General features: G+C 30.2%; 3 protein-coding genes and 1 long non-coding RNA gene across 7 annotated transcripts; 3 read left to right on the forward strand and 1 right to left on the reverse strand.

The window, feature by feature from the left end:
* Positions 1 to 16,193: 16,193 nt before the first annotated feature.
* On the forward strand, positions 16,194 to 20,548 carry LOC131637481 (geraniol 8-hydroxylase-like). The gene is made up of 2 exons (XM_058908067.1): positions 16,194 to 17,114; positions 19,360 to 20,548. Exons 1-2 carry the CDS (start codon positions 16,236 to 16,238, stop codon positions 19,969 to 19,971), a joined length of 1,491 nt encoding a protein of 496 aa, XP_058764050.1. The 5' UTR covers positions 16,194 to 16,235; the 3' UTR covers positions 19,972 to 20,548.
* Positions 20,549 to 25,614: 5,066 nt separating this feature from the next.
* Positions 25,615 to 29,379, reverse strand: LOC131637482 (uncharacterized). 4 transcript variants are annotated; one of them, XR_009294343.1, is made up of 12 exons: positions 29,133 to 29,379; positions 28,821 to 29,022; positions 28,607 to 28,720; positions 28,289 to 28,373; positions 27,912 to 28,123; positions 27,721 to 27,813; positions 27,504 to 27,544; positions 27,249 to 27,344; positions 27,110 to 27,164; positions 26,884 to 26,950; positions 26,681 to 26,744; positions 25,615 to 25,879 (listed from the first exon to the last, which is right to left on the reverse strand). It is a non-coding gene; the product is annotated as an uncharacterized LOC131637482 (long non-coding RNA). The 4 variants fall into 4 exon arrangements; XR_009294345.1 differs by having other exon boundaries at positions 28,623 to 29,022; XR_009294344.1 differs by having other exon boundaries at positions 27,298 to 27,344; positions 28,607 to 29,022.
* Positions 29,380 to 38,924: 9,545 nt separating this feature from the next.
* Positions 38,925 to 40,323, forward strand: LOC131637496 (uncharacterized). Its single transcript, XM_058908088.1, has 3 exons — positions 38,925 to 39,261; positions 39,347 to 39,681; positions 39,763 to 40,323. The coding sequence occupies exons 1-3, from the start codon at positions 38,925 to 38,927 to the stop codon at positions 40,321 to 40,323; spliced, it is 1,233 nt and encodes a 410-aa protein (XP_058764071.1).
* Positions 40,324 to 48,412: 8,089 nt separating this feature from the next.
* On the forward strand, positions 48,413 to 48,988 carry LOC131637497 (uncharacterized). The gene has a single exon (XM_058908089.1). It carries the CDS (start codon positions 48,413 to 48,415, stop codon positions 48,986 to 48,988), a length of 576 nt encoding a protein of 191 aa, XP_058764072.1.
* The last annotated feature ends 3,258 nt before the right edge of the window (positions 48,989 to 52,246 follow it).

The following is a 52,246-nucleotide window of genomic DNA, read 5'->3' on the forward strand; positions in this document are numbered from 1 at the left end:
TCGGAGATCCCCTTTCCTAATCAATGTACCGCCATTAACACAGGACACCTCTTATCCACCGCTTGTGAGGAGTAATTTCGATACAAGTAAGCCAAATCTTTCACTCGAAACCAAAGACTCATGATACCACTGTTGGAGTTGGAGGCAATTCGGAGATCCCATTTTCTAATCAATATCCGCCATTAACAGAGGACACCTCTTATCCACCGCTTGTGAGAAGTACTTTCGATACAAGTAAGTCAGATCTTTCACTCGAAACCAAAGACTCATGATACCACTGTTGGAGTTGGAGGCAATTCAGAGATCAACACGAGAGAGCATTTTACACTTGGAACACACCTTTATGAGAGACACACTACATATTCACCAAAAACCTTTAGGTGATAGGTGTGTGAGTTCTCTCACTTATAAACTGTTCAATCTTCCCTTTTCTAATAATGTGGGACTTCTTCCTTACACTTGATTCTTAACAGACTATAATTGTGTTAATTGTTTAATCAAAAGATTGATTATGATTTATCATAAGTATGTATAGAAGTACCGTGTAATTTTACTTATGTATATCCTAATAAGAGAATGTTTTAGGCTAAGTGAGAATAATATGATTTATCTTAGTTAAATATGCTCTCTATTTATATAAAGATACATGTAAGTGAAGGCAAACGAGACATTGTTTAAGTAGTTAATCTATTTATATCTTACCAAACTTTGAGGTTAACTAACTTTTATGGTGACACAAAGTTAAAGTTGTTACAATCCTTTGTGTTTACTCGTGAGTTATGTTTAAGCATTTGAAGTGTGCGCACGCTCAAGAGCTTAAAAAGTTAGATAGAGATTAGGATATTGTTCCTACTTAGACCGAGGCCAAAGAGAGCATCAACCCATTAATTATTAACCCATATTAAAGGTAATCCATTCCCAATGTTAATCACCATGAATGATGAGGTTAAGAGTAACGAGGAAAGACAATCTAAAAAGAAAGAGACACAAAACCTTGTAAATATTTCAGGGTATGAGTCTAAAGTTTTGATGAGATGAAATTGTGAACTATGAGTGATTGTGTCACTAACCTCGGGATGTAAGTCCCGTGTTGGTAGAGAAATAGTGAAGCCCTAATGTGGCAATTATGTTGAAGGCTTGATAAGAACCAATGTGTTAAATATGGTTTGGAGGTTTGAATAGAAATTGTATTTGTTTGAATCATCATGCATCATATATGAATCGGAGTAGATATCGTCTAGCAATGGTGTGTATTACAATGTAGCTCACATGTACTCTTAGAAGTATAGTTTAGCGAAGGGTGTTATAGTGCACACATGGATTACATTTACTTCTAGACATTGCATGTCTACGAACGTCTAGTTGAGTGTTGTAGTGTTGGATGTTCCTCATCTACTCTCCTAAACTATTATGGCTCAGGAAAATAAGCTCTAGGTCAATCGATGGTACCACATGAATTGGAGTAGAGGCAAAGTGCATCTCGTAAGCATTATATGTATGTTGTGAAATATTAAGTGAATTTACTTGTATGTTATGAAATGTTAAGTGAGTTTATATGTATGTTGTGAAATGTTAAGTGATTTCATATGACGCCGTGAGCATTGTGTAACTTATGTTTATACTACCATTTGCTATATTATACCATGTTATTTTGTAGAATGTATTCTCACCCCTTTATTTCTATGTTTCTCAATGTGAACCTATATGCAGAGTATTCTCAGGTTGAGACTGAGGAGTAGTTGCTTGGGTATCTTATGGAAGATGGTGTAGAAGACCATTTTATTTGTTTACCTTATGTTTATGTTTTTCTGAACTATTAAGTTAGCTAGTTGATTTAAATTAGAATAAAGCTTTGATATTGTGACATCTGGGTCGGGATTATTATTTTGAGATTTTCTACGTTTGATATTAAGTTGGATTAAGCACTCATTAATGAAAAGTTCTATGTTATTCATGTGAATGTGATACCCTTGATTTATAATTTTTCGTTCCTCCATGTTTATTATATTATAAAGTAAAAACAATTATTGGGGTTTAAGATTTTACAGAGGTAGGGATTTGATCCTTGAAGTTACTCTTGTTCTTACTTGATTTTGTGATTGCATTGTGTGATTTGCTGTATATCTTGTCAAATATGTGCTTATTATGTCCGTACATGATTCTAGAAATGTCAGAGTGACTTGTTCGCTGGAAAACTATGAGAAAATGCATGTTTTGGTGGTGCTTAGGCCTTTTATGGTCGTATCCAATGCTTACGGGCTTCCTTACGCGATCGTAAGCGAGTTTTACGGCCCACTCATAAAAATTTATGGCTAGAAATAGGTTTAGTCCATAATAGACGTGTTTTTATTTTCGTAACTTCGATTGAGACTCAGTCAGTTATGTTGGAAAGCTAAATCAAATATCTATACTATGATAAAGTGATATTGTACTTTTATGCATGTTTTTTGTTTTTGAATGAATAATTATTTATGAGGCAACATAAACATCGTAGGTAAACTAGGTTATGAATCAAGGAAAACTAATAATGGATCTCGGGATACTTAGGCATATATTGAGATAGTGAACATACAATGATATTGGTTCCTAAAGGGATCAATTGAAATAAACGTGAGGAATGTTGAGACTTTATGCCTGTGCCTGAAATGTCGCTTGTAATCAGAGACGGAAATTCGAGCAAGATGGTAGATCGCACCATAAAACATGACTTGATGGAAAGGACTAGTATTAAGTCACAAAGACCATAAAAATTAGCTTGATATGAGAAGTTCTAGAAGGTAGTTGACGTTATGCGAAGCTAGTCGTCTCCTAAAGCGTACATGGTATGTAAGAGAGAATGTATCGACATTTCTACATGGTATGAGGTTAATCACGCCTTGAACCCTTTGGTTTTATTATGTCATACAAGTATTAGAATCTAGTAGAAATTGAATAGTTCTAGAAATCCTTTGGCCGAGAGGACTTATGGTTTAGTAAGGCTCCATTGAGATAGTATTATCTCACCCCCCGTTGTTGAGCCTTTTCAGATGATTAGGTTTTGGACAAAGGAAAGAAAAAAATGGTTTGAGGAGCATGAAGAATATCATTATATGTTGTTTCTGGTATGCATTTTTTCTTAGATCTTCTATGTTGGACATGTTATATTTGTGTGAACATTGTTGTAAACTATGTGTTTGTCATGTACTTATGTCATTTACGCAATATTATATGCATTAGTACCTGTATTTAATATTTTGAATGTGATATTTCTTGACACTGTCATATATATGAGAGGATCTATTGCTTCAATAACTACTTTATACTTCTCCAGTTCTGCAAAAAAATGAAGAAAAAAAATAGTGAAGAAATACGAATTGTGCTTATGCTCATCAGTTATGAATTTAAAATGGTACTTTATGTCATGAACTATTGTACCTAATCACACACAAAGAATAATGAGACGTGAGGAAACATGTTTGCTCATGATTCATGTTTGCACAAAAGAGATTATGATGCTAGATACAACATCCACACTAACCTAAAGCCATTATCATACTACATCTACCATACCCCCATAAATAAAATGAACAACAAATGATAAAAACTTATCAATATATAATGTCGAGATTGTTGAAAAAGGTGAGAACACTTCAATGTAGAGTAAACACACTAATAGTAAGAGCATGAAACGACAAGGAGAGTTCGAAGGGAAGAAATGATAAAAAAATAACATATTCATTTTTTATATGTGCATGTTAATTAGAGATAGGATATAGAAAGAAAATCCCCACAATATAGAAGAATGAAAAGTTAAGGGTTGAGCATTAACCAGTAAGTGAAGAATAAACCATCACACTAAAAACTACAAATTGACACGTGATAAGGGGCCAAAGAAACAAATTTCAAGAAACCTCACCCTTTCCTACCAAAGAGGGGGTAAGAATATCATGAGTCCAAATGATGAGACATGCCAATGATGGATGAAATATCCAATAATACTGTCATCCAATTGGCACCTTCTTAAAATTATTTCACAAGCCACATCTTGGCTTTGCTGGACCAGGCTTAAGGGGGAACTATTCATGTCTAGACTAAGGCCAAGAGAACATCAACTCATTAAAGTAACGTTCAAATGCTAACCACAATGAAGGATGAGATAAAGAGTAACGATGATAGGCTGTTAAAGAAGGAAAGGGCACAAGACGATTATGCCCTAAAGATACACCCTTTCATTATGTATGATTAAATAAAATTCGTTAGATGACATAATGAGTAATATTATGACACCTTCATATATGAAGAAGATTCTAGACCCCCAAAAACTCCAGAGTCTTCCTAGAAAGAAGGTAAAATCTTATAATAAAGGTACACAATATCTAAAACCTAAAAATATTCTTTCAATCCTTATTAAATCATTTACTATAACGTCAGTGTTTGTAGGTTTTACCCCACCTTTTTCCCTGCATGAAAAATAATTATTAACAAATGAATTTGCCACCTAGACATATTTGATCCAAGTTAAATCATATGTAAATTGATGTCTTTGTAATAAGTTTAAGAAAGTTTGAGTTAGAATCATTTAATCGAAAGTCAATTGAAAAAAGTGATTCTTATTCTACGCATTTATTTATTTTGTTCGATTAAGAAATTGCTTGATTAGAGGTATGAAGGAACTATAGTTGTGAAGCATTTAGATTTTTTTTATTGTAGTGTAATTAAAGTGAGATGTGTAATGTAACTTCATTTATATGTCTTGTCTTTCTTATAAAGTTTACTTCGAAAGGACTATACCAAGACAATTTTAAATACCACCTCTATTGTAGTAAGTAAGAGTTTAAATGATTTGAGTTGAACTGACTTTAGAATAATTTGTTATTTAATCTATTAAAATTTTAACGGGTTAAGTTTATCGTTCAATCCACAATTTTACGATAAAAGATCAAACTGATTTGTTTATTTATGAGTTTGGTTTGCACGTTGTGTTTCGAGTAAAATTTTTTTTTTTAATAGTCTTTTTCACTTATAAAAAAGTTATAACACAATTTAAAACAATTACACTTATTTTTAACATTTTAATAGGATGAAACACATCATATAATGTCTAGTAAAAATCATCCACATGATTAACACTTATAATAATAGAAAATTTCACAAATTGTAATTTCAGTGATATATTAATTTGAGTGGTTTATAAATTTTTTTGGTAAAATTGTAATTATTAGTGAATATTAATTTTATATTTTTATTTAAAATTATAATAAACAATAAAAAATCACTAATGATCTTCTATGAGATGGGTCAATGGATCCACAGATTAAAAAACTCAAAATCGATATTCGAACCAAAACTATATAAATTGTTGCCGTTAGATTTAATATACTTATAAATAATTAAGTTTGAATAATTTATGAGTTGATTTGATTTGAGTCTGCGAGTTTGGAAGTCAACTCACGCTCATTAATGTTAAATTATAATTTCTTGTGTCGAAAAGATTTGATTTGATTTGACTTAGAAGTGTGAAAACAATTTGTTACACACATATTTGATTTACTAAATTAGATAGATTTGATTTAGGTCTAAAATAGATTAGATTTGATTTAATTCCAAAATAGGTATTTTGGGCTTTTGGCTTAGAGAGTAAGCTAACATAAATCTATAAATAACCCCTATTTTTGTAATCAAGTCAATTGAGTTGTATTCATAGAAATTGTAGTTGCAAGTGAATAATAAAGTTTTTCACAGTTTATGGGCAGAGAGAAACTTTGCAGAAAATCATTGTCTTTTTTTTTATATTGATCATCGTTATTGTGTGGTGGTATCAATCCTGTTCATTAAGATTGGTAGAAATTCATCATAGATTTTGGTGGATTTCCAACATATGATATCAAGAGCTCCAGTTTATTGATAAAGGGAAGAAGAAGAAAATCACGATGGTGGTGAATTATGGGAATGAAATTATCCAGCAAGTCTACCAATTCTGAAAGTAGATAACTATGAGAATTGGTGCTAACAGATGAAGGTTTTATTCAGGTGTCAAGGTCTTTGGGATCTTATGAAGGATAGAGTAAAAGAGCTTGAAGAAGACGCTTCAGAAGAAGAAAATAAAGAATATGAAGAATCGAAGAAGAAGAGTTATAAAGCACTCTTTATAATTCATTAATGTTTGAGACTACACAACTTCAAAAAGGTTAGTGATTCCGAATCTGCAAAAGAAGCTTCAGAGAATTTTGAAAAGTCTTTTGGAGGCACAGAGAAGGTGAAAGAGGGGAGGTTATAGACTCATAAAATAATGTATGAATTACTTCAGATGGAAGATAGCGAAAGCATAACTGATTTCTTCACTAGGTACGAAACTAGTGAATCAAATCAAGATATATGGAGAAGCGTTAACAACAAGAGCTGTTGTTTTGAAGATCTTAAGGTCTTTGGCCCCTAAGTTCGACCACGTGGGGGTAGCCATAGAAGATTCAAAGGATTTGTTGAAGTTAACAAAAGAAGAGCTTCAAGGGACGCTTGAATCTCATGAATGACAAATGGCTAAAAGAGCTACTGGAAATTTGAAGAGTGATGTGGCCTTGCAGGCTCAGTCAACAAACGAAAAGAAAGGCAAAGGAAGTTTAAATGGAAATAAAGGTAGAGGTGGCTATAACAATTCGACTGGTCAAAGTCATCAAGAAGGAAGCTGGTTGAATCAAAGAAAATCCTCATACCAAAGTAACCAAAGAGGCGGTGCTGCAGGTAGAGGAAAGGTGGTGGTCAAAAGCCTGACAAGAGACACATTCAGTGTTTCAATTGTTAGAAGTATGGTCACTATCCTACAAATATCCAGAAAAGAATAAGGATTAATAAAATGATGCAAATTTTGCAAAACATGAAGAAGAAGAAGAAATGTTGCTGATGGTCACAATCAGAGATGAAGATAAAATTAAGGACCAATGGTACTTGGATTCAGGATGCTCATCACATGTGTCTGGAAGATAAGATTGGTTTGTAAACATAAAGCCCTCAATGAAGAACACGATGAAATTCACAAATGACAATACGCTGACAGCTGAAGGTATTGGAGACGTTTTCATTATGAGGAAAGATGGCAAGAGGTGAGTAATCTCAAATGTGTTGTACATACCAGGCATGAAGAGCAATTTTCTCAGCATTGGGCAATTGATCGAAAAGAATTACAAAGTGTCGATCGAAGACAAGATAATGAGAGTCGTCGACACAAGTGGAAAGTTAATCTTGAAGGCTCATATGTTCAAAATAGAACCTTCAAGATTGAACTCGATGTGATGGAACACAAGTGCCTTGCGATTGCAGCTAGCAAAGATGAATGGATGTGGTACTATCGACTAAGTCATCTCAACTTTAAAGACATCAGATACTTGAAAAGAAATAATATGGTTTCAGGAATTCCAGAAATTGACATTCCAAACGAGGTATGTGAGGAATTTGTGCAGGCGAAGCAGCAATAGAATAGCTTCAGCAAGGATGCAGGAAGCAAGTCGAAGGCTATTCTAGAAATCATATACTCTGATGTATGTGGTCTTATCCATGTAGATTCGATGGGAGGTAAAAGATACTTTGTCACATTTGTAGATGATTTCAGTCAAAAACTGTGGACTTATCTAATTAATAAGAAAAATGAAGTGATTGAGGTATTTGCCAAGTTTAAATTTATGGTCGAAAGACAAAGTGGTCGAAATCTCAAAGTTTTAAGAACTTATGGTGGTGGAGAGTATGTGTCGAAAGACTTTGATGCATTGTGTGAAAATGAAGAGATTGTGCATGAGATGGTGCCACCCTACACTCCACAGAAAAATGAAATTGCAGAAAGGAAGAATTGAACCATCATGAATATGGTGAGAAGTATGTTGAATGACGAGCATTTACCTAAAGAATTTTGGGGTGAAGTTGTGTCAACAAAAACATACATTTTGAATAGATGTCCAACGAAGAAGTTAGAAGGAATTACTCCAGAAGAATGTTGGTTTGGTGTTAAACCTAGATTGAGTCATCTGAAAGTATTTTGATCTATAGCACATAGGCATGTGCCAGATCAGTTGAGAATAAAACTTAATGACAAGTCGAGTCAAATGATCCTAGTAGGATATCATTCGACTATAGGTTACAAGTTGTTCGACCCAGTGAATAAGCAAGTAGTGATTAGCAGGGACATGATTATATATGAGCTTAAAGAATGGGATTGGACTGAAATAACCCCTATTTTTGTAATCAAGTCGATTGAGTTGTATTCACAGAAATTGCAGTTGCAATTGAATAATAAAGTTTTTCACAGTTTGTGGGCAGAGAGTAACTCTGCAGAAAATCATTGTCTTTTTTTTATATTGTCCATCGTTATTGTGTGGTGATAGCAATCTTGTTCATCAAAATTGGAAGAAATTCATCATAGTTTTGGTGGATTTCCAACGATTAACATCCGTAATTAAATTGGATAAATTCTTTAATATTATTTTCTAGAAATTTGATATAAGGTATTGCAAAAAGAAAAGATTTTTGAAAAAACAAAGAGGGATTTTTTTTGACAGAAATATTAAATTTTAAGGTCGAAGAAAGAATGGTAGAAATAATTATCAAATTGAACAAAAATCTTTGATAAAATACAATTCAATGAAACTTTAATAATAATGTTGTAGAAAAAATATAACGGGATAGCTCTAGTACCATATTACAATTTTTTACACACTAGAAAAAATATTTACAAATGAAATAATAAAGGAATAATGTGACATAAAAAAAAATTGGCGTAATTGCAACTTTAGTCCCACTGTTTATCTTTTTTTTTTCAGTTCTGATCCCTCCATTTTAAAAATCACGATTTTGGTCCCTTTTTTAAGTTTTGTGTTGAATTTTCGTCCCCCTCCAATTTGAGACTTATTTTTAACTACATGGCACTAGACTTGATGATGTGTCATTGACAAATCACTATTAATTTATTCCAGCTCATTTTTTAATTTATAATATTTCCTTTATATTAACATTATTTCATTAGTTATTAATAATATAAATATTCATTTAAATATTAATCAAATTAATTTTAAGTTATTAAAAATTATAAACTATAGAATCATAAAAAACGTTTTCTCCTTCTTCTCCCAAGACATGTTCTGCCTTCTCCCCAAAACGTGTTCTTACAAACCCTAACTGCCTCCCCAAAATGTTTTCTTACAAACCCTAACAATAGAATCGCTTCCATGTGTGTTTCACCTTCAATCAATTTCTGTTCTGGGTTTGTAATACAAGAATCAATTTCTGTTCTGGGTTTGTAATACAAGAAGCTTTAGATATGCATTTGGAATTGGGTTTGTGATACAATGAGATTTAAATATGTGTTTCTGTTCTGGGTTTGTTCTTGGTTTGTAATACAAGAAGCAGATCTCTGTTTGGAACTGGGTTTGTGATACAAGGAGATTTAAATATTTGTTTCTGTTCTGGGTTTGTGAGATATGTGTTGTAGATCTAATAAAAAAATTAAAGGAAAAGGAAAGTTGGATTTAGGATATATGGTTTAGTCCTTAAAATGCAACATTATGAAACTGTAAGTGGATGAAGAATCTGTGGATTTAGTCATGGAAGCTGGATTATCGGATGTGGGTGAAGAACTAGATCTTAAAAAACGCCTCTTCTTCTGCTAATCTTAGAAGGATTCAATATCCGTAAAACACAAGATAAACTTCAGTTCTTCACCTTCTTGCTCCGCTATTGCATGTAAACCTCCTACTTTTCATTTTGTTTCGTCACTTCCTTTTCAAAAGTCATCTTCTTAAACCATTCTTCCAACATTATTTCACAAAAAAAAAAAACATAAGTGTGGTTATGCTACTGAGTAACTATTTTCCATCACATAAAGGTAGAAACAATTAAATCTAAAATCAATCAAAAGGTTTAATACTCCAGGATATGTCAAAATAAATAATTTCAATTTTTTTTTTAAGTATATTAGTTTTTTTTTTTGAAAATTTATAAAAAAACATTAACATATATAAATAAATAATTTAATGATATTAGATTAAGATTTTTGAAAATTTATAAAAAACAGTAATATATATAAATAAATAATTTAAAAATTTATTTAATGATATTAGATTAATATTTTTGAATGCCATGTCAGCAAATTAAATGCCACGTCAGCAAATTGAATGCCACATCATTAAAAATATGTCTCAAATTGAAGAGGGGACTAAAATTCAACACAAAACTTAAAAAAGGACCAAAATCATGGTTTTTAAAATGGAGGGATCGAAATCGAAAAAAAAGATAAATAGAGGGATTAAAGTTACAATTAAGGCAAAAAATTTTATATAATCAAATAGAACAACATAGAAAATTAAATAAAGTTATCTAAAAAATAAATTATTTTGAGAACTTTTCAAATTTAAATAATTTAATAAATAATTAAATATAATAAAATTAAATAATAGTAAGTGATTAATTAAAGGTAAACTACATTAAAAATTTTAATAGGTAGAAAAGTTGTCATTTTTCTTTTATAAGAGTTTAAAGATAATGCACTGTTTTACACATACAACCAATCAAAATAATTTAATTTATCATGTAATGTCAGTTTTTTAAAAATAAAAATAAGATTTGTTCTGATGCATACTTTTTATTGGTTGACAGTATAAAAATACTTTACACTGTAAATGCATTTTTTTTTTAACCTTTTTATAATATCTCTTAAATTATTGCAAATTCAGTTCTGGAAAGTTCTGAAATATTGACCCTAGTTTAATTTAAATTGCAAATGTCTAAATTTGGACATTTCTTCTGTAACGTCTAGAACCTGTCATCCTGTTGCCGCTTTTCTAACCACTAATAATCACAGTCGGTGCGGAAAAGATGTTCCAGATTTGAAAATTGAGCCGTACTTAATAAATTACTACAGCCAAACACAATATAAGCCCCTTCAAATTCAGGTGCACATTTTCAAACAAAATTTTTAATTTATGTGTTTTAGCATTATTTTTTATTAAAATATTTATTTTAAAATGATTGTATTTATATTTTATACAGGCCAATTTTGTAGGCCAGCCAATTTGGGCACGCCCCGGGCTCACTCTTATTTTTTAGAAAATTTATTTTGTATTCTTATAATTATATTTATATTTTTACACACAAAAAATTTGGACTGAAATATTCTCGTATAAATAATATATATTTTAAAAATTTTAATTTTTTTTTCACAATTCAAATTTTCGAAACACCTCGAAATACTTTTTCAAAGTCTTCCGATTTAAAAAAACCACACCGAAACATTTAGAAAAAGAATTCTAATAGTTTTTAAATTGTTTAAAGTCTAGAATTTAAAAAAAAAAATTAAACCACCGGAACACTTTTAATAAGTGTCATCTTCAAATCCATTTTAAATAACTTGAAAACAACCGGAATTCTTTTACTAAGTGTTTTGGTGTGGTTTTTTTAAAATTGGAAGACTTTGAATAAATATTCCAATTTATATTTTTTTAGTGTTTCAATTTTTTTTTCTGAAATGTGAGAAAAATATAATTTTTTTAAAAATATATACTATTAATACGAAAGTATTTCGGTCTTAATTTAATTAAGGGTCATGCTAACATGTGTCCATGTGCCCTTAGGGCACATTTAAGAATACTATAATTAGAAAAAGTTAAAAGTAATTAAATACAATAAAGTCATATTTAAAGTTTCGATACATTGAATACACGTATTTCAAGAAAATATTTCTATAAATATTTCATTAACTTGTCCTTAGGACACATTTTAGCTTTTTTCTTTAATTAATTATTTTGCTCACACTGCTTGAAATTCTTGTGTCTGCCATTGGTTTTATATACTGCTTTAATTAGTTATTTAGAGTTATTGTCTGACATTGATAATGCGATGGGGCCCTATATATGATAGTGTTAGTTGAAATATTAAAGATGATCTCTTATCTATATCTATAAGGTTATGTATAATGGGGGTGTTGAAAAATAAATTCAATAGTTGAATTCTTGCAATGAGGGTGTTGAATAGGGTGTTTAAAGTGAGGCGTATTAATTGGTGTTGAATGTTTTCAACATGTTGAATATGGAAAGAGTGGGATCCACAAAATACTTTGTAAAATTTTATTGGTTGTTTTGAATGTTTAAATTTTTTAGTGTGTTGTGAATGGTGGTGGAATATGATGTTGAATTTTATTAAACAAAATCATTGTAGTGAGTATAAATTGAATGTGGGTTAAATTATTAGGTGAAAGAAAGAGAAAATGATGTGTAGTATAAAAAAAATGAAAAAGAAGAGTGTTGAATAATAAAACCATTGTACATAGCCTAAATACTCCTACACGTAATTATTAGTTAAAGTGATTATTAGATTTAAAATAAAATAAATTCTTATTTACCCAATTTAAAAAGTTGGGTAAAGTTATATTCAATATAAAATGTCTTGAAAACAATCAAAAAGTATACTATTTAATAATTAATTAAATAAGATAAAACTAAATGATCCAATGTGATTGGTGAAAGATACACTATCCAACTTTTTGTGATGAGTAGAGAAGTTGTCCTTTAAAATAAATCATATAAGTGGTGATTTGAAGTATATATAAATATTCGTGTTAATATATGGAAGAAGTTTATTAGTTAGAAAATGGAAAAATAAGAAATGTAAGAATAAATCTAAATCATTCATTATAATCACAACTTCATGATCTTTATTATTAAGAAGGAAATTAAACTTAAAATTAATTTAAAATTCATCTCTAAAATAGTGACACGTATACATTTTTATATTCTTTATTCAAATTGATCCGTATTAAATAACACTACTCTTAATATATTTAGACATGTGAGATTATCTACGAAGAATGAAACGTGACACATGTGAATTAATTAATTATAACATGTTCATTCTATTTAGATTTGCTTTGAGAAAAAACAAAATAAGGCATGAGGGTGGATTGGGCATGTCTACGAGCATTGCACTTTTAAATTTCAAAATTTATAAAATTCATATTAATGTAAGCATCTTCAAAAGTAAGAAGAAAAATCAGAATATGATATGGAAATATAGTAGTGTCTGGATCTAAACTCTTGATCCATTTTTTAAAAAAGTGCAAACAAAATAAGCATGTATGACATGCCTGACTTATTTTGTCAAACTTATTTAGATGCAGTTCACTTATGTTTTAGGGTTAATTGGTTTTGATTTTTTTTAAAATAATTTTATAGTATTATATAATTTTGTGAAACAACTTTTTTTATAAAGAAACTTTTTATAAAGGTTTTAAATGAAAATTCGATTTAAATAGTTATTCTTAAAATATTATTTTAGGTATTTTAATTTTTATTGAAAATTTTTTTGAATATCAAAATTTCAATAAATCACTTAATTTTGAAGCTATTTCAAATAGTTTTTTTTTTATATAAAAATCTTTTTCAAAATATAATTATTTTTAAAAAATTACGATTTTGACAAAGTTTTAGTCTTCAGTAATATATATTTATGTTATAGGATGTCAAAATTAGAGTTTTATTTTTAAAAAAATGAATATAAAAAAACTTGTAATATTTTGAAAAAGCATTTTGTAAAATCTATTTTAAAAAATACAAAGAAAAAAATCCACTTTTTAATGCTGAAACAAACAAACCCTAAATCTACGAGTGAGTAAGAGATAAACTTTTCATTTTTTGTGAGACAGATGACAACATTTTATTGCAGGATAGACGTTTTTTAAAGTCGTTTCAAGTAAAATGACCATACATAAAGAATAATGTTCAAATAATCATAATGTTTTTACACCATTTGTATTTGAATCTTTTGTTTCGTAAGTTCAAAGAAAATGGACCTTTTTGCAAAGATTTCAACAAACGGGAACCATAGACAAATAATCGATATGAGTGTTAGGGTCGGAGCTAAGATATGACGTCTGATGTGAGGAAGAATACACCAATCCAGTGCCGATGAACGAAGTAGGATGGAATGAGAGACATGCCTAGTCGGACGATCGAAGTGTCAAGACGGTATGACAATTACGGTAGTTCAAATGTTGAATGAATGTTACGAAAAATAATGAGGGAAGCGTTACACCCTCGTGATTGCGACGACGAACGTTAGGGCAACCTCTTAAATGTTGTTTTTGAAGTGTCTTTGCTTCATGAATACGAGAGAGAAGTTAGTATAAGAGGGGAACCTCCCGTGAAGGGAGAGGACAACCAATACAACACAAAAAATACAAGCACACCATAACTTCGATAGCACATAACTGTTGAGACCTCACTTGATTAACTTCGGAGAGGTTATTCAAAATTGTTTTTTAAAACAAAATATATGTTGTACATACCTTAGTTCTCTGAGTCGGGTATTTTAGTCGGATGTGCCGAGCAGTGCAAAGAAGTAGTAGCAGCCGAGATGCTACTAAGGAAGGCAAAGATCGGAAGCCAGGTTGATAACTTGGACGTGATATGTCAATGGTCATAAAGCAGTTACAAACCACTAATGGAGTCGGTTACATAGGATTAATGAAGACGTTACAACATTTATGGGCGGTTACTACCGTTATGATGCCGCTTAATGGTCATTAGACCAAAGATTAGAGGGTGTTCGTGGGCCGGTTTCGTTTGGTTTTGGGAGAATCTGATGCCCAAACCAATCGAAAATATATGGATTGGATTTTCACATTTTTTCGATAAAACTCAAACCGAACCAATCCAAGAAATAATGGGTTGGCTTGGGTTGGATTGATTCGATACATTAGAAATAACTGTGAAAATATTTTAAAAAAATATCTAAGTTACATCAACTAATTTTCCCTAATAATGTAAAATTTCTAATTTTTTCATTTTTTCATATATGTTATGGATGTAACAAATGGAGTTTCATTTTTTTTCTTCTCGAAGTTGAATATTTTCTACTAGTTTGCATAATAATGTTGATATAAATCTTATGAATTAGTATGATTGGTTCGGGTAGACGGGTTCGCGAGTAGAATTTTAGAAATCCGTTACCCGAACCAATTAACATTGGGTCTCATTGGTTTGGTTTGATTTTTGTTCGAACTAAAAAAATGTCCGACTCAAACACTATAGATTGGTTTGAATTCCGATTTAGTTTGGATTTGCCCGAATCAATGCACCCCTACCAAAGATTTCACTATAAATAGGGACTTCAACCCGAAAGTTAAAAAAGACAATTATCTTGGGTGCACGTATCCCATGCCGAATCCCCAAAATATTCAATATCATCCTCTGAGTCCTAAGTATATGAGGAAGATACCCTAAACCGTTTCAAACGTAATGAATTAATAAATTTTAAAAATATACATTTGATAATAATAACTACTTAAATAATATATATGAACCCTCTTTTTTAATATATTTTTTTTAATACTTTGGTACCCTTGAATTTGATTAGATACCAGTACCTTCCTCCAATCAAATGAAAATATTCAATGCCACATTATTTTTTAATATTATTTTATTTTTAAAAAATTAAAATTTTAAATTAATTAACACGGTACCGGTACCCAACTCAAACTGAAGGGTACACAGTGCAAATCGATTACTCCTGACAGAAAAATATCTCTTTACTGTTTCGACCATAACTAGAGTTTCGTAACTCAGAATTGGGCGCCGTCGGAGGCATTGGAAAGCTAATGGAAAGGGCTACAAGATGCTTAAGCTTACACAACATCATCAACATGCATGTGTGTGAAACTTAGTGATTATGGAGGAAGGACTATAATAAAGTGTAAGGATCAGCATCATCATCTCTACTCTCAATCAAGCAACTCAGAATCTCCATCAAAATGAGGTGAGTTCCATAGTTAGAACTTGGGTAGGATTTGGGTTTTATGAAATTGCATGATTAAGGGTTTAGATTGTGATCAATACCTTGCATGTTGATTTAATATGTGAAAGATGTGTTCTTTTGACGAAATTGTATGCTATGGACTGTTGAAATATGATGGGATTCGAATTTGGATTGTTGGGGAACTTAAGGATGAGTTAGAACACTATTGGAACTTGTTTTATGCAAGAAAAATGTGATTTTTGCTTCTGGTTCAGTAAGCAATCGATTGCAGGGGTCAAACAATCGATTGCACTGTGAAAAATTGACTTTCTGCGCTTCTGGTTCAGCGAGCATATAATTTTTTATTTTAAAAATAAATCTATAAAATAATAAAAGATAGTGTTGAAAAAATAGAGTGTCGTAATCATTCTCTGGCTTATATAACTTTCTTGGAAACTAATGAAAATTTCATACTAGTCAATTAACCAGTGATGGAGATTCACACCTTGCTACTATTTGCCACCCTCTTCCTTGTTATAATCCGGTTTTTTCTAAACCGTAAAAAGAATAAACCGCCCGGTCCAACCGGTCTACCCATAATCGGAAACCTCCATCAACTAGGCCCCCAACCCCACTCTTCTCTTTCTTCCCTTGCCAAAACCTATGGCCCCATCATGTCTCTCCGTTTCGGTTCCGTCAATGTCACCGTCGCATCCTCCCCTACAACCGCCCAAGAAATCCTCCAAAAAAACGACCAATCCTTCGCCAACCGCCCTATCCCGGAATCAGTCGCCGCCCAACCCAACGTCAACGACACCCTCGCTTGGGCACCCGCCGACCCACGCTGGCGCAACCGTCGTCGCATCTGCACCACTCAAATATTCACATCCCAACGCCTCGACCTCCTCCAACACCTCCGCCACCGGAAAGTTGAGCAGCTAGTCCAACACCTTCACAAAAAAGCTGCGGAAAGAGCAACAGTTGACATAGGGGAGCTAGCTTTCGCCACCATGCTGAACTTGGTTTCGAACACGGTGTTCTCTGAGGATATTGTTGACCCGGAGTTCGAGAGTGCCGGTGAGTTTAAGGAGCTTGTATGGAGGATTATGGAGGATGCTGGGAAAGTGAACGTTTCGGATTATTTTCCGGTGTTGAAGAGATTTGATTTGCAGGGTGTGAAGAGACATGTTAAGGTTTCTTATGAGAGATTGCATGAGATTTTTGATCGTATGATTCGAAAGCGTGTTGAGGATAGAGAGAGTTCGCATGGCGGTGGATGTGGTGACTTTCTGGATGTGTTGCTTGATCATTGTCAAGAAGAAGATGAAGGCTCTGTTTTTAGTGTTGAAAGCATCAAGCCATTGATTCTGGTAAGCTAATTAAGCGTTCTTTTCTTTCAATGTTAGGAGCTTGCTCATTTTTAACAAACTCTTTTCATATAAAAAGTTTAAATAAAAAACAAAATGAGACAGGCAGGTTTACACTAACCTACAGACTTCAAGAGGGGAGAGCCGGTTTGTCAAATCTAAGTCTGAAATATAGTCCCTCATAAGTTTATTTTAAAATTCAAACCTTACATACTCAACAATCTAGTTGATCTTTTAACCTACTTAAAATTATATTTTATTTAGATCATGTATAAATAATATATAAATAAATAATGCAAGTTATGTTTAAAAAGTTAAAGCATAAGTCTCAACTATAGTATATCATAAAAGTGGAAACCAATAGAACGATTGTTGCGGTAATTTGGTTAGCAACGGTGTGGAGCATTTGGAATAGGCGAAACGCTATCATTTTCAAAAATGAGTCGTTTAGTTTCACCGAATGTATGTCGGATGTAATTTTTTATGCTTGGAATTGGATGTTAAATAGTTATAAGCTAGCGGATAGTTGTAACTTCCACGTGTGGAATATTTTACCGCTTATTTGTTTCGAGATGTAACTTTCTTGTAAGCGGTTGGAGTATCCCTTATACTCCGGTTTTAATCCCATTGCCTATTGAAAAAAAAAAATAAAAGCTTAAATTTTGATATGAGTTTAATCTTTTCAAAGATTTGGCTGTCTGTCGGCCTAATTAATAATTAATTTTTAATTAAAGTTGAAAAAGCTAAGGTCTAAGTTTGATTTGTAGTATGTCTGGTAGCCACAAGACTTTTCAAGGGTTTGATTAGTCTATAAAGTTATTTAACTTTTTTTATTTAAACATAAGTAAATAAAAACTGTAACTAGTATTTAAATAATTTATTTTATTGAAATATCAAAGTTATTTAATAGTATAAGTTTTTTACAACTATTTGTTTGAAAGAACTCATGAAAATAATTTATGAAAGTATTTATAAAAAAATTTCAACTTATTTTTATATAAATTATTCTTAAATTTTATTTTTCTCTTTAACTTACGTTTTATAATAAAAGACTATATAACATATCATATTTCAATTTTAATTTAAATAATACATTTAAATGTAAATAATTAATGTAGGTTAACAAGTATAAATTATTTAAAAGGTTAATATGTTTATATTTGATTTGAGAATACAAAATATAATGTAGTAATAATAATAAAATTATTCATATTTATTTAAATAGACCATCTAATAAATTTAAAATAATATTTTATAGTTTGTGGTGTAATTTTTTTTAATTAAACAAATTTATAATAAATCTACATTTTTTTATTTAAAATAAGTTTGATCTGCCCTATGTAAGTTAGACCATAGATATATGTGATATTTTTATTGACTTTAAAAGAAAATATTTTATTTTATTTTTATTTCTATATAAAACTTATAAAGTGAAATTATGGTAAGATCGTGAATTTTCGTTAAATTTACTAATAATAATATAAAATTATTATTAAAAGCACGGTCCATTTTCACGACAAAACGGAAGCTATGTTTTGTGGCTTCTTCATTTTCACGGTGGAAAGGGTATGAAACGCGCGTGTAATATTTCTACCGCCAAATAAAAAGGCCATAAATTTATGCATAAATGATTTTATATTTAAATAAATTCTTTGGTACCTAAATTAATTCTTTAGTACCGTATTGTTCACCTTATATTTAAACCACTTTTACTTAAACTTAATTATATTAAAATTAGTTCTATCTAAATTAATTTGTGTTACCACTCGCCCAAACCCATGCTTAATTTATAGTGTTTCTATTATTGAGTTAGTGTCTCATAGCCGAGGAGAGATCCTCTCCATTTCTCAAAAGAAATGGAGATTGCCATTACTAAAGTTTTGGAGAATAATACATTTATACTATTTATAAGTGTGACATAGTATTTTATATACTTTGATATTTATACAATGCAAACATTGGTAATGGCACTCTCCATTTCTTTGAAGAAATGGAGAGGATCCCAACTCCTCATAGCCACTTTGATCATCCACGACCATTACTATGTTTTTAATCAATTGAGTATTGATTTCAACAACTATTATACTAAAAGTAGTAGTTCCATTCCATGTTTGCAACTTCAATTTTGTTTGGTAGATTTTGGAAAAGAGTTACGTGTAGGGTAGGGTACATGTATATGTAGATTTTTGTCACAAATTACAATGTCGATCAAATAATTGTATGGTCTTGATTGAAAACAATTAAACAGGATTTATTCATAGCTGGAAGTGACACATCAGGATCAACAACAGAATGGGCAATGGCAGAACTTCTTCACAATCCAAAAATAATGAAAAAAGCAAGAAACGAAGTCATTCAAATAATAGGAAAATCCAACCAGGTCAAAGAATCAGACATTCCATCTCTTCCTTACATTCAATCAATAGTCAAAGAAACACTCCGGCTTCATCCACCAGTACCACTTCTCTTACCTTACATTGCATCAAACGATGTTGAAATCAACGGTTACACAATTGACAAAGGAAATCAAGTTTTGATTAACGCTTGGTCCATTGGAAGAAACCCTGAGTTTTGGGATGATCCATTGGTTTTTAAGCCGGAGAGGTTTGTTGATTCCAATGTTGATTTTAAAGGGAGAGATTTCGAGTATTTACCTTTTGGTGCTGGGAGAAGAATTTGTCCTGGGATTCCTCTTGCTAATAGGATGATTGTCTTAATGTTGGCTGTGTTGTTGCATTCTTTTGAATGGGAGCTTCCTGAAGGTGTTGGTCCGGATACGCTTGATATGAGGGAACAATATGGAATCACGTTGAAGAAGCTTGTTCCTCTTTCTGCTGTTCCAATTTCTGTAGTAGTATGAATAGAGCGAATATACATGTAAGTATGTTAAGAGCTGTGTTTGGCAAAAGGAGTTTCTTATCAGGCTTAAATAATTGAAATAATGTAGTTTGTTTTGAGACAAAAGAAGTTATATGAATAGGACAGGGTGCAACCCATGGTTTTAAATTGCGGTTGCGGTCGCGGATGCGGTTGTGACAAAAGAAGTTATATGAATAGAATGTGTGAAAGTGTTTGATGTGAATTTTAGAGTTGTCGGATGTGTGATTTCAAATCACACCGCAATACCAGCCTGATGCGGATGCGAAGACTACCACATCAACAATATTGCGGCTACAATTACTATTACGGCTGCAATTACAATTGCGGACCGCAATTTAAAACCATGGTGCAACCAAACATAGCCATATCATATGTAACTTAGAGCACTTGCTAGTAGGGCTGTGCATGGTAACGATCCATTAAAATCAAACTATATTTTTGGTTATTGTTTAGAAACCAAACCAGTGTTTCCAAAAACCAGTTCATATTAGTGAAGTGGATTCAAATCGGTTTGGATCCGGTTCAAAACTGGTTTTTATATAAACCCAAATTTCAAAGACTTGAATACTTCAACATAGACTCTGTGAAGACTGAACCGCCACCGTAGTTTCTATGATCATCGTTGATTTCCGTCAATTCGAAGAACACCGCAACTGAACAACATAGTTCCTTTGAAGTTTGAACAGTTTCATTGAATATTGTCGGTTCTGAGAACACCACGGCTAAACGATATTTTCTTTAATTGTTTGTCATTGATTGTCACCGATTTTTTCACGCTAAACAACTGGAATCTCTCGAAATATTCATTGGATCCATACAAACTATTTAAGCAGAGTAGTTACAGATGCACCAAAACAACGTTTTCGTGCAACCGATTCACAAAAATGATTGAGAAGCATATATAGAAATTGATTCGTAAAAAACAATTGAAAAACGCAACAATCAATTAATAAGATTTGAAGATAATTGTTGAATTATTACAAAATAATTGAGAAAGGTGTGATAATTGTATCAGAGAAAACTGATTTCTAAGCTCATTCACCAAAATAATGATAAAGGAAACACATTTGTTCAATGAAGGAGATAGAAACCGGTTCACAAAATTGATATCCAATTTACTGGTTTTGATTTTAATTGGATCCAATTTTATTTTTTCATATATGGACTGGGTTTTTAAAAAATAGTACAGTTCACTTCTTGATCAGTTAAGGAAAACCAGTTTTTTTTAGTACCCCTACTTACTAGATACGTAAATCATTATGCACACTAAATGATTAGCACGAAGTTATGCCTCTTAGTTGAGTTTGTATATGTGAAAATATTTTATATTTTCATTTTTAATATATATTTTTATTTTAACTCATTAATAAATAAATATCAGGATTTTAAAAATTGTTATAAAATATTAATTTTTGATAATGCATTTTTGAAAGTAATAATTTTTTTGTAACATTTTAATTCTTTTAAAAGATTCCATATCATGGTTCACTTCAAAAGTTTAATATCTTTATTAATAAGTAAAATTAAGAATAATTTTTTGTTTTTTTCAAAATAAATAGAAACTTGCATTTTAAATTTTCTATTTTGAACTTGAACAGAGAATGTGTGAGATGTACAAGATGATCATCGTGAAAAGATTTTTGATTTAGTGGTTGAGGTATTTGATGATCATAGAGGGATAACTGTAAGGTTAACACTCCAACGCTCAGGTCAGTGTTTCAAAAAGTAAAACTATGCAAGTGTGAATGAAAAGAATATTTGAAAGTGACTTAGAGTCACACTTATAAGGACAACAATTAGAATTGTACCCGGTTGATCTAGCATAGGACGCGAAAGAACTTTGGATGTAGATCAATGGGTGAGATGAACACGACATGCACACTCATGTGCGAAGTTCTAAAATTGATGTCTTCATGTTCATCAGCCTGTGGAGATAATTGGCTGAATTGATTCGGTTTTATTTGGTCTTTGGACTGTCCATAACAGTTTCCCTACAATCCTCACTATCAGTGATGAAATGAGAAATGTTGAAGCAATACTTTAAGACTGGTCTAAGCACATGTTCCATTGAGGAAGTAAGTGTGTTGAGGAGATCCTCTAGGAAAGAGAAAACATTTATTGCGGCATTGAGTGGGAGTAGGTGGCATTGGGAATATACGTATGCAATGTCCATTGTGTAGGCAAAATATTGTCTTGGGGATGCCTCTATGTCTGTTCATGTGCCTAGGGTATGAAAATGACGCGCTTAGGACCATTTGTTTGTTCTTGCAGAAGCGAGGCTATATCTTGATTGTTGGACATGATTTTTGATATTCTGTCAAATCTTACCCGTTGATTTTGATGCTCTTCGGTGCCTATAAATTAGGGACTTAGTTTGATATTAAGTTTCAATTTTTAATTTCCTTTGTTTTTTAATATGTTCCTTATTCTTTCTTGTGATTTCAGCGATTTTTGTTGATGCTTTCCTAGGTTTTACACCATTCATCTTTAACTTTGCTTTCTTCTTGAATCTTCAAAATTTGCACTAAAGAAAAAGATACTTGCTTTCTTTTCTTTTTTTCTTCTCTAATTTTCATTAGTTCCTTAATAATGGCCCATTTAGGAAACTCAAGAGTATGTATTCCTATTATTGGCTTAAGTAGAAATCTAAATATTAATGATGCATAATATCAAACAGAAGCAAATCGACCCAAATATGAAGAAAAAAATCGGATGGGAAAATCCATGAGTGTCTAACCTAGATATAAAGGAATCAACCCACACAAGGATAAACATGAGGGAGGTTAACCACAGGTTTACCTTTAATAAAGTTCTGATGTCTCCTCTAGTTCCAATGGGCAACATTATGGAAGAACGAGCAGCTGAAGTTATCACCAAATGTATAAATAGTTCATTCAACCGTGAACTCACAGAAGGTGAAGTTATATGATGTTGTTGATTAATTACCCTAATCAATTAGGTGTAGTAAAAAGCCTATGGATTGTTTCCAAATTTATATCATGCCATGATCTCTAAATAGATAGCTTCTCTATCATTTTAAAACATCTAGAAAATGTGAAAAATCTAACTTTTCACTTCTCTTATCACCTCTCTAAATCTTTTTAGTTTTTCTCACATAATTTATCCATAGTGCTTTAAGAGCATTCTTGAGTCTCAGTGAAGATATTATTCCGAGTGAGGGTATAATTGTAAATTTATGAAAAGTAGATTTTTCTTGACTAAATAATTCTTCCTTAAAAAGTGATTATTTGGGTTGGAAGCTAAACATCTTAAGAGCTCTTATATATATTTGGGGATATTAGTCTTAGTCTCTGTTTAGCTCGTGAGCTCTGCCATAGAAAAAATATCTCTTTTGGGTTCATGAAGATCAATTAGTGAACATATCTTCACAACGGTTCTTAAGCTCAGGTCGATTAAAATCTCTATTGGTTAGAGATAATCCTGGATTAAAATATTATCTAGTTTATAAGTTCAGCCTAGTATAAAACCTAGGGGTGTTCAAAACCAAACCGGCCCAATAGAAAACCGCAAAACCAAACCAAACCAAACTGAAACCGCAAAAAATCACATTTGATTTGAATGTGTTTGGGCCATTTTTTAACAAACCGCGCGGTTCAGTTCGGTTTGCGGTTTGTATTTTACAAACTAAACCAAACCAAACCGCATTATGTTACAACCCCCAAACTTCAATTAACTTATATTCAACCCAAATTCAAATCTAATATGCCTTAGCCTTACGATTACCAATGATTTTCTCTTCCCAAAACTTAAGGTTTTAGTGTAATTCTTCTCAAATCTCGTCTAACGGTATTGCACCTTCTTCTCATCTTCTTTTCCAAATACATATCACATATTATTTTCTAGTCTTTCATCTCGTAAGTTATTTCTTTTTCATCTTATTATTTTTATTCTAATATTGTCTCTTCCAATTACGTTCTTAATGTTTCTCTTCTTATTTAATCGCATATCTTCTGCTCTTTCTTTTTCATCTTCTCTAATATTTCATCTCCTTTTTTTCTTTCTATTTCATTATAATGTTTTTGATATTATTTTATGCTACTATTATTTTTGTATATTAAATAGAAAGTTATTATTTAAATATGATGAATTTTTTTGTTATTTGATAACGCGTAAATGACTAAATACAAAGTTACGTTGTCATCAATATGTGTATGAATGACTAAATAAATTTTTGTAAAAAAAAAAAAAACGAACCAATCTAAACCGCATTAGTTTGGTTTGATTTGGTTCAGTTTTATTTCTAAAAGTCAACCGAACCAAACCGAATCGTACACTTTTTTCCCTTGCGGTTCGGATGATTTTTTACGTCAAAACCGCACCGTAAACACCTAAAACCTCTATAGACTTGAGATTAGCCTGGTTAAAATCTTGGTTTTATTTGTTATCAATCAATATAAAATCTTGGTTTGGTTCAAAGGTTAGCCAACTCAAAATTATGTCTTAGTTTGAGATCAACCTATATAAAATATTTGTTACATTGAGAGACTGAGCTACGTATAAAGGCATATGCCATCATTAATAACTAGTGTGAAACCCGTGCCGCCGCACGGGTTCTGGTGTGGACCGGTTTTATGTTACCAGTTAGAATATGGAATTCAAAAATAATAGAAAAAATTAAAATAAATTATAAAAAAAAGGATAAAAAAGAAATCTAAGATAAAAAAAAATATATATATATATATATATATATATATATATATATATATATATATATATATAAGTTAAAATTTAAAATAGTAAATGTGTTCCAATATAATATAGGAGTTTTTTATAAACCACTAATATTTAGGTTTTTGTCGGCCACCTTGAGTAATTCATAATATTTTTAAAAAGACATTTTTTTTAACAATAATTATTATTTTTCTGTATATAAAAATATGTTTTCCTGTATTTATTTCTCGTATGTAAATATTATTTTTGTTTTGACATTCTTTATAAAATTATTGGAATCAATAGTAAATTTATTCCCGTATATAAATTTTAATTTTTTGATCTAATAGTAAATTTATTCTCGTATATAAAAAGGGTTTGGCAAAGAGAACCTTATATACTACAAAGAAATGGAAAAAAAGTATGTTCAATAAATTTATTACAATTATTTTATTTATTGATAGATTAAAAATATAATTAATTTGATGAATGATAATATCTGATAAAGTATTTGAAATATTTATTTTACTCATAAAGTCTAATAAATAAATAGCAAATAATAATAAAATAAATAAAATATAACCCTAAAATAAATATGATATTCAATAATAAAATCTTATATATAATATTTTAACATGATATGATAACATCCAGTAAAATTTATATTTTCTTATTGAAACATATTTTAATCGTTACCAATTTAGACTTGTTTTATTATAATAATGATGATGACAATAATATTAATAATTATAATAATATTGATAAAAGACATTAAATTAAAATAAATAATAGAATTTTTTTCAATCTCAATATTTTAAAAAATTACAATAATAGTCACATTACTTCATAATTATAAAATTTAAAATATATATAACAAATTTCAGAAAAGAAGAGAGAACAACTAATAAAAATAAAAAGAAGTGAAAATAATGCTAAGAAAATGTCCATCTTATTTAACCTTTTCCGTTTTCTTATCAGTAACATGAAAAAACAAAATAAATGAAAAAGATGTTAAAAAGATTTTAAAAAAAAAATAAGTGGCATGAATATCAAAAATAGAAAAAAGAATCTATACTTTATGGAAGAAATAAATAAGAGATTTCCTTTGATATTACCATTGATGCTGATATTTCCTACCACTACATAAACATCATATCATTGTCATGTTGATGTGGCTTTTTTTACTTGAATTTGAACTTGTACACATATTTCAACCCCTTTTCAAATTGATACATCGATTATGTAAATACAAAAGAAGTAATTATTATTCAGTCTAAATAAAGCATAAATAATTTATCAAGAACAAATAACAATCAATCTTAAAAATAGAAACAAAATTGCACATGAATTTTTTAAAAAATTTGAAATTAGTACTTTTAGATAGATTATTATAATTACCAAAGTGAGTATTAATGTGTAATTTCAGAAAATATAAATAATTTATTTTCATATTATTAGAATTAAAAATTAGTTGAAAAAATAGACATTAGTAAATCCTTTGTCTTTTTATGCTAAATTTTTAGATTTAAAATTTTAATAAGTAAATCATTTATTTATTTTTAATCTAAAAATTTAGCTTCTAACTTTTATTTCTAGGTTTGAAAATTGATAGAAAAAAAATTACTTCATACTACTTTTTTTTTTATGATAGAGATACATCATATCAAGTCTATTAATATTCGAAACGATAAGTATCATCATATTAAACTCAATTAAATTATTTTTCAAATGGATCCAATAATTAATAGTCAATAAAAATAATATATTTCATCATTATTGAAACATAATTGATTTCAAATAAAAATTTTATTAAAATTAATTTTAACAGAATTAATGGAAGGTTAATATTATTCTATAAAATTTTCTATTATATTATTAAATAGTTGTATTGGTATCTGTAGTATAAAAAATATTGTAAACGTTAGTGTCATTAAATATAATTCATATAAATGACTACATGATATGGTAATTTGAACAATTAAGTGAGACAAGAATGGCAATATCATAGAGTATATTACCTGTGGCCATTCATGAGATTGATGACGAATCCTATCTCACGTTCCAATTGAAGAAGTTGTTTGCCTGGATAAAACAGATGGAACAAAAACATGACTTTTGAGAAACTAAAATAAAAATAATAAAATCAAGATACCAAAAAATAGGGATGCAAAAACATGACTTTAGGTAAGACAATTTCAAAATGTAAGCAATAGGTTCATACCTTAATTAATCCAAGTCTGTTTGTCAAGTTCATATTTGACCTTACTTCCATTTGTAATCTCTACAATCTGCAAAAATTTTATAACCATGGAGCAACCAGAAATAACATAATGCAGTGGTCTTGAATTTTTTTTAGTTGCACCTCTTCCCCCTCTCCAATCCATGAGAAATGTGTGAACAATCACGAAAGCTAAAACCGAAAAGTAAGTTGCAGAAAATAGAGATACCTTTCATGTTCATATTTTTCATGGCAGCGGCGGTAGCTTCAACTATCGATTAAGACTGTTGAGAAAATCCAATACAGAAATTAGATCCAAGACAATAGTCTTTTCTCAGTAACAACCAAGGAAACAAAAAGGATCCTACAGAATAAAACTGAGTGCTTCTTCTAATAGTGTCAAGAACTACAACTGACTCGTTACTGTTTGCAGCTGGAATTCTCCGTGTATGAAGTCGGTATTTCTGCAATAATAATAATTAACCATACATCAAATCTACAGAAGAGCTTGCAATATTGTGCTGATTAAGAAAATGAACATTGCATAAGGAAAACACTATAAAACTGAGAAGAAAATCTCAAAATTCTTCGTATGTTTGGCTACAGCTTGAACTTTGACCGACCTTCTCACGGATCAGAAACTCCAAATTCTTGGACCGAGTGACTGAAACAAACAAAGCAAAAAGTATTATTAGTACAAAAGCAATCATTCAGATGCTGCAATTGTTGTTGTGATGCATTTGCAGAGACATTTAAGGCCGCTTTATTTCGACCGAATTGCAATTGTCGACCGAGAATTACTCAGTTGTCATAGATAAAAGCAAATAGAAAAGCAATTACCTCTACAACAGCGTTATTTAAATTACAAGCAGAATCCACTGAAATGTTCATATTAGATATAAGCTTTTCCAATTCTTAAGAATCCAGATTATCCTGAAACAACATTTTTTGAAATGATTCAAGTTTCTCATTTAAACACAGTAAGTTCATATAGTTATGCTTTACCTTGCAAGTTGTAGCAATGCTATTACCTTGCTGCAGCCATGAAACCGAGTGATATCATCATTTCCCATCCATTCGGCGATACCTCCTGCAGTATAGCATCGGTAACATTTATGGCTAAGTCTCCCACAAACCATTTGAATTAAGGAAGATTCCATCGAGTCATAATCTTCGATGGAAATCGATCCTAAGAAGACTTCCATAGCAGCCCCTGTTTTTGGAGATATACCACCAACATTTCCTGTAGATTGAATTTTGTTTTTTAGAATATAGATATAGATTGTAAATGTACACAGTATCTATACATGTATATGTATGTACAACATAAACATCAGAGTATTCTAAAAGTGTGGTCATTTAGAAGAGAAAAACCATGGTTTATTAAAGAATGATTCACCCCACTTACTGCTACAAATGTCTTCTTCTTGGAAGCACCTTCCTCGGAAACGTGGGCTAAGCCAGTTGAGTTCTTTTTGTGAAAACTCCTAGCCCTAACATCCAAGAAATTAAAACACCAAATTATTCCAACAAACCACAAAATCATCATATCACCCACAAAATATCATTAACCATACATAGTTACTTTTATAACAAAAACGCCACCACCGATTCAAAAGCAGAAACAATTATCAAACAATTTCGATTCACCATAAAATATATAGGCAGATCCTGAACACAATATGATCAGAAAGCAAACATAATCATCTTTAGCATAATACAAAACCTTAGATTTATGCTACCGTTGACTCGGTTTTCTATCGCTGCTCCTTCAAAGGCTAGCAAGACACTCTATACGCCTACGCCAACCATCAATTCTACCGTGACTGTAGAGGTAAATCTACAATCAAATAGAAATTAAAAAAATTAATCATTCCAAAGAACACATAAGAAGAAAAATTTAACGAATCATGGAATTAGAAGGCAATATTCACGAACACCTGAACAAAAAAGGCTGAAAAATGAAAGAAATAATGAGAGATCTAAAAAAAAAATTATTCAATCTTCATCGCTAAATATCAACAGCAAAAATCCAGATCTAAGAAGAACAGCTGCAAGTTTAACGAAAAACCAGGGGCCCTCTTCATCACTACTCTATTCATCACCATCCTTAACAACGAAAAAATCCATATATGTGAAAACCTGCAAATCGAACAAAAAATAGCTTAACTACTACTCAGTAACAAAAAAAAATCAGATCTGAGAAGAAATTTGCAAATAGAAAACACAACATAAAAGTTTGTATCCTTTACCTTATAATGTGAATCGTTGAAACTTTTTGTTGCGTTGATGACAATAAAGAGACATGACAGTGGCGGCGGTTGTGGTGAAAGAGAATGAGACGAAAGAAGAGGGTTTAGGGTTATGGATTTGAGAGAAATCATAAGAACTTTGAGAAATAGAAACCGTGAAAGGGAAGAGAGAGAAAAGAGAGAAAAAATAGTTATTATTTTGAAAAAATAGCTGAGTTGTGATTGGAAAGCAACATTGGGAGTAATGAAAAAGTGAAAATGGGTACATATACTGTTTGGAAGAGGATACTGCACTATTTGGTTCAGTTACATTAGAAATAAAAGTGCAGATTGTACATACCTTGGCCAATAGAGAGAGAAACAGATGAAACCATTAGTTAGATTGAAGCCAAAAACAGATTTTAGTCACAAAAAGTAATATTTAGACACATTTTACCCTAAAAAAAAATAGGTGGAATTTTTTAAGCAAAGGGCAAATGGGTCTTAACCAGGTACTTGTGTTTTCTTATTTTATAGATTTACTTCCACTAATAGTTTAGCCATTCTAAAGTTGTATTGTACTCCATATAATAATTATATAATGACACTTACACAAGTTACATTACATGTAATTTTGTAACTGCAAGGAAAAAATGTTGAATTGTTATCACTCTATCATCATTTCATTTAAATATATTTTTAAAACAATATAATATATTTATAGATTCTTATTTATGCCAATTTAATACTCTATATTTCAATAGATTAAAAATGTTTTATTTATATTTTATAATATTTTATAAAATTACTTTTGCACATAAATATGTTATAATATTTATTTAATTAAGTAATAAATATTTTATATTAAGAAGAAATTATTATATTTTAGATATATAATCAAATTGATATGTACATTATTAATGTAAAAACAATTATATATACATTCAATTACGTCCCTCAATATAAATTTTAATTATTTTTTTTTTGAAATATTATAACAAAATTACATAATAATGAGAAATAATTTAATAAACATAAAATTAGTTTTGCACTAAAAACACATATATTTAAATTTTAAATTTAAATATTACATATATATATATATATATATATATATATATATATATATATATATATATATATATATATATATATATATATATATATATATATATATATATTTAAATTTTGGAGAATAACACTTCAACCCTGTTCTTTTTTTTTAAAAAAAAGTTATTCTTAAAACTGCAATTCTTCCTATAATAGAATTTGTGGGCTTAACCTTTTAAAAACTCTTAAGAAATAGTGAATATTCTCAAGATCAATTCTTGGGAACAGGATTAAGTCACTTCATTAGACCAAACGTCTATAAGTTTATGGAGTCATCTCTATTACCTTATCTCTTTTATTTCTATACTTTAAATTTTCTATGCATATTTATTTAAACATTTTATAAAATGCTTTCAAAATCTGATTTCAAAAATAATTTATTTTAAATCAGCTATTTTTTAAAACTCCGCAATTCATCCCCCTCTTGAGTATGAAGTGTTTGACATTGAGAAAAACACCAGGTCATTTTCTACATATTAGAATAATTTTGTATTTTGCTATTTTTGTACTTTTACATTCTACGTGGTTTTGCTGTGCTTTTGTTAAAGTCTCCTTGGAGCTACATTATCTATCAATTTACACTACAGTACATGTTTTCATTCTAGATTTATTTTATTAATATGCTTATGTTGTCTGCTGCTTTATTTTGTTTAAGCATATCTAAGTAGTTTTTTTTATAGGATTTGGGACATGAAAACTATCCAATTGACAAACATCGTGCAAGTTGCTAGATGAATGAATAATAACAAAAAATGTTTTCTTTATTTAAATACTTATATTTTAATGAATATGTTTGCTACGAAAATAGGAACACTTAGGCACCAATTATACACTGAAATGGTATAATTGATATATGACTTAGAAATGTGAACTGTTGAATCTGACGTGGCGAATGTATTTCAGTGTTAACTGAGACATGCTCTATTGTTTTAATTGCTACACTTTTTAAGGTTTCTAAAGGAACGATATATGTTGCGAGTTTACTGGGTTGCTGGAAAAAAACAGGATGGTTTAGAGTCCACTAGGTTAAGTTACTTCATGGTGAAGAAAGCTTGTATTCGATTTGCGAGCATACTACTTCGTTGGGTGAAATAAGGCAATTTGTAACCCCACTTGGCTAAGTTTCTCCGCGATGAAGAAAGGTAGTGTTAGCTAGGAAGGCTTACTAGGACGCTAGGCGAAAGAAGGCGGTTAAGAACTCCACTTGACTAAGTTACTTCATAGGGAAGTAAAGGTGTACTTGCTGGGAAAGTTAGTTTAGTCGTTGGTCAAAATTTCCTAGTCAAAAGCCAGTTAAATAAAGGTCTCACCTTCCTCAATTGTCATTTATTCCATAGTGAATAGATCAGAAAACAAAGAGAATAGAGAAAGTAATCTTAAGGGAAGAATTAAAGATTGAAGGTGGATGCTTCATCCGGTTAGAAAGATCGTTCACAGATGCTTTTTCACCCCCTTTGTTTAACATCTGTATAAACCTACTATGAGTAAGAATAGATCAATTATCTTTTGTTGGGGTTCGATGTAATTATCCAAATACTCGTGTATTGCTTTTGATCACACACACACACACACACACACACACACACACACACACACACACACACACATATATATATATATATATATATATATATATATATATATATATATATATATATATATATATATATATATATATATATATACATACATATACATACATATATATTCTAGTTATTCATTAACATTAATGATTATCCTTGTTCTTAAAGTCTTTTTATAATCTAGTAAATTCTAACTTGATTGATGGTTTTGAAATGCTATGTGAAAATAATTTTCATAACCAAATATATGGTTTTCATATGTTAAATACTAAACTCTATAGATGAATTTTGATTTAACATTCATATACACTATTGACATTTAATGATACTATATTGGTTAGCCGATTGACATATCATTAGTTAAACAATACAACCGATATCATGTCGTTGTTTAAATATAAGTAACATTCATTAAGCGATAGATGATACTATTAAATGTTGACTAGAATATGTATAACTGATTACAAGGGTACATTAAAATAGGATAATGAAATCTAAGCCTAGCAATCTAATCTCATATGTTAAATTTATTTTCATTTACTGTCATTTTACGTTATTTCTATAGACAAATATCTTTCAATACATCTTCCTTAAAATCATAAAGATTATCGAACAACTATAATGTCGCACTAGTCTCTGTGGATGCAATACACAAAAATACTACTTCTGTTCTTTATCGATTGTCTCTATACTTTTACGTTTAAGATCAATATCGAAAGACTTATCGTCATGTATACATGTATTCTTACTATTTCATCTCTCATATGCTAACATATCGTAGATCATTTAATTAAATACATGTGCATTTGCTTATTCAAATCTCCACCTAACCTTTGATTGAAATTATGTATAGAGCATGTCTTGTATAATTAATAATTATTGAATTCGCTATAACACGTTATACTTGTTATACTTCTTGTTCATGAAAATTCAACATTGCAACTATACCATATTCTACTTCTAATTCGTGAAAATTTAGCACACAACTATGCTCTGTTATATTTCTAGTTCAAGATAATTCAGTATTATAATTATACTACATCATACTTTTAGTTCATGAAAATTCAACATTCCAACTATATGATATTTTACTTCTAATTCATAAAAATTCAGCACCACAACTACATCAAATTACACTTCTAATTCATAAAATTTGAGCATCACAACTATTCCATTTTATACTTCTACTATCTACATATTACTAAGAAATTGACCAAAGTGACAAAATTACCCTACTCACTAAAAAATATTACACTATAAATTGAACAAAATAGTAATTAACAAAATCACCCTATCACTTTTCTATTGTCCAATGAAAATGAAGACTTTTGCCAAATGTCAATTGCAATATTTAGGATTCAACTTTTTCTCCCCAACACATCTTCTCTCTCTTATTTCAAATTTCAAATTTCTTTCACATTTCATTTTCCCATACTTTCTTACTTTCATTTTAATTTTTCTCCATTTACTTATCATCACAAAAATTATAATCTATTTTTTAATTTTAATAAAATTAAATATTTATTTATCTTACGGATCACTATCAACACAATATTTAATTTATTTTAATTGATCATTACACACTTTCTCTATCTTAATTAAAATTTAAAATTTACTTCACATTTTTTTCACACTTTCTTACTTTCTTTTCTAATTTTTTTCTCTATTTACTTATTATTTCTAAAAAAACCTATTTTTTAATTTTAATAAAATTAAAAAATTTGTTTTCTCCCGGATCACTATCAACACAATATCTATTTTATTTTAATCAATCATTGTCTTTATTTGAGTAATAATATCCTTTTTTTTTTCTCCATCTCAAATTTTTTTATGATTATTTAATGCAATTAAATTTATATGATTATTGTTCATTTTATATTTGTATTTAAATATATTTTATATCGCATCAAAGATTTTCTTTATTTCACGGGTCATTATCAATACAATATCTATTTTATTTTAATCAACAACTACTATTAATTGAGAGATAATTTTTATTTTAAATGTTAAAATTTCATTTTTTTTCTCCAACTTACAATTTTTTTATATAATTATTTAATATAATTCAATTTATATGATATTTTTCATTTATAATCAAACAATTCATTTTAAATTTATATGTATCTAATTAAATTTTATACAATATCAAATAAATTTACCCGTGCGGAAGCACGGGTATCTTACTAGTTTAGTTCATGACAATTCAACATCACAACTATAATATATTATACTTCTACTTTATGAAAATTCAACATTACAACTATACCACATTCTACTTCAGGTTCATGAAAATTTAGTATCACAACTATACCACATTTTACTCCAGGTTCATGAAAAATCAGCATCACAACTATACCATGTCATACTTCTACTTTTAGTTCATGAAAATTCACCATCAAAACATGTTCTTGAAAACTCATCATCACAATTATATCATATTATACTTCTAGTTCTTGAAAATTCAACATTGCAACTACAACATATTCTACCTCTTATTCATGAAATTATAACATTTAAACCTTAATTAAATGAATTAAAAGGATATCTTTAAAATAAATATAAAAGTTGTTTTAATAAGTGCATAATTTATTTTAAAAAGATAATCTAATTTAACATTATCCTAAATTTTAAAATTTTCTTATCACTATTCATTACACACACATTCATACCCAAAATAAAAGTAGTCATAGTCCAACTTATTATTTTATCAATTAAGTATCACAAGAATTCGTGAATTCATGAGGTTGCAGCTACACGAATTTACACAAAATTTATGTTTTCCTTTTTTTTAACTATGCACCGAATCCCTAAATTTCTAATAACAACCAAATATCCACCAAACTAATTCAATAATAGATACCTATCTTAAAAAAAGAACTTGTAAGATTGGAGTAGAAATCAGAGAGAAATGGTTTTAAAAAAAAATAAAAATCTAAAGTTAAATTTCCTCCTTTCATAAATCTTGAACTCTTCAAACTCATAGGTCCTCTACTATTTTTGAAATTCTCATTGCATGCAGGAAATGAGCATGATGTTTGAGTGATAAGGATGGTTCAAAGAAGAAAAAAAAGTCTTAGGAAATTTTACTTTCTCTTCTTTCTTTTTTGTCTCTTAATTTTTTTTATTATAACTTGTTTTTATTCTAACTAAAACTACGTGACAAATATCATTTTATCATTATTAATTTATATTTTTTTTCCAAAAGAATGCAAGAACTTTTGGAAATATCTTTCTATTTTGGTAAGTACTTTGAAAAAGTTGATTTTTTTTTTAAATTGAGTTTTTAGGATATTCATCATCAAACTTTGGTCAAGAGGAAGGTCAATAATGTTCATTCATATTCTCCAAAGATTAGAAGAGAGATTCAAGAATTTGTTCAAAATGATCAATATACACAGAGCGACACTTTCTTTATTAACTCTTGTGTTCATGATGTTTTGTCAAATTATTCACACTTATTTAAATATTTGTTATTGAAGGTGTGAATCAGGTGTTTTTTCTCGCATTCATAACTTTCCCAATATAGAATTAATAAATTTTGATAAACTAAAATCAGTAATTGTGTATTAAACTACTTACTTCAAGACTCTCCTTAGATGATGTAAAAACATTCAAGATAATACTAAATTTTTATTTCTTTCTATCAAATGTATCCAATGTAAAGTTTAGATATATAGTTTCTTAGTATTGCAGTATAATTTCTTTTGAGAGGTGATATTGAGTATTAGAACCAAAATCAAACAAATTAGTAATAAGTTATGTTATTAATTGATTTTTAAGTATAAATATGAATATATGTTGTGTTGTCCGTAAATATACATACTATCAAATACATAGTTTTTGAAAGTTTGTTTTCAATAGAAAAAAAATTGAGTGTCGGCTTTGGTAATTATGTAACTAATGTCTAAATTATCCACACAAAAAATACCACAAACATTCTTATAATTGAGAGGGTATAGTTGTTTTCTTAGACTTAATCTTAGATTTCTATGATGAGGTTTACTTTTTAAATTTTATCATTGGTGAGGTCTACCACGAGAGTGTTTAGATTTTTTCGATTTTTCACTATTGGCGGCCCTACTCTATTCTATATAAGTAGTTTATAATATATTGGGTTAAATATATAAAATTCATGTAATGTTAGCGAGTTTTGTTTTTAGCTCTTGATAAAGTTTTTTTTTGCAATCTCCCCCTTGCAATTTTCAGATTCCCTCAAGGATCCTGACTGCCACATTGCAATAAAGATTCCCTCTTGCTACCTATGTGGCAGTCCATGTGGATTTTTTTTAATTATTAATTATTTTTAAAGTCCACGTGGAAGTATTTAATTTTAAAAAAAAAAATACTTTTTTTAATAATTTTATTATTGTTTTTATTATGAACACCCTCTATAATATTAGCGAATTTTCATTTACCCCCTCATAATAAAAGCAGTAACAAAATTATAAAAAATAAATAAATTTAAAAAATTTAAAAAATATATAATTTTAAAAAATATTAATAAAAAAACATTTATTCCACGTGGAATTATAAAACAATTAAAAAAATTCATGTGGATTGTCACATTGGCAACTAAAGAGAATCTTTGCTGCAATGTGGCAGTCAGGGGCTATTTGAAGAAATCTGGAAATTATAAGAGGGGATTGCAAAAAAAACTTTACTAGAGCTAAAAACAAAACTCACTAATATATTACAGGGGGTTTATTATATTTAACCCTAATATATTTTGACTATTAAAAACACATGCATAAAAGAGTATTTTAGAAAAACATAAAACAAACCTATGAAGAAATGCCCATAATTTTTTTCTACTTTAATTCGCTTAACCATGTTTGAATATAATCATCTGAACAGAATAATAACATATTTAATTTTATCTTATAGCTTACTTTTTTATTTGAAACAGCTAACAAATTTATTTAGTTTAGTTCTACTTTTAAAAAAAATTACAAGTGTGAAAAACTAGAAATATGGAGAACCTACACATTTATAAGTGGGAGAACTCACACACCTAGCTATCACCTTAAAATTTTTGGTGAGTATATGATATGTCTCTGACAAATGTCTGTTTCTCAAAAGAAAATGCTCTCAAGTGTAAAGGTGTTCCCTCATTTTGACCCCCCAAATTGTTCCAACAAATGGTATCAGTTACAAGTATGAGTTGTGTGGCGAAGTCTCACATTGGTTAAGAATATGGAGAACCCTCACATTTATAAGTGGAAGAACTCACTCACCTATCACCTTAAAGTTTTTGGTGAGTATGTGATGTGTCTCTCACAAAGGTGTATTGCTCAAAAGAAAATTTTCTGAAGTGTAGAGGTGCTCCAGTTTATCTATTTGCAAGCATTTCATATGGAATTTACTATACCTTCAATGTTTCTTTATATTTTTCACTTCATCAACTTAGAACGTAATTTACTGTTTTTTTTTCTTTGTTCAACCATATAGTATAGGAGAGGGTAACAGACCTTGTGCACCGTCGCTTATAATTATTGAGAAGATTTTAAATTTCACATTGATTAGATATAAGTTTAAAAAGAGTTTATATAGAGTGACATTCATCGCTTACAAGTCAATTTTATAGAGATGGGTTAGACTCAACTCTAATATTAACATGGTAACAAAGTCTATTGATCGTACCATGGGACACCTGCCGTTTCTATTTACATACCAAAACTCAAAAGAATCATGAACGTGAGTGTGTATTTGGAAGATCTCAAGTCTCACATTAATTAGACATCAGTTAAACATTATAGAGACGGGAGGAGCATAACAGATTAGCAGAGGCTCTAATTTTTTAGAGGGCCGAGTGAAAATATAAAAAAGCTAGTGCGCACTCCAAACGATAGGGGAGTTGTTTACTATAAGAGGAGTTAAGGCCTCTCAATATTTCGATCTTATATAAGCTTTGTGATTAGTGTCGGGTAGTCACTTAAGGGAATTGTTTACTCTAAGAGATGTTCAGGCCACTCAATATTTTGATCTTATACAAATTTTGCAATTAGTGTCACATAGTCATTTAATGTGTTGTTTGACATTGGAGTAAGCATAACAATTGAGTGGACAGGAGACAATTTTTACCTTCCCATATCCAAATATGAATCCCCAAGCATTTCATGTTTCCCACCCGATCTCCGAGGGAGATGAAAAATTAAAACTTAAACTCATTCCAAACAGGTTCGAGTATCCCGCTCTACCAGCATCCATGAAGTGGAATCAATTTTTAATAGAAATAATCATTTCTCTTAATATCAAATTACATTACAAATAATAAAATAAAACAATTTTAAAAAATTTCACACATACATTTAAAATATTTTAAATATATTAAATAATAAAAAAGTATAAATTAAAATATCCCTATATTAGTTATATATTTAATATTCCAAATTGTTAAAATTAAATAATAAAATAATAATAAAATAAACGAGGTGGATTCATAGTGAATTGGTTATTTACCATAAAGGTGTGTGAAAAAATATAATTAATTGAATCACAAACCCAAATTAAATTACATTTAATTAAAAAAAATTGAATCATTTATATGATTAATAAACTAAATCATATTGTATAAAAATAAGTTAAATAAATTTAAGTTAAAAAACCGTTTAATTTGTTTCACAAACTATTTTTAAGAATATTTTTATTAGTAAAAAAATCAATAACTATTTTTTCAAAAAAATAAACTTTCTTAAAAAATAATAGAAATGTTTTTTTCCTCAAATAAAAAAATAAATAAAAATACTTTTATATTCAAAAAAGTTATACAAAAAAAATCCTAAAATTAATAATAAAAAAATCTTTAAAATAAAAAAAAAACCTTCTAAAACCAAAAAAAAATCACAAAATTACAACAACAAAAAATCTGAAAAGAAAAAAAATACATTTTTCTTGAAATTAAAATAAAAATCATTGTAAACAAATTAAACTGATTTTTAATTTAAATTTAATTAACTGATTTATTTATAATATGTGATAAAATTTATTAACTATTTAAATAATTTAATATATGCTTCACTTAATCATATTTTTGCACATATTTAATAACAATCAAATTAATCTTATAAGAGCTAACAAAAACTGCCACCTTCCTTCTCATACTTTTTTTGCTGATGACATAATGGTGTTTTGCAGGGGTGACTCGAAGTCTATTCAGGCCATTCATGAGCTCCTAAGTGATTATGGCAGCATTTCTGGTCATAGTTGCAACTGCTCCAAGTCTTTGATCTATGCTGGAGGGATGAGTATGGAGAGGCACAAGCATCTGGCTGACATCATTGGATTTAACATAGCTACTCCTCCTTTCATCTATTTAGGTGTTCTCATCTTTGTTGGAAGACCTAAGGCCTGTTATTTTCAGCCTTTTGCTGACAGAATTAGGATAAAGCTAGCTAATTGGAAAGCCAAGTGTCTTTCTATGGCTGGTAGAGTTCAATTAGTTAAGGCTTCTGTTCTGAGTATGATCATGCATTGCCTTGCTATCTTGGCCTGGAAGAATCTTGAAGTTGATTGAGAAATGGATGAGGAACTTTATCTGGGCAGGCAGCTCTGATAAAAAGAAGCTGGTCACTGTGGCGTGGAAAGTTTGTTGCAAACACCAAAATGAAGGAGGTTTGGGCATTTTGTCTCTGCAGGATTACAATAAAGCTACTAACATTCATCTTTGCTGGAATTTCCTGAATGATCTCCACTCTTGGTCTAATGTGCTGAAAGCTAGGGTTTTGAGAAATGGGAGAATCATTAAGTATGCTATTAAGTCTTCTCTTTGGCATGGGATAAAGGAAGCTTATAGCACTGTTCTGGAGAATTGCATGTGGAATGTTGGAAGTGGTAGTAGAGTGAACTTTTGGTTGGATAATTGGTTAGGGGAGGCCTTGGTTAGCACTTTTAACATAAATCCTAGATTCCATTTTGCTCTGACATCTTTGGTTAAAGATTGGTGTATTGATAAAGCCTAGTCCATAAAGCCTAATATACTTCTTGCATTTCCTGCTCTTCAATCTTTGCTTTCTAATGTCACTATCCCTGAGGAGGATATCGAGGACTGCCTTGTTTGGAAGAATTCAAAGTCTGGCCTTCTCTCTCTTAAAGAAGCTTACAACTATGTTGTTAAGCCTAAGACTTGTGCTGCTTGGAAGGATTTTCCTTGGAACAATGATATTCCACCTGCTCACTCCATGATCATTTGGAGATACCTCCATAACAAGTTTCCTACTGATGATAACTTAAAAATCAGAGGTTTTTCCTTTCCCTCCTTATGCAGCCTGTGTTCTTCTAGCTGTGAGAATGCTTTACACCTGTTTTTTGGTTGTGCATTTGCTAAAAATATTTGGAATTGGTTCTGTGGCATTACTCAGAGATGCATCCCTATCTTGTGCATGGAGGAATGTAAAAAGTTATTATTGCAGTCTTGGAGTTCGCAATCTAAAGTTGTGCTTCAGGCTAGCATTGCTTGCATCTTCCATCAGATTTGGAAAGCTAGAAACAAGTGCAGATTTGAAGACTTGTCTGCTAATTAGAAAGCTTGTGTTAAAACTGTTTCTGTCTTTGCTAAACTTGTTGGGACTAACACTTGCAGGGCTTCAAATTCAGACATCAAGAATTTCATGTTGCTTAAGCGATTTGAGGTTACCATCCACCCTAAAAATTAGTTGACTACCATTGAGGTCCTATGGTCCCCCGTCGTTGAATAGTTGGCAAAAAATGAATATTGATGGTGTATCTCATCATGGTGTTGCTGCGTGTGGCGTGATTTGCAGGGATTATCGGGCAGACCATGTGTTTAGCTTTTGTGAGTTTCTTGGCAATGGTATGTAAGTTTAAGAGTGCGCCTAAGAGGGGGGGTGAATTAGGATTTTGAAGATTTATCCGGTTTTAAAATACTTGTACTTATTTTTGGTTAAGTGTTTGAAGGTTTTTGCATGGTTCTTTTCTTTTCTTGTTAATAGTGATGAAAGCGGTAAAATGCGGAAAAGTAAAGAACACAATGATGTATACTGGTTCCCCTCACAATCCGAGAGTACTCCAGTCCCCTTTCAACATGAAAGAGATTTTACTATTGTTAGATCTTTGTACAAGCCTATACTAAGACTCCTCCTACAATCTTCTAACAAAACCACCAAGAACAATCCTCTTGGATTTTCACTAAGTACATTAAGAGAACAATCCTCCCTTAATGACTTTCTTGCTTCCAACAATCCTGGACAACAAGAACAACCAACCAAGTAGAACAAGAAAACAATCATTTCCTTTCTACTAACTTGTTTCCATCAATCCTGGACAGCAAGAATTTACAAAACAAATCTGGAAAATATTTGAGTGATAAAGTTGATGAACATATATCAATCTATAAGATTGATCTTCTCTTTCAAGCAAGACAATTTACAATAATATAAAAGTGCTCAAGTGTTTATGTATTAATGAGAAACTTTTCTAACAATGTGTAGAAAAAGTTTCAATGAAAGTTCAAGTATGAAACACTTGTATGAAAATATATGATGAAAATATATGATCAAAAAGGTGGTAAATTGTAATGAAAGAGGTGAGATTTAAATCTGAAGTTTATGGTATTTATATAGGTATTTACACCCTTTAGAAAGAGTATAAAATGATCAAACAATGAAATGTTTAAGGTTTGAAAAGATATTCACGTTTGAACATAAAGTAAAGTGAAACAAGGCAATGTTTCAGCAGGTAATCGGTTACCAAAAGCAGGGTAATCGGTTACCCACTCCCAACGTTCATATTTTTGAATTTTTCAACTCAGTAACCGATTGCTGAAACAAGGGTAATCGGTTACCCATACAAAAAACAGTGGGAAAAGTTTCAGTAACCGGTTACTGAAACCAGGGTAACCGGTTACTGAAACCAGGGTAACCGGTTACCTCAGCATAAGAAGTAAAAATGCATGTTTTTGGTATATGGAAACTTATGTCATGCATATATAAGTTTGGACATGCATATTTATGAAAGTTTATATGATTTTTGAGCACTAAGGAATACCAATGTAAAAGTATTTAACTTGTACCATTATGACTTGAAGATCAATCAACCAAAGCTAAACTTCATGAAGGTTGCAATCTTTATCCATAGCTTATTTGATCTTTTTGCTCATCCTTTATTGATGCATACTTATGATAGTTGTCTTCATCAAAACATAGTGTTGTAGAAGCTCGCCTTCACATTCTCCCCCTTTTTGATGATGACAACCTTTGAAATATGAAGTGTAATGTCCTTTATTAATTTACCACCTTTTTGATCATATATTTTCATCATATATTTTCATACAAGTGTTTCATACTTGAACTTTCACTGAAACTTTTTCTACACATTGTTAGAAAAGTTTCTCATTAATACATAAACACTTGAGCACTATTATATCATTGTAAATTGTCTTGCTTGAAAGAGAAGATCAATCTTATAGATTGATATATGTTCATCAACTTTATCACTCAAATATTTTCCAGATTTGTTTTGTAAATTCTTGCTGTCCAGGATTGTTGGAAACAAGTTAGTAGAAAGGAAAGGATTGTTTTCTTGTTCTACTTGGTTGGTTGTTCTTGTTGTCCAGGATTGTTGGAAGCAAGAAAGTCATTAAGGGAGGATTGTTCTCTTAATGTACTTAGTGAAAATCCAAGAGGATTGTTCTTGGTGGTTTTGTTAGAAGATTGTAGGAGGAGTCTTAGTATAGGCTTGTACAAAGATCTAACAATAGTAAAATCTCTTTCATGTTGAAAGGGGACTGGAGTACTCTCGGATTGTGAGGGGAACCAGTATACATCATTGTGTTCTTTACTTTTCCGCATTTTACCGCTTTCATCACTATTACCAAGAAAAGAAAAGAACCATGCAAAAACCTTCAAACACTTAACCAAAAATAAGTACAAGTATTCTAAAACCGGATAAATCTTCAAAATCCTAATTCACCCCCCCCCCCCCTCTTAGGCGCACTCTTAAACTTACAATTGGTATCAGAGCAGGTTATAGGTAACTTGTTCCTAAAGATCCAGAATGGCTTCCGCAAATCAAAATCCAGTTTTTAGAGATGGTGGTAGTAACAACAAGCCTCCATTATTTTGTGGTGAATACTTTGACTTTTGGAAAATCCGAATGAAGGCTCACTTAGAAGCACAAGGAGAAGAAGTATGGGAAGCAGTCCAAAATGGTCCCTTTGTTCCTACAACTGTTGTCGATGGTGTTGAATCAACAAAGCTTAAAGTTTCATGGAATGATGATGATAGAAAGAAGGTTCTTGCTTACAAAAAGGCCATCAATCTTCTTCAAGGTGCTCTTAGTATGGATGAATTTTTCCGAGTATCGGCATGTACAATAGCAAAGGAAATATGGGATACTCTTGTAGAAACTCATGAAGGTACCACCGAAGTTAAAAGATCAAGACTGAATACCTTAAGTCAAGAATACGAACTGTTTAGAATGAAGCCCAGAGAAACTATTCTCGAATTGCAAAAACGATTCGTTCATTTGACAAATCACTTGAAGGCACTTGGTAAGACCCTCACTACCGAAGAACTAAATCTAAAGGTGCTTAGATCTTTAACAAGAGAATGGCAACCGAAAGTAACGGCGATATCTGAGAAAAAGAATCTATCAAAGATGACTTATGCAACCTTGTTCGGTAAACTTCAAGAATATGAAACAGAACTCGGAAGACTTGAAACGCATGAAATTCAAATAAAAGATTCAAAAGATATTGCCTTGAAGACAAGAGTCAAGCATCATGATAGCAATCAAGAGGATGAATCCACTAGTGAGGAAGATAATGAGTTTATAAAAAAGTTTGAAAAATTTCTAAGAAAAGAAAGGAAAAAGGAGATCATTAAAGAGGAAGCACCAACAAGGAAGATTAAATGCTTTGAATGTGGAGAAAGAGGACATGTCAAAAGTGAATGCCCTAAACTTGAAAAGAAGAACAAATACTTCAAGAAAAATAAGGATAAAAAATCAAAGAAAGCATATGTAGCATGGGATGACAATGAAATAAGTTCATCTTCAGATGAAGAACATGTGAATCTTGCATTGGTGGCAACACACCATTCTGATGATGAAGACAATGAGGTTAGTAATGAATTTTCCCTTTTTGATAATGATGTTCAAAGTGCTATAAATGAATTATTGAATGAATGCAAAATCTTGTATAAAACCGTAACAAGGAAGATTAAATGCTTTGAATGTGGAGAAAGAGGACATGTCAAAAGTGAATGCCCTAAACTTGAAAAGAAGAACAAATACTTCAAGAAAAATAAGGATAAAAAATCAAAGAAAGCATATGTAGCATGGGATGACAATGAAATAAGTTCATCTTCAGATGAAGAACATGTGAATCTTGCATTGGTGGCAACACACCATTCTGATGATGAAGACAATGAGGTTAGTAATGAATTTTCCCTTTTTGATAATGATGTTCAAAGTGCTATAAATGAATTATTGAATGAATGCAAAATCTTGTATAAAACCGTATCAACTCAAAAGAAACAAATCAAAACTCTTGAAGAGAAAATGGATATCATGCAGAAAGATTTTGATGTTGAAAAGAAACAATATGATGAACAAAAATATACATGTAATAAATGTGAATCACTTTCTTTTCAAATTGTTCAATTAAAGAGAGTACTTGAAAGGTATGAAAAAGGAAAAATTGGGTTGGAAGGTGTCCTTAGGCAACAAAGATTCCCTAATGATAAAAGTGGTCTTGGATATGCAAAGTCTAACAAACCAAGTACTAGTAAAACTATTTTTGTGAAGGCAAGTGAACAATTCAACAAATTGGATAAAGCACAAAAGGTTCATCATCATCCTAAAAGGTTTCCTAAAAAGAAACCATATGTTCCTAGATATAAAAGTAACTTTGTTCCTACTTGTTTTTATTGTGGTATTGTTGGCCATACACCTAATGCTTGCTATGTTAGAAACTTTAGTGTGGCAAGTGGACATTATGTGTGGGTTAAAAAGGGAACTAACTATGATGGACCCAAAGCACATTGGGTACCAAATCAAACTTGATTTGTTTTGTAGGTTTGCTTCTGGACCACTTTAAATCTATGATGTTTTGATAAGTGGTGGTTCTAAGCATTTGATGGGAGACTTAAACTAACTTTCAAATCTAGTTATAAAGTCCAAGGGCGATTTCACATATGGAGAATACCTTAAAGGAAGAATTCTTGGCATTGACAAAGTTGGAGCACTAATTTTCATATCAATTGAAGATGTACTTTAAGTTGAAAGACTAAAGCAAAATCTTCTAAACAAAAGTCAACTTTGTGACAAAAGCTTCAAAATAATATTCACCAAAGATGAATGTTTGATGAAGTCACTCATGAGGTAAAACTCATAGGTAAAGAATTAATTGTGTTCATATTTTATTTTCAATAATTTATCTTTTTCCCATCCTTTTTAATAATGACAAAGGGGGAGAAGATATTTGTGTGTATGTGTATGCTTGCTTGTCTCTAACCTTTGCAGCCACAAAGAAGTAAAATTCTCTCTAAATCAAGGGAGAGCTTTGATCAAGGGGAAGCTATCAAATTTAGGGGGAGCATTCACATGGTAGTCCTGATTTTGCTGAGCTTATGGCTGCTATTATGGCCATTGAAGAGGCTAAAAAAAGACAAATTTGTAACCTTTGGATTGAGACTGATTGTCTGCTAGTTGTGAATGCGTTTAAGAATTGCTTGCTTGTGCCTTGGAAGCTTCGAACTCGTTGGCTGGTGTGTTGGAATTACACGATAAACATCAATTTTTCGATAACACATATATAGAGAAGCCAATTTTTGTGTTGATTCCTTGGCTAATCTTGGTTTGTTTTATAAATCTTTTAAGTTATTTAGTTATGTTCATGAAGATATTCAAAGGGATTACTTGCTTGACAAGTTGGGTACCCCTAGGCAGAGTTTGTATCTAAGGGGTTTTTTGGTTTGGTCCCCCCCCTTGTGATCCTTGTAATTCTCTTTTTCGATTTATAATATCTTCCTTTTGTTTAAAAAAAATAGAAATGAGATTATAGGCTCCTAATTTTAAAGGGAAATTAAGGTTACATGTGATTTTAGATGGTTGATCCATGTAACTGTGACGGTGCATACAATCACAATGGACTTCCTGCAGCGTGTGGAGGTCTTTTTAGAGATCATAGAGGTAATTTTCTTTTGGCTTTTGCTGACACGGTTCCTTGGAGGTCCTCCTTTCTAGCCGAGTTTGTTGCTGTTGTTCGAGCTATGGAAATTGCGATGGAGAGAGGCTGGCATAGTCTGTGGATTGAAACAGATTCAGCTCTTGTTGTTCAGGCTTTCACCAATCCGGCTTTGGTCCCTTGGCAAGTGAAAGTTGCTTGGTTCTCTTGTATAAATTTTTTTGTTTCTAGGCAGATTTATATCTCTCATATTTATAGGGAGGGCAACTCTTGTGCTGATTATTTAGCAAACTTAGGTCTCAATGTTAGTTCCCTCAATTTTTTTGATTCCATTCCTTTGGGCATGAGGAAGGAATTTGTTCGTAATAGGCTAGGAATGCCTAACTATAGGTTCGCCTCTTGATGGGTTTTTTGTCAAACCCATCCTTTTTGTAATGTTTCCTTTTTAATATACAAGGTTTCATTAAAAAAAAAAAAAGAATATTTAATTTGAGATCTTGTTCATGAAATTATTTATGATATTTTAAATATTTCATTTTTATAAGAATTGGAAAAACGAAAAAACTATATAGCTCAACTAGCCGGTCTACCCATGCAATGCAGGATAAATTATATTAAATAAATATTAAAAATTATTTATTTAAAAATTATTTAAATATTTCATAATGATTGTATTTTTTATAAAAATATTAACAATGTAATAGTTTGAATTTAATTAAAAAATAAATAATATATTTTTAATATAAAAAAAATGATAAATATATATTAACAAAAAGCCATATACTAATCTATCTTTACAAATAAACTAATCTTATATTACATAACTAATAGAAATCAAAATTATAAATAAATAAGAATTAGATAAACCATGATTAACGAGAAAAAAAAAAGTAAATCAATGAAAAAAAAACATAAATAATAAATAAAAATAAAAAAGAATAAAAAACAATTAATATAATAACTTTAAATTAATAAATATCAATAAAATAAAAAGAAGTTCAAAATCAATACCTACAAAAAATCAAGAATTAACAAAAACATCAATAAATTAAGAATAACATAACATATTATAACATTGAATAATAAAATTAAAATTAAAAAATAATGTTATAATTCTGCATCTTCCACAATCCAATTTCTTCAACAAAAAATTTACAAAAAAAATATATATATATTTCATAATAATTCAACATTTATATCTAAGAAAATAATAATTAAAAATTAATAAAGGTAGATAAAATCCATCTTCTAATTCTCCATCCTACCATTCAACTTCTTCAACAAAATTAAGAATGAACACACATTAATAAAATTAGAAGAACTTCAAATTTTATATCTACAAACAAATAATCAAAAATTAACAAACGTCAATAAATTAAAAAAATGTAAGATACTACAATATTGAATAATAAAAAAATTTAAAAATAAGATTATAACATTCATTTTCTCACCCTCAATCTTTCGTAATTCAACTTTTTCAATAATGTTTTCCAAAAAATATATTTTGTAATGCTTGTAACTGGAAAAAAATCGACAAAATTAACAAACATTAATAAAGTTAGAAGAACATAAAAATGAGGGTTGTTGTATAAAGAGAATTAATATGGGAAAGTGAAAGGAGAAACTAATTTGAAAAAAGTTCTAAAAAAATTTATTTCCTGATTCTTCAAAATTTGTATCTGCGAAAAAAATTAACAAACATTAATAAACTTAAAGGACTCCTTGTATAAAAAGATTTAATTCAACAAAATTAAGAATGAACAAAAAACAAAGGCTCTTGTATAAAGAGAGTTAATATGAAGGAGTGAAAAGAAGAAAGAAAAATAGAAGTTGCTATAAGTATAAAAGAAAATTAATTAATATGAAGAAGTGAAAAGAGAAATCTTTGGAAAAAAAACAGAAGTGACTATAAATATGAATTAGGGTTTTATGAGATGATGGATTAGAGAGGTTATTCTATTTTAATCTATAATTTATTTAGTAATAGGAGTTAATGGGTTAGTGGGGTTACTCCTTTTTATTTTTATATTATTTTATTAATTATTTGGAAATTTATTAATTTTATTATTAATTTTTGTTAATCTTATTGATTAATATGTGAAACAATTGTGTGAGAAATGTGTTAGCGGTGAGAGTGGATGAATAAATTTTATTATTATTAATTATGATTTAACACTTTTATTATGCTTGTTAATAATGGTGGTAACCGTATTCCTTAAGAAATGAATCTGAATTAATGCTTTATGTTTATTTATTATTATTAGTTTCAATTTAAAATAAAGAGTTTCAATTTAGTTATATTAATTAATTAATATGTTAAATTATTGTATGAGAATCTGAGTATCACTTCCTTGAAGGAGTGGAATATGGCCATTATGGGAAAGCTTTTCTAAAATATCCAAGCTAAGGCAGACAAGTTATGGGTTAAATGGGTCAATGCATACTACTTAAAACAGCAAAATGCAATGGATTGGCAAAGTAAAAACTGCTCTTGGATTCTGGCTAGTGTGTTCAAGTGCAGGGACAGAATTAAGGGAACCAATACTTGGGGATCTGCTCTGACCAATGGCAAATACAACACAGTTGAGATTTATAATGATCTTCGTGGAAATAGAGAGCATGTTACTTGGAAGTATGTGTTGCATCGAAATTTTGCTAAACCTCTGGCCAAGTTTATTTTGTGGTTGAGCCTACTGGATCGATTAAGTATCAAGGATAGATTGTTGAAGCATGGAAGCAATGTTGATGCTGGCTGTATTTTTTGCAGGGACATGGAGACTCTTCATCACCTATTCTTTGAATGTCAAACAACTAACCTAATTTGGCGCTCAGTTCTCCACCATATTGGGTACAACAGGAACCCCAGAGGTTGGTCACAAGAGAAGATTTGGCTTAACAGTGAAACTAGAAAGAAAGGGTGGCATAGAGACTTGCTAAAGATTGCAATTGCAGAGTGTGTGTATGGTATTTGGCGACATCGCAATGGTGTAATTTTTAGCCAGACTCGTGGATCCTTATATTTGGAAGGCAATAGTTCATGATGTTCTTATTAGAGGTAGTTTCCAAAAGTCTATTAGGAGTCATGTAAATGTTGAAACTATGAGTATCTCTCTTTAATGGGCATGTTTAGTTTTGTGGATGCATAATGCATCACCTGGATCTTCGGATCGGTTGTAATTCACTGTTTTTGGCAATAAAAATAGTATTATCTTTATTCCAAAAAAAAAATGAGTTAGTGGAGATAATTTAATTATATTAATTAATTAATATGTTAAATTATTGTATGAGAAATGAGTTAGTGAAGATAGTGTATTAATAAATTTTATTATTATTAATTTTAATTTAACATTATTATTATTAATAATTAATTAAGAGGTGAATTAATAAAATAAAATAAATAAACATATATGTATCAAATTACATAATTACCCTTAGTTTTGGCTAAAAAAAATCCTTAAGAGACTTAGGACTTTAATTAATAAGGTGCTCTAGGTTTTACAAAATGGGTGCTATACATGCAGGAAGATTGGATGAAAAATGCTAATGTTTTGGAAAATTAAAATATCGGTACATATTGCTTTTGACGTACAATCATATATTTTTCAATAGATATTCCATGTTCATCGTAATGAAATGTGCAGACTAACACAATCAATCATTTTGAGAAGAATGATTGATTCTAATTTGAGAAGTATGCTCTCTTTTCTTTTCTTTTTTTCAGGTATTGATTATTTTCTAGATCTTTACTAATTTGCTCTAATAGATTATTTGTTATTACATTTCAAGCCTAATATTTTTATATGTTAATTCAAAAACAAATCAGTCAATTTAGAATTCCGTCCATTTTTGTTGTCTGGAGTCCAAATCCTTTAGTCTAAATAGATACAACAAACTCTTATTATTGTTGAAAAACACACCATGGAAACAATTTTCACATAGTGTACTGGGGGTATGAGGTATTTGAGGGTATATTATGTGTTGTAACAATTTTTATATAGTGTTATTCTTTAATTGTCTATTGATAACGGCCGTGGTTTTTTCTCCGGTTTTAGAGTTTCCACGTTAATCTCTTGTGTTGTGATTGTGTTCCTCTTTTTTCTCTATGTTTGTTATTTTACCAACAACTAGTATCAGATCTGGGGATAAGTGTTCTTAGTATCCTTTGTGGTTACAGCTTTGTCTGATCTTCCACATCAAAAAAGAAGGGTAGTGTTGTGAAAGAGTTGTTGAGTTGCAGTCACAAGTTCCGCTGTGCAGTTTGGATTAGAGAAAATTGATGGAAGAATTATTTTTGACTTGTGAAAAATTCAAGTCAAAGATGTGTCGCTACAATCAAGATTACACAAGGTGCAAGATTGTGTCATTGGTTGAAGAGCTTTTGCGAACAAGAAAGTTATAACATAAATTTTCAACCTGGTTTTTGGCATGTGAAAATTCTTGGAGTGGTTTAACTTCAAGTGAAATTTATTTTTCATGATAAAATATATTATTGTCGGTGATGACAAGTGAAATTCTTGAAGTGGTTTATCTTCAAGTGAAATATATTCTTCATGAAAGAGTATGATAGTTTTTAAAATTATGGTTGTCAGTGAAGACAATATGAAAATTCTTGGAGTGATGTATCTTCAAGGGACTATACTTTTTATGGTGGAGTATGATTGTCAGTGAAGACAATTAATGAAAGTTAATATATTATTTTTAATCAAGGTGAAGATTATTGGGTTTGGTTGAAAATATATATGTTGAAGAAGTCTCACATCACTTAGTTTTATGAAGAAAGAGGGAGTCCAAGGCTATATATAGGATTCAAGTTTTTCTTTACAAAATGCACCCGTCAAAAGCATTTTAAGCTTGTATTTGACTTTCTTTGTTTTCTTATGCTCTGGTATTAGAGTGTTGTGAGATGCAGTTAAATATTTATTTTGGAGGGTGTGGGTATACCGGGGCCTGGGATATTTGAGGGTATGTTGTGTGTTATAATAATTTTCACGTAGTATTATTCTCTTGTTGTCTATTGACAACGGCCATGGTTTTTTCTCTAATTTTAAAATTTTCACGTTAATCTCTTGTATTGTGATTGTGTTCCTCTTTTTTCTCGTTATTTTCCCAACACTTTTCACCTTTATGGTGTAAAGACTAGTGCTCCTAATTTCTATTTGTGGTTCCATGTCTCTTATACTATGCAAAAATACAAAATTTAAAGGAATATTTCACAAAAATCACTGGGTTTCAAGTCTCTCTTTATAAGGATACAATTTTGATTAAAATTAAAATTAGGTTTTTTGTGAACTCTCAAACACCATACATCATATTTTTCATCTAAACTGTATTGAATCATCACTTTATGTCTTTCATTTTGAGTATTAGAAACCTTATCAAACCCTTCCGGTTTTGGGAATTTTTTCAGTGATGCATCTCCGAATTAATCAAACTTCTAATTTTTGGGTTTTTCTCGGAGATGCATCTCCGAAATCTGGGAAAATCTAAAAAAATTTACTTGGAGATGCATCTTCGAAGCAGGAATATTTTGAAATTTTCGCGGGAGATTTTCCCCATAGAGGGGTCAATAAAGAAATTCTCAAAAGGAATTACAAGCAAATGCAAGAGGAAGAGGGGTGGAAAGAGTTTTTTAAAGAGTTTTTTTTAACTATAATATAATATGGGCTTGAGCCCATAACAATTAAGTTGATAAATATACAATCCAAACTTAGAAATCACCCAGCACGAAGCTTCATCCAAATTTTTATAACTTTATAACCCAAAAATAAAAATAGAAGTTCAAACAAAAGCAAAAATAGAAGACAACTTTGAACGTTTAAAAAATATTATTTTAAAAAAATTACTGGTGTTAATATTTAAATTTGATGAAAGTAAAATGTAATACGAGTGAAAAAATAGGCGTAGCACTATAGAAAACATGAATCTAATCGTAATCATAATCAACCAAAAGCAAAGACAATTGATATTTTCAAAGGCCCCTCAAAAATGTCTGGTGAATAAGACCATTTGGTCTTTTACACACCACAAGTCCACAACATTATTTATTTGTAATGCATGAAGTTGAAGTTGACTATTAAATTAAAAATATAAAAAAAAAAAAAAATGCACGCACACGTCGAACTTGGAAAGTACCCTTGTACCAAATAAGCCACTTACATAAAACTCCAAAAATTAGTGGGTTTGGATATTATTGTTACTACTATTTGATTTGAAATTCAGATGGTGTTGAGTGATGGACAGGATAGATAGATGCGTGTTATGAAAATGTTTTTCTATGTAAACATCACAAACTTTAGGTA

This window comes from Vicia villosa, unplaced genomic scaffold (genome assembly GCF_029867415.1).
Source record: "Vicia villosa cultivar HV-30 ecotype Madison, WI unplaced genomic scaffold, Vvil1.0 ctg.002011F_1_1, whole genome shotgun sequence".
Classification (NCBI taxonomy): Eukaryota; Viridiplantae; Streptophyta; class Magnoliopsida; order Fabales; family Fabaceae; genus Vicia; species Vicia villosa.

Excerpts from the sequence above, each read along its gene's own strand:
- LOC131637481 (XM_058908067.1), top strand. The coding sequence starts at position 16,236 with ATGGAGATTCACACCTTGCTACTATTTGCCACCCTCTTCCTTGTTATA. Across the intron at positions 17,115-19,359 it reads GCATCAAGCCATTGATTCTG|GATTTATTCATAGCTGGAAG; the intron begins GTAAGCTAATTA and ends ACAATTAAACAG.
- LOC131637497 (XM_058908089.1), top strand. The coding sequence starts at position 48,413 with ATGGATTGGCAAAGTAAAAACTGCTCTTGGATTCTGGCTAGTGTGTTC.
- LOC131637496 (XM_058908088.1), top strand. The coding sequence starts at position 38,925 with ATGGTGTTTTGCAGGGGTGACTCGAAGTCTATTCAGGCCATTCATGAG. Across the intron at positions 39,262-39,346 it reads AGTTAAGGCTTCTGTTCTGA|GCAGCTCTGATAAAAAGAAG; the intron begins GTATGATCATGC and ends TTATCTGGGCAG. Across the intron at positions 39,682-39,762 it reads ATTGGTTAGGGGAGGCCTTG|TCCATAAAGCCTAATATACT; the intron begins GTTAGCACTTTT and ends GATAAAGCCTAG.